We start from the raw sequence: 72,089 nt of genomic DNA, 5'->3' as shown, positions 1-72,089 counted from the left end.
AGGAATCCTAGGAGGTACGCCAAGGCAAGCTGCCTCTGAAATCTTACCAATTCATTTCAGGGGTTCCAAAAGGGAGCCTGGCCTGCAGTGTCATAGCAACCAAACTGAATGAATTCCTCATGTTGACCTGTGACTGGCCAGGGGGAGACCCTCAGGTGACACTCTGGTGGAGAGACTGGAGGCATCATGTGCTGGGAGGCATGAAACCATCACACAATGTTTTTATCATGAAGCCCAACACCACCCTTGGAGGCAAGGCGTTCACCTGCGTGGCAGCTCACCCTCTGTGGGCAAGAACTGCTGAGTGCCATGTCTGGCTGGGTAAGCAGATAAATATGGGTCAAGAAAGAATTACAGATTGAAGGGAGGGCTGACTGGCTCATTGCAGTGTGAAGGACACTCTTCCATTACCTGTCCCAAGCTGATCCCTCCCTCCCTGTCTCTTTATTCAGTCACAACCGAATCATGTAATCGAGTTGTCCTCTAGTGCTATACTTGGCCTTCCCTTTGATCTTGGCCTCAGCCCTAGATATCCTCCAGTTTGAAAAGATCGTGGAGCCAATGTTGAAGAAGCCTCTTCCGGAGAATTTGGAGGATTGTTGCAAAGCAGGAAAAATTCAGAGCAAGTAATTTCAGGGGGCTGGCCAGATATTTTGAGAACATGCAGAATTACTTTGGCAATATGGCTGCCACTGTGGACATTGCTGGTCATTTACTAGGATGTTAATGTATGAGGTTGTTCCCATTGGGAAGGTAGATGCGCTTCGGGCAAAGCATCCATCTGGATGTTGAAGGCCCAGAGTCTTTGTTGGGTGGAGGGAAAGGTCACAGCATGGTTACTGCTCTTCTTCAAGCTGATGGTTTTGAGACTTAGTTTCTTCTACTTTGCTTTGTTTTATGCACAGAACCCCCCAAGCTTATGGTGGAACGGACCAAGGTGTCATTGTTTGAAGGCAGTGAGGTCCAGTTGGCCTGCTTCCTCCAAGCTGCTTATTTGGGCTCTGAAGTCTTGTGGTACAACAATAAGAACCAGCCCATTACAGCAAACACTAGGAAATACCATCTTCAGCAGGAGAATACTTGGTTTAATTTGACCCTCCAGGACATAGAATGGATACGGGATAGCGGCATTTACCGATGTGCTGCCATCAATGCTGTGGGCAATGACTCTGCCACAATCAGCCTCCAGGTAAAAAGTAAGTTGAATAACAGAATAACAGAGTTGGAAGGGGCCTTGGAGGTCTTCTAGACCAACCCCCTGCTCATTTCACACCATACCATTTCAGACAGATCTCTTCTTAAAAACTTCCAGTGTTGGAGCATCCATAACTTCTGCAGGCAGATTGTTCCACTGATTGTTCTCTCAGGAAATTTCTCCTTATTCTAGGTTGCTTCTCTCCTTGATTAATTACCACCCATTGATTCTTGAGGTGTACCACAAAACTCCTTTAGATTGTCCAAATCTGGGAAGCATAAATCCATGGAGTGGGAATACCATGTCCACATTTATCTTCCAATTTCTCCAGGTTTTCTTCCCCTGCAAAGGAGGATCCTGCTTCTATAACTTCTTATGATTTTGATTTTTTCCCCGAATTTCTTTCAATGATTGTTTGCACTTTAGTGCCATGGGACAAAGGGGGATCCTGGAAATCCTTTTTCTCTTATGCCTTTGCTTCCCAAACTAAAGATTGCCCCATGGAAGAGGAAGGGATTCTAGAATTCTCATTTGTAAACAAACAACAACCATACGCCTTTTCCTTTCTTTGCAGAATACCCAAACCCACCCAATGTGACAATCAGCAGACTGATGTACACTCGCCCCCGTACAGAGGTGGAACTGGAATGGGAAACTCGAGGCTCTGGAAACCTGACTGGCTTTGTAGTCCAGAGGAGAGAGGCAAAAAAGACCGGCCCAAAGCAGATGGCCACCAGCTGGGAAACAGTGGCCAACAACATTGAGCCTGATGTCCGTGGCCGAAAGTTGGGTGGTCTGGATCCTGCAGTGGTGTATGCTTTTCGCATCCTTGCTGTTAACCATCGTACCACTGGGCATCCCTCTGAAGTGAAGACCCCAGGTGCATTCGAGTAGCTATCTCTATTGATCACATTCACAGGCGTATGGAAAACCAGCTGTTTTGGAAGGTGTTCTTCTAAAGGAAGAGGTGGCAGTTGAGCATTTAGATGAGAGGATCAAGCCTGGCCCTTTTTGCATGCAGGAGATAGCGGACTTCATTGGGGATGCCAGAAAGAACAGCAGGTTATGTATATGTGCAATCTATACGTCCACCTCTTTTTGATGAGACTTTGTGAGGTAGTATAATGTAATTATGGTTAATTGTAATACATTATGAGCTGGATAATTAGGCCTACTTATGATAAATTATGACAAGCTGCATGACTAGGACTAGTTATAATAAATTGTAGTCCCACCTTAGGGATGTAAGCCAGCTAGGTGACTTTGGGCCAATCACCAGGAGACTGTGAATTCTAATCCCAATTTAGCCATGAAAGCTGGTTGGTGACTTTGGGCCCACCACCAGGAGACTGTGAGTTCTAGTCCCATTTTAGCCATGAAAGCCAGCGGGGTGATTTTGGGCTGGTCACTCTCCCTGAGCCCAACTCACTTCATAGGGTCGTTATTGTGGGGAAAACAGCAGGCAGCAGGAGTGTTGTTTGTCTCCTTGAATTATTTATAAAAATAACAAAGGTGAGGAATAAATAAGCAAAATAATTAGTCTTGTGCCTTCTCCCTCTCAAAGCCTGGGTTACCTCAGTTCCCAGAAACCTCCTTCCCAAAAAGATAGTTCTGAGCTAACTACGAAAATATGGCTGACCTGATCAAAGGCAACATTTCATATTCAGTTCTGAGTGCTCTTCAATTTAAAATAACTACGACAATTGCTACTATAAGATGGTGATGGCGGTAGTGGCGGTTGTAGAATGGCCAGAAAGAACCATTTCTGCCATTGCTTCTTCCAGAGCATCTGTTTTGAGTCTCTCTTTGCCTTCTAGTGTGCTATTCTACCTCTGCATTTGGTGCACCTCAGTTTCTCCTCTGTGTGTCTTGCTCTATTGCATGAGGGCTGCAGATCTTGGTCATGTGGGTGGCTGCACACGTCTCTCAAGGTGACGATTGGGGTGGGGTGTGTGGAGAGATGGTCTTTGACAGGATTTTCATCTCTGTATGACATCACTTCTTAATTACATGATGAAGTTCATCTTTCTTGCTCCGCATTAGTCTTCTTTTGGGGGGAAATGTACTTCATCTTCTTGGAATGTGCTAAAGGGCTCCTTACAAAATAATGTCCGGGCTTGTTCTCCTGATTGTGGTGAAAAATCTCTGCCCATGTTGACAGATTTGTGCTCTTGCTATAAGATATAAAATACAAAGAAACGAAAGGTCCTTAGGCAGCAGAAAAGACCTGGCCTCTTGATCAGATGGGTATTCAAGTTTGCATCTTCTTGCCTTCCTCTGAATTAATAAGCACATGGGAATGCTGATTTATGAAAGTACCCATTGCCCAGAGGGAAAAAAAAGTACAACAATACAATTTACAATGGCATAGAACTTCCAGTCACCTTCAACACTATATGTAGAGAATTAGCAGGTGGCCCTCATGTCATTATGGCCTGGTTGGAGAAGAACAGGAGAAATTCAGCAACATTGCCTGTTCTTGATGTGCTATTTCCTTCTGTGGCCAAGATTTGTCCTGCAAAAGCAGGATTTGACCAGACGGCACAAGAGCAAAATTGCCTGTTTTTCTGACCTCAGCCGCCTTGGTGGTTTTGAGTGAACGCTGCCATGTGCGAACAAAGATGGCCGCCTCATCCTTTCTCCTCATAAGGGCAGCAGCTGTCGTAACAAGCAAGCCTGGGTGAGGTTTGGGGAGAGCCTTTGGAAGGTGCAAAGCAAAATGAAATGCTCAAGAACAACAAGCAAAGTCCTCTCTTGAAAAAACGGAGACGATTGGAAACAGATGCGGAGTGGAAGATCGCTCGGAGAACCAAAAGGCCAGAAAGGAGTTTGTGTAAAGCCTCATTGAGGTTTCCTTTGGCAGAGAAAGAATCGTCCCAAGATGCAGAGTTGCCGAGGGCAAGAACGACTTGTTAACACCAGAGTTCCGTAATTGGATCTCCTGATATTTTAAGAAAACAACCCTCTTTAAAATTAGCTACAAGCAATAGAGGGGAACAATTTAATCAGGACAGAGAGCCTTGCTTAACCTCATTCCCTTTGACATTGCCCAAACCAGTTCTTCTCTTAAAAGCTTTAATCTCTTTGCCCAGGAATGGAGTAGGGGGGAGGGGGGAAGATGTCCTATTGATCAGGTGCTTTGATGATGGTTTGCCAAGAGGGCCATACTCACACTCATACTCACCATAACACTCGCCCTAATACCCACCATAACACCTACCCTAACACTCACCCTAACCCTAACCATTATGCTCACACTCACACTCATACTCACACTCATACTCACCATAATACTCACCATAACACTCTCCCTAATACCCACCATAACACCCACCCTAACACTCACCCTAACCCTAACCATTATGCTCACACTCACACTCATACTCACACTCATACTCACCATAATACTCACCATAACACTCTCCCTAATACCCACCATAACACCCACCCTAACACTCACCCTAACCCTAACCATTATACTCACTCACACTCATACTCACCATAATACTCACCATAACACTCTCCCTAATACCCACCATAACACCCACCCTAACACTCACCCTAACCCTAACCCTTATACTCACACTCATACTCATACTCATACTCATACTCACAATACTCACCATAAAACTCTCCCTAATACCCACCATAACACCCACCCTAATACTCGCCCTAACCCTAACCCTTACACTCATACTCACACTCACACTCTCACTCATACTCACACTAACACACTCACAATAATACTCACCATAACACTCTCCCTAATATCCACCATAACACTCACCCTAACACCCCATAACACCCACTCTAACACTCGCCCTAAACCCTAACCCTCCTCAGTTCAGAGAATTACAACCTTCACACCTAGCGAAGGTGGTTTCTAAAGCAGGCCAACAGTAGGGCTATTTCATGCACAAGGTCAAACTATATCTCAAGGAAACAGCACACCCAAACTAATGATTATCCTATACAATCATTTATCACAGATATTTCCAGGAGAGATAATATTTCTTTTTGCTTGAAGGTGAAGGGAAAGAAGTAAGTAACATAAAACATGCCAAAATTTGACAAGCTTACCAGGAAGCTATTGCAGAAAGAATAATCCCATGGAGAGTTTCTTGGCCCCTACAAAGAACCTTATTCTAACTGAACTATATAATTTAATTTTAAAAAGTTAAGGACAAACTGTGCTGCTGGCATGGTGAAAAGTGGACATTCATTTCCAAGGCAGCCTCTGAGGTCGACATGATTCCTATAGGTTTCTGAGAACAAAAGTATGGTAGCTGTTGGCAACCGCTGGAGCTTGATTCAGAAATGTGTCTATCTGAAAATCAAAGATGCTGAAGTACTGCATTAGAAGACATTGTTGACTCAACGGTGGGTCATCATTTACCTTCCGATATATAAATATCCTCCAACTAATCCACCTTGGCAGACAATTTTATAAACAATAAGCCCATGGAGCTGAATCTATTGCTTCCAGAACTTTCTTCTTAAAAAATGAAGCAGATGTGCCTCTGCTCCTATAAGCCTCTAGCCAGATGAGATGAATTTGATGAGCTGAACTTCAACCCATCTGGAAAGCATTGGGCAAGAGAAGGAGGGGCTAAAATAACAGAAAGCACATCTGGCACACCATTCTCCAAAGCCTTGAAGACCTGGTCCTGGTAGAACTCCACTGCCTTCATCTACTGCTTCTTCTCTCTTGCAGCTGACCCTCCTTTCAACGCATATCCTGTGGTGATCGGTGCTGCGATGGCAGGAATGATTGTGGCAACAGTTATCTCTCTCCTGGCTTTTCAATACATCATTCGGAACCGGGAGAATAATCCAAGTGAGTGGTAGTTGCTGCGGGGGCAATTAGCAGCTTGGTTTTGGGACCTCTGGAAATCCTTCCTAAAGTTTTTTTCAAGCACAAAAAGTCAGAAATGGTCGAGTCACCCACACATCTTTCTGGGAAGTCATTTCAGTGGCCAAAGATTCTGAGATGGCTACGGTAATGTTTCTCTTCACTTTAGCAAGTTTTGTGCACTAAAGACCATATGATAAAGCAGCAATAGATAGCAATAGCAATAGCACTTAGACTTATATACCACTTTGTGGTGCTTTACATACCTCTCTAAGCAGTTTACAGAGTTAGCATTTTGTCCCCAAACAATCTAGGTCCTCATTTTACTGACCTCAGAAGGATGGAAGGCTGAGTCAAACTTGAGCCAGTCAGTATCAAACTCCTGGCAGTGGGCAGAGTTAGCCTGCGATACTGTATTCTAACCACTGTGCCACCACGGCTCTTGCATGAATATTGAAGATATCACTAAAATAATGGAAAGTGTACTGTTCAATAGTTATACCTCAGCAGAGAGCCATCTTTAAGCAGAAATTGTATTTACCCCTAACAGCCTTAGCAGGATGGAAGTACGATGTTCTGAGTTGGTGCTTGTGGAACATAATTGCAAATTCTCCCTACAAGATAGGACATGACACTGCCATGGAAAGAGTCTCTCTAAAGTCCTTGTTGATGTAGCCTTGAATAGTTTAGCTGTCCTTGCAGATTAGTTTCTAAAATGGGATTTCTTTCTCCTATCACATAGGATTACATGACCTGCTCTTCAGAATGTAAGTGACAACTCATATTTTTCCCCCTTTTTGTCTCTTATTTTCCCACCACCACTTTCTCCCTTTGAATTCTTGCTCTTATACCCTCTCATCAATCTATGGTCCTGTAGCTATCTTGGGTTATAATGCCAGTGATCTGCAGATAACCCAGGAGCTGCAGTTCAACACATCTAAAGAAGACCTATTTGGGAAAAGCTGGTTAATATTTCTATCCATCTATATCAAGCAGAATCTTCTGAGCTGCCTCAAAGTGTGTAGTTCATATTTTCCAGAACTTTATATCACCGTGGAGATTAATCCGGCATCGATATTTAAAGAGCGATTTAGATAATTTAGACATGTATACACACAGGCATGCTTTGCCATTTATTTATTTATTTGTTGAATCCATTGATATTGCTGCCCGATTCACAAATTATAACTCTGGGTGGCTCATGTAGGATTGATTAAAACCAATATATTCAGACAGAATGAAAAAGACAAGAAAGCACGATATGTTCAAGACCAGCCCACAATAATTAAATCGCATTCATTGCAGATAGGTTTATTGACCACTCTGGCTCACTGCCGGGGGGAGAAACTTGATCTTCAAACCTTTATGAGAAAAGCTTTCTTTCGAGTAGTTTTGACAGTAGCTAGACTGGCCACCTTTTGCAGCTTTCAGGGTGGTGGCTGTAGCAACAGGTGGCAGGGACTAGCAAACGGCCATAAGTGTGCCAAGATGGGGAAAGGTAAATGATAAGGTAAAAGGGGGAGGAGTCCACAACTGAGTAAGAGGCTTAGAAAGGATCCACCCTAAGTTATCAGGCAGGAAAAAATGATGGCGGAAGTTTTTTTACTTTCACAATTGCAAGAGTCTATTAATGCCGCCTTACAATAAAGTAGAATTAGCTCATCTGCTCATGTTCCCAGTCTGGTCTACCTCGTAAGGCCAGTGGTGGGATTCAAATATGTGAACAACCGTTTCTCTGTGTGGATGCTGCTTCCGGAAGTCCATTCTGGGCCTGGGCAACAAAACATTAGCTACCGGTTCTACTGAAGTGGTGCGAACCGGCTGAAGCACACCACTGCATAAGGCCAATAATAGGTCAGTGCCTCTCTCCTCCTTAGGGCTGGAGCTGAAACTCGTGAACAAATCAGGACTCCAGAGGTTGCTGAGGTGCCAACAGGAATTAGCAATGCAGCCAATGAGCAAGTTGAAGAAGCGAGTGAGCAGGTGGGAGAGACTTCCACAACAACTGGAGAAACACCAGCAGGTAACCCCCTGATTAATCTCACAGAAGTCTCAGCACATTTCCTTATTTGAATGAATCAGTTCAAGAGCAGACCTTGAAACATTTCCTTGGCCACACTGGAAAAGAACCCTTGAAGGTGGAAAGTTTTGCCAAAGGGTCTTCCTGGTTGCTGCATCTTTGGGTATTAGAGAAGGAAATCAAAATTCTGCAAGTAAATGTGTCTTTTGGTGTAACACCCAATTCCTGCTTTTTTAGGAGGTTACATCACGCAGGTGGGTCCTTGAAGATATATTTCCTCTATGAGTCAAAGTTAGTGTGTAGGTATCCCATTGGCCCCAAAACTTTTTTGTCGATAGATTCAGTTCCATTCTCAGCTATAAATTTCCCAGGTAAAGTAGCAAATCCATATATTAATTTTTTTTAAAAAAAAAGTGGGGGGAAAGAGGCTATTTAAAACTTGATTACTGAAAGTTCAAATTTGCAAGCTATTGTTTAAACTGAAAAATATTTGGCTTATTTTATTTTTGGAAGAGAGAAATAGCCAGCTCCTCAAAAGGCATAAAAATAGTTTCCTTGTTCCTGTAATCAAAGAGAGATTTGATGCATGTCAGAGTTTCATAAGTGTCTTGATTGCTTTCAGATTTTTAGTTTGTACATTGGCGAAGGTATCAGACACCGCTTTTGTCTGGTCATTCATCCCTCTGTATTGGCCTTTTGTTCTAGAAGGCCATGCCCCTTGAAACACATTGATTAGCAAACAAACCTCCTTCTTCTCAGTTGTTATTGGTGGGCCCTGATCATCTGTTGATGTTGAACATGAATCTGGAAACCATTGAAACAAAGAATGGAAACAGCTGGGTTTCAGAATTTCTACTTAGAGATTGCTCCTCTTCCATCAGCTCATCAGCACTTGTTTTCTGCAGAGGCAATTCAGGAGGAAGCTGTGGTGATCTCAGAGGATCCATCAAGGGCCCAGGAAGATGTGCCAGCCCCCAGTCCTCCTCCCAAGGATCCAGTTAATGTTACAATCACAGTGACAGCCACCCCATGACTACCAGGACATCTGCATCCTTAGCAGTCAAGGTAGGATAGGTTGATTAAAGATCTCCTTGATCAGCAAAAGAAAGAAAAAGCACAGGGAATAACTCTGGTGTGTAGGTGTCATTCCAATTTTTTATGTTATGCGAGACCTTTCCAGACAAGAACTTTGGAAAAATAGAAGACCCTATCCGAAGAAATTTCCTTGTCCCCCCACAGACCCAAAGGGCATCTTTGAGTAAGAGCTATTTTGCAAAAATAGGAAGGGGTCTTTTTCTGTAAACTGACAAAGTGGCAGGGAAGTTACAATATGGGATCAGGCATAATAAGCTAGATAACTTTGAGGCAATATATTTGCCTGGGGTTGCAGATGTTGTGGAGATCACAGCTGGGCCACTGGAACAGAACTCGTGGATCAACAAATGCTGAACTTTTGGTTAAGAACCTTGTAATTTTTTGGTGATCCTGTTAAACTGTTTCATGCGCTAGTATCAGAGACATCTTGCTTTCTTCAGGATGGAAAAATCAAGCATTTGAATTGCATGGAAGTAAGATGAGCGCATGCTGTTTTGAAGCTTTGCCTTCTTTTACCCTCACCATCCTAAGATACAACAGATAAATTGAATTAACTAGATGTTTAAATACTCCAGAAAGAAGGCTAATTATACTATATCCCATAATTTTCAGGGCTTGGTGTAAACATTTCATTATCTAATTGTGTCTAATTAGTTTGTGTCTAATTGAAGGAGAAACCACCAGGTCCAATTGGTCACTGCTGATTTACAGCTACCATAAATATGACAACATAATTATTGTGTAAAAAGAGAAAATTGAGATACCACACTCACTCTGGTTTGGGAAAAGGGTATTGGTATTGCGTTTCAGATAATGAGGAGGTTGGAAACCAAATGCATAATTGGTTCTAGATAAAGTTTCTCAATATTCTCCTTTTTTCTTCTTTTTGGACCAGAGAGAGATAAAAAAACAACCTGGAAATGAAACTGAGAATTCTTTGGGACAAAATTCATTCAGTCTATATAACATCTTTTTTTTTCCTTAGTGTTTATATAAATTACATTCAAGAAGCAGTGTGTCTCATTTCATTTAATCTGTAGGAATTACCAACACTTAGTTTGGAAAGAGTAGTCCCAGGAAACAAATTAATGTTATGTAGATCTGAGGTGCAATTTCTCAGATTTTATTCTAAGCATATTTCCAAGCTTTTCCTGGCTTCCACACGAAAGAGGAAAAAAAGACCATTGTATAACTTGTATATGGTTCCTTTCTTCCTTCCTCAACAGAAAGACTGCCTCTGTCTTCAATTTTTCTCCCCTCAATTATCTGGAATGACATCAGCTCCAGCATGAGAGGAATGACAAAAATTCAAATTAAGGTGGCTTTTAATACCATCTGCTGTGGTCATTTAAGTTCACGCTTGGGTCCTCTTTTCGTTTTTGATTTGTCTGTGCCTCCTTAAGCCAAGCTTACAAAGGCAATTTATACATTCTTCCAAAAAAAAAAAAGGTTTGTGTCCAACATTGTCACAAAAATGTCCCAACAAATTCCCATTGCAATATTTGGAAAGCACACTAGTGGTGACGCCCACAACCTGGTTGAAGCAACTGAGGCAGGAAAGATATGGGACCTTTTAGGGGCTGAGCTAAAGTTGCAGTTACCTTCATTCCTAAGTCTTCTAAGATTTCTAGTAATTAGTTGTTCGGCAATATACTACTCTCAATCAACAACCAATAATGTAGGACTAGCTATTTTTACCAACGTATTCTCTACTGAATGAGAAAGGGCTGCATTTGTCCAGATTCATCTTTTTCCAGTTTAAGCCAGAGCTGGACAATAGAGGTTAACGGCTGGTTTTTGACATTCCAGCCCATTCTCTTGCAAAACGATAACTTAGCAACATGATGGGAATTGCCAGGTCACAAGCACCCACCCTGTCTTATCTGCCAGGGAGTCTTTGCATTATGAAGTTTTAGTGTGTTGGGTTTTTTTGCCAAAGGCAGCCAAACCCTGGACCGCTAGAATAATGAATCACTTCAGCAAACAATGCCTGTGGTTTGGTTTGGTCGTATGTTGACCTGATGGATGGGTGGGGCAGGGATGTATTCGTTCACCACATCCCTGCTTGTTACCACAATTTAATACACAGCACTAGCTCCTTTGTATGGAGCAACTTCTCCTATAGACCAATCTTGAACATTTAGATCGAGAATGCCCAGCCTTGTTAATTTTAAGACGTGTGGATTTCAACTCCCAGAATTCCCCAGCCGCCCCCAGAATTCAGTCACAATTGCTATGGTGTAAAGCAGTGGTTCTCAATCATTTCTTCACAATGGAGCCCCTTTTAATACTTTTTGTGGTCACTGACTATGGCCACCGACCACCAAGGCTTAACTCAAGATTTAAATCATAACATTTCTTCAAGACTTCGTAGACTCCCTGTGATGACACCACAGCCGCCCAGGTTAAGAACCATTGTTGTAAAAATGTATGTTGGCAAAATAAACAAATAAAAATCTGTAGTCCCTGGAGTTAGACAATAGCTATCTTGTTCCAAAATGTGCAACACTTTCCTTCCATTTAAGAATATGGAGGGGGGATATTCCCATTGGGTATAATTCAGTTCACCACCGGCATGCAGCTGAGAAATGCCTCCGTATCTAGCCCAAACCTGCTTGTAAAAGTTACAAGAATCACCTCAGAGCTGTAAATAATCCACAAGAAATTAGTTATGTTGGAGGATGGTGGAGAAAAAAATGAGGCAACTGAGAGGGGGAGAGAAAGCCAAGATAAAGTTTTGAGGGGGCGGTGATTTACAGGGCTTTCTCCAAAATCAACGAGAATTAAGAGAAAATGGATACAGTAATTATGTTTTCCTCATTAAGGATGATCATAGGACATCTCAATTCATTTGGACAAATGGATCCTGAATTTGACAGATGACTTCTTCCTTTTGAGATAGGCTGCATAGCTACTATTTTATTTCTCATTAGACCAGGGGTCTGCAAACTTGGCAAATTGTGGACTCAAAACTCTCCCAATTCCTCATCCAGCCATGCAGGCTGGGGAATTCTGGGCATTGAAGACCACAAGTCTTAAAGTTGCCATGTTTGGAGACCCCTGCATTAGACAATAGTGAAGAAAGGTCAAAACAAAACTGGGGATGCATTATCTGAAACATTAACAAGATTTTTTTAAAAAAAAATAATGACACTTGTGTGAACTTCCCATTCATCGCATCAGGATACCAGTGTTTTAAATAAGACTGCAAGAAGAAACAACAGTAGTAATAATTCTCATATCAGACCATTAGACAGGACCAGTGTAATTCTCTTTAATATTATAAACACAAAGAAAAGTCTGCCCAAACCTACAATATTTAAACATTTGTACAGTTTTTTAAAAAAAGAATATTACAACTTTCAAAAGAAAATATAACATTTTTATATGACAAAAAATACATGTATCTTTCAATTTAAATTAAATTGCAAAATCAAAGTAAACTGAAATAACACTTTTTGCTTAAACAGCGATACTTTAGTGAAGTGACTTTTCAAAGACTGGAGGAGAAAGCTCTGAGAATAACATCTTTTTGAGGTTGCGTAGCTAGATTACACACCTTCAGGAAAACAGTTTAAATTAAAACCATATTGCACCAAAACCACCTTTTACATAAGTTGGTTACACAGATTTTAATGGGACAAATTCCCAATAGCTATTGTGTGTATAGGCATTAACAGGCAATGAGCAGAGTTTAACCACCTACTTCAAACCAGTAGCTTTACCTATGCATTGTATCTGGATAACATGGATGTTGATTACTTAATTAGAAATCACTCTGACAATTCTTATTTGTAAATAGTCAAACTCAAAGGTGAACAAAATGTGAGTTGAATACATTCTGGGCAAAAGCGCTGCAATAAACATTTCATACAGAGTTGCACATTTGCATCTTTTTTTGTGAGGATGAATGAGAAACTCTCCGTAAGTGAGATACAGCATTTAAACTCTGCTGCAATATATTTCAATACTGAGTTCAGCAAATGAGCTAACACCAATGCCACAATTCAAGGGATACCTAATAAAGGTGAAGATGCCAGAGAAATTAACAAATGACTGAGATTTATACTGGGGTCACGGCGTCCAAACTTAAAAGGCTGGCAGAAGGAAGAAGAGCCATTCAAAATAACTTAAAACAAAGACATCCCGTTCTCACACAAAGGTTTAGTGATTTTGAAAAGCCGTTACAACTTAAAACGGGAGGGTAAAACACTGCCAAACGAGATTGCCTGACCAGTTCTTGGGTAGGTAGAACAGATCAATCCAAATCTAAACAGGGGATGGAGCATTTAGATTTCAGGAGTTGATCACCTGTGTATGCTTTCTAAGATTTATATGCATCTGATTGGAAGGAACACACGATTCCCCCTAAAATATAAAGACAATATATAACTTTCATAAATAAAATACAATAAGAGGGAAAAACACTTAAAACAGTGTCACGATATAAGAAAAAGAATTCTTGACGAGATTCTGTTGAGGAAGGGGTTGACGTTTCCCCACCACCAAATAATAATATCAACTCTGTTCAAAGTACAAAACAACTTCCATTTCTTATCTGGACTTTACTGTAAAGATGGACCTGATAGAAGCAACCTGCTGTTCCTGCTGAGGGTGGGTGGGGTGGGGTGGGGAAGTGTTTTGACAATCTGGCTTGCCAAAAAGACCCCTCCTTCTATCCCAACCAGCAGAGATGCTGGTCCTACCCTCAAATTAGTGTAGAAGATTGTGACCTCATTTCAAAGAAGCTTGAAAAATAATTTCTAAAAGCTTTCCAAATTAATTGTCTCTAAACAAACAGCGCACAATCCTTCTCTACAAGTTTCAATGTAAAGCAAACAGCATTTTGCATCAAAACCCGGTCTTGCATAGCAACCCAGACCCACACGGCAACTTCTCATAAAGGGAGTCATATTTATAAAATTATATAATATACATCATATAAAATAATCACACGCTATATATACACACGGCATTTGATATCTGCTGCAACAGTTATAAAAAATATAGAGCCCATTTTTAATTACACACACACACAATCACACACACATATTATTCAGTGTGGCCAAGGGCGCCGTTGAGCACCACTTTTTGTCTTCTAGAACAGATTTTTAATTTTATTACGGCATTATTACTCTTGGTATTTTTCAATCCTTGCTCCAGTTATAAAATCAATCCCTATTGCTTGGGACAACTGCACTTTTAGAACTATGTCTCTGATTATTAGACATTTCACATTGTATATGTACTGGTTAAAACTGAAAGGGGAAGAGGCACCACCCAGCTATTCTTTTACACATTTTTTTTGTACAAATGAAGGGCAAATGGACTCTATTAATAGCACTGGATGCCTTTGGGTAAAGCAGCAATTCTGTATGGCCAAAAGAAATGGGATTCATATTTCTGATCTTGCATCCCAACTTTCCAAGTTGTGCAAAAGTGTTAACTTCTGGTGAAGAGCAACATGTAGAAGTTAATGTACTCTTAGTACTTATTTCAAAGAAAATGCCATGAAATGTAATTAATAACTACTACAGATGGAAGTTCCAAACCCTCCTCCTGACTTGTAATCAATTAGGCTAATTTACCAAACCGAAAGCTCTTTGCTTTCTTTAAAAAGAGAAAGAAGAGAGGGGATATTTCCAATCTAGCACATTTGTGGCAATTTTCTTATATCACAGTTGCATCCAAATTCTTCTTTACCTCTTCTTCTCCTAGCTTATGTTTTGCACAATATACTACCATGTTGTGAGAAAAAGCTAACACAATACGTAACAAGTGAACAGTATTGTTTGTATACAAGACACCGCAAGGGAATGCCAAAAGGTAAATTTTAAAACATTTAGAATAAAAACAAAGGACAACGCTACACAATAGCCACATTCAAGCGTTCCCTTATTGTTGAGCAGGTGGCTATAAATGCTACTGCCATTTTTGTTATTCTTGTGACAATTTCGCAAGGCCTGCCTCGTTGCTCTCGCTATCAACAAACCAGCATAAGAAGAACTCTTATTTTTTACTACATTCACTTACCTAAGTCCAACTGCCGATCAGCAAGACTGAGAATAATCCAGCATATCAAATGAATCAACAAGTCCAGATTAATATGCCTTCAGAAAGTTATCATGATTTCACTAATAGCTTGCAATTTTTGAGACAGGCTGGAATTCTTCTATCTGATTCTTACCCCTTAGCTGTATAATCATAAGCTGCAGTCCAATTTGGGCCTGAGGTTCTCCCTTGCGTGTATTTGCTAAAACTTTTACATCACACTGCAACAGTAATTTTCCAATGGTCCCTGTCCAAGGAAGACATCATCTCTAGCAGTGTTTTTCAACTTTGCTGCCTTGAAGATGGGTGGACTTCATCTCCCAGAATTCCTGGGAGCTATGCTGGCTGGGGAATTCTGGGAGTTGAAGACCACAGATCTTCAAGGCACCAAGGCTGAGAAACACTGATTTATAGGATCATCAGTCATCAGAATGATTACATTGAGGGAGGTGTGGGGATGGATTTCTCTGGGGATAAATAATACACAACAGCAAAAGGGTGTTTTAAAACATACATTCATATGACACTGCATCTCAAAATGAAAAATAAATAGTGATTCTAATAATTAATATTCTTGTTGTCCGTCCCTTCCAGCAATTCTGCTGGGCAGCTACTGGCTTTATCAAGGAAGGCCATTTCTTTAAGTCTCCTGTGTTTGGTGTCCCCCCAAACTGTCCAAGGTGACACCCCCATTTGAAATCACTTCGGTCTTTTCATGACAGTGTTTTGAAATCGGCCGATGAAAAAGCGGGCTCCAGTTCAAGCTGGCATCAGATGTCTCCAAAGGTCCACTGTGATCTGCAAAGGAAAACAACAATCAGCCTCTGTTCATCAGTTACCTGAGCCCCCTCAACTATTCAAAAGATTTATGCAAGCCCCAACTGGCTGCCATTTACTAAACGTTCACTATTTCACCTCAAAAATAATGACATGTTGTGCAGCATCTGGACAATTCATTATAGCTGTTGAAATACAGAAGTACAGCTGAAGATATTCTTGGAAGAAATTGGTTTTTTAAAAAAAAAAAAAATCAGAACTGTGATTAAAAGCAATCGATCAATCCTCACAGCCTAATCAGAGGAGAAAGATGGAGGAGATTCTTTTTGTAAAAGCTCCTAATTTTGTAAGGAAGCCTGACAAATACCTGAGCATTAGAGGGCGCTCAAGATGCTGTATTTATTTGCCCTTACGCTAATTCTGATTTCTGTGCGGATGAATTAAAATGTTTTAGTTACAAGAAAATACTAATTACAGTACCAGTTTGGGGCAGTAGTGAAGGCATCAAACTAGAAAATGGGAGGCCATGAGTTCTAGTCTCACCACAAGCACAAAGCCAGCTGGGTGACTGTGGGCCAGTCATATTCTCTCAGCCCTAGGGAAGGAGGCAATGGCAAACCATTTCTGGAAAAACCTGCCAAGAAAACGGCTGGGAACCTGACCAGGCAGTCTCCACGAATCAGACACAATTGAATGGGAGAGAAAAAACAATACAAATGAGCTAAGAGGTAAGAACTGAAGAAGCTTCTTGGATGAGAAGCAAAACGTCTTCAAGGAAAAACCAAGTCCAGTTGCCTTTTGAAAAAGCACCTTTGGGACAACCATGACCTGGATGACTGAGAATCTCCATGAACGTTAAGAAATAAGCACATTTTTTGCATTTTTCCTGACATACCTGATATACAACTTGTATTGAGTGGGCTCACATTTTCTTGGCCACAAGTGTCCTGATGTGAAGGCGACTCTGACTTCTCCTTGTCATTTTCCTCAGTCTCAATGCTGCATCCAGGGACGGTGGAGGCCAGGCACATGGCCACAATCATGTGATTTAATGGTTTCATTTCTAGACTGTCTTGCTGATAAGGTGCTATAATGGGCATCACCGGTACAGAACTGTTTCCAAAATTGCCACTGGTTTTAATGAAACACCTACAAATATTCAGGCCGAGAAAAGAGAAAAGAACATTGATCAGAATGCACATCGCGTTTCACTGATCAATATATTCTTTATTTCTTCAAAATATTTTTATAATGCCTGCCATGCACTCATCACCAAAAATACACAACATAAATATGCCTCTGTATTATCATTCACTTGCAATGAATAGTAGATCTGTAGTAAGTTACCAAATGTCAAAATTTATAATAATGCATTTCAATCCGCAACTAAAATATGTAAGACTAGCAAAATCTTTATCTTATTTCAGTTATCTGGGTTGGATGTTGTTTAGGACTGCATCCAGTTTTGGTCACCAAGATGTAAAAAAAATGTCGAGACTCTAGAAAGAGTACAGAGAAGAGCAACAAAGATGATTAGAGGACTGGAGGCGAAAACATATAAGGAATGGTTGCTGGAATTGGGTATTTCTAGTTTAATGAAGAGAAGGATGAGGGGAGACATGATAGCAGTCTTCCAATATCTCAGGGGCTGCCACAAGGAAAAGGGAGTCAAACTGTTCTCCAAAGCACCTGAAGGCAGGACAAGAAGCAACAGATGGAAACTAATCAAGGAGAGAAGCAACCTAGAACTAAGGAGAAATTTTCTGACAATTAACCAGTGGAACAACCTGCCTCCAGAAGCAGTGAATGCTCCAACACTGGAAGTTTTTAAGAAGTGACTGGACAGCTATAAGGTTTCCTGCCTGAGCAGGGGGTTGGATTAGATGACCTCCAAGGCCCCTTCCAACATTGTTATTGTTGTTGTTGTTAAAATCTTACACTTGGTTTAGCAGCACAACCATAATTATTAATACAATAATAGAATATTCTTTATTGGCCAAGTGTGATTGGATTCCCAAGGAATTTGTGTGTCCAATAACAAGTACTATTTTATACTTATTTTCAAGAGCTTATCTTGACAATTTTCTACTGGTGTAACTCTGGCAATAGAAGAAGGGATTTCATTGTTTGCTATATTTTCCAGTTTGCTCTCCAAATTGGAAAAGCTGCCGTTGACAGAATGATTTCATTCATGATGGCATTCTTCTCCACTGTAATTCTAGAAATTGAGATTATGCTTTTTGACTCTTCCCAAAAAGACACTTTGATAATTCTCCCTTGTTCTGGATTGTGAATGGCTAGTCAAGCAGAGAAGAAAGTCAGTTTCTTATAGCTGAAGCTACTCAGCCTTTGAACAAGAGAAAACAACAAAAAAGGCAACTTAACAACCGAAATCCTTTGTAGGCATGCTAGCTCTAAGCCAAAGTTTTGGGAAGCTGCCAGGACTTTAAACATTTGCAGCTGGAGCATCACTTCCAAAGACATGAAGGCAGCGATCAAGTTGTTTCCTCAACATTCACAGTAAATGCTAACAAGAAGTTTACTGTATTATTGGTGATTAAACATAAATTTGGTGAAAAACCACATCACAGCTACACCTATTTAGGGAAGATGTAGGAACTGTTGCATAAAGCATGACGTCCAGAAAGAACAGGTATCTTAAATGATTACATAAGTAAATGCTGGATCTAGCAAAATAATCTGGAGTGATCACTCTGGATTTTGTATTTATCTTTACACAAAATGTGAAGCCATATTCTGCCTACAGATTTGTTTATTGTAAAGATGCTTGACAGCAGCTCACAGATTATTTCAAGACTTTCAAATAAGCCATTTAACAACACCTTCGCATTTGTCTTTAAAAAGGGAGTGAATTCTGGTTGACTTGCTGCCATTTTTAGTGGGAGAAAAGTACCAACGGATTGGATGAAAGAGATGGGAACTCAGGGAGACCGTTGAAGAGAGAATTATGGATACTAATTCACTATGCTAAGAAGATGCCCATGTAGGGCAAAACGTAGCACAATTCAAACAATTCTTATTTGTTACAATTGTTTGTTACATTTGCCATGAGTTTTCTTTTAAAACGGGGTGGCCAACCTTGGCAATTTTAAGACTTGTGGACTTCAACTACCAAAATTCCCCATTAGGTATAGCAAAAATTATCTTAATTTTCCATCTTTATGTTAACTGTAAGCAGATACACACACACACAAACTCTCCTAAGAGGCAACATGTAGAAATTTGAGTATTTTATGCAGTATTGCAAGAATCAATAAAATCTGACTTTTGGCTGCCAAGCTGAGTTGGCACATTTTAACTTTCATTTTTATTTTTTCCACCCAGTGAGCTCTACAGCTAAGAGTTAATTTGAACCTGAACCATAACCCAATAGCTTACATTTTGCACTATGTAAAATCTTTGACTTTCAGTTTGATTTTATTGGAAAAGTGACAATGCAACTCACTGTTAAGTGCCTGGTGTGACTGCAGTAAGGGGCAGTGTGACTGCAGTAAGTGAAGCCTATTTACAAGTATGATTTATAACACAGGCAACAGCAAGCACAGGTTGCACAATCCCAGGATTGTCATTATGTGAGCCTTCAGTGCAGAAAAGCCTTACGAAATATTAAGAAAACAACTACTGGCAAAAAAGCTGCTATTTTAATTTTATAGTCCATCAATCCATTATAGATTATGTGCTTGCTTAAACTGAAGTAAAAAGTTGATTTTTGCTTGTTTCTCATGGAAGAGAAAAAAAAAGCTCAACTCTGCTATAAACAAGTGTTAAAGTATTTGCATGAAGTTTTTTCCCTTACTGCATGAGCCACTAAGTTTAAAATATACAGCCAACACAAGGCACACATTTTATAATCTACAAAGCGGAACTATTATTCCACGTTTATTTTGATGAACAGGATGGCTAGTAAAAGGCTGGTGGTGTTGAACCACAAATATGGAGTTTATTTGGTTTAAGGGCCTGCAAGGGACAGCCACGCACTACCACAGACCGAAGCACTCCTTCTGGGAATTCTTTATGGTTTCTGACAGTTCATAACTTCAAGCTGGCCGTTGTGGTGAAAACCTGCTAATGGGAAACTGGAAAAATGGGTGGGACCTAAGCGTTATAGGTCATCGTCCCCAGATGGAGTAAGATTTTTTTTGTGCAGGGCAAGTTTTCTATGAGGCAACTTCTAGCCCATCAATAGAAAAGCCGAATTCTTTAGCATGTCTGCTCAGGCTCTTGTTTTATAATCTTGTTGCTGAAGGACCTGGCAGCTTTCAGAAAAGAGGGAAGTTGAGACGGCCACCCTGGATAATATTATATCCAGCCTAACCACTAGTTCAAGAACCAGCCCTAAGGCCGAATACTATTTTTGTGCTTCCTTGCAATTCAAGGCATCTAAATTAGATCTTCTCAGACAAAAATTGCCTGCTTCTATCAAGGCATTTGTCATTTTAGTTATGTACTAGATTGCACTGTTTCCTATATTAAGAAATGGCTAATTTTGTGAAGAAATAAATGGGCCTGTAACTTAGAAAGCAGAAATTTGGTTGCAACTTGTAGTTCAGCCCAGATTTGGAGTCAGCTGGCATCAAAGTTGAATAAATAAAATAGTTCAAGCAAATCTTGAAGCTGATAAGAGTCTATGCACAGCAGCACAAAACTGCCCTCACGAAGTATACTTGAGTAGAGGCTAGCTCTGCATTTAAAACTGGAGGAGGAATTTAATTTCTTCAAAGCTGGAAGGTCTTCAGGTTGCCAGTTTTTAGAAAACCTGTAGCATATGTATAAATCTTGGAATGGTAATAATGCAAAGATCAAGGTGTACTTGCTAGACACACAAGATGGGATCGCTAGTCTGTGCAGGCTCAAATTCGGAGATCCAAATTCAGAGATCAGATCAATTACCTATTGTTATTCCAGCAGTTCCTGCAATTGGCATATTCTGAAGGATCTGTCTGAGGGACGGATGTATATACTTCACCACCCTGGATGATGGGGGAATGAAAATATTTGAAAATTAAAACAAGGAAACTAATGAGTCTGTAATATTAAACAAGCAGGCACAGTATATTCCATGACATTCATAGGGGTGGGCAACTATGGTAACTTTAGGACCTGTGGGCTTCAACTCTCAGAATTCCTGAACCAGCCATGCTGGTTCAGGAATTCTGGGAGTTGTAGTCCACAGATCATAAAGTTGCGACAGATGCCCACGCCTGTGCTAGATCAAAGCCAAGCCAAATGTTATGACTCAGACATGTTCATAATAAGTTCCTTGGCCTTATTTTCAGCTTGAAATGCCCAAGTTTAATTTGAAGAAAAAAGTGAAAATGCTACTGACATGGTGACAGACAAGAAGGGAATTTTTCTTTACTGGAAACTACTGTTGGTTGGTGGAGACAGGATGTTGCATGTGTGAGTGATGAAATATGATCAATGTCCCAGTTTCTTTCAATTATTCCATTTAGCTCAGCTTGCCTGACTAAACACTGGTTTTGAAATTTGCTGTTATTTTTATAGATGTATTAATTTGTCAGCCAAAAGTGATGGAGAAGGAAGGCAAAGGGATTTCTGAGTTTTTGTTTTTTTGGCTGTACAATCTCTGCAAAAAACCCCAAACCAACAGCATTAATAACGCGTAACTCATTGCTAAATACTAAGTACCCAGGAGATCTGAGAAATACTTGCAGATAGGCAACATGAATAGTAATAAAAATCTAAATACTCAGATTCCTTACTGGAAGACAAATTTCAAGACAACTGTTCCCAAGTTGTTGCGTGCCTATATGATAAAGTAATTAAACTATTTGGGAGGGGGGAAACAGTGAAGAGGCTGCAAAACCGCTTGGGGTGTGTGTGAAAGCCCTAATAAGCAGGCATATACATAGAATGAAGGCTACTGCTAAGCTTGTAAGCCGCCCTGAGTCTTCGGAGAAGGGCGGGATATAAATGGAATTAAAATAAAAAATAAATAAATAAAAACCTCTTATTTGAAAATGTTGCCTCTATGCACAACTATATTAGTGTTTGGGGGGGGGTTAGCACAAAGAGCAAAACCAATATTTTAGTGTAGATTCTTACTTTATTCAGAGCTTTGGCATTGGGGAACCCTTCTCCAAAGAAAAACAGTATATGAACTAATAGTTAGTGATGAATAGCCACAGTAAATGGTTTTAAAACTCTCAAGGGTATTGATCGATATAAGCACTGGAATCCTTGAAATAATTGCATACTCAATTGAATGTAGGATTTTCTACTTGACAGAAAGAATGTTACTCCGAGATAAATCTAAGTGTGAGAATCAGGCTTTGGGGGAGCATCTAAAAGGGGAATCTTTAACACCTGTTTTAAGTTTGTGTTCTCAGCATACCCACCCCAGCCTCCAAGGCTCTAATTTAATTTCACAGCGGCTGCCTCCACCATCCTCCTACATGCTTTCATTTAAATATTTCTAAAATCAATGTTTGGATTAGCCTTTAAATGGGTCTTAAGGATCTAAGAAGGCCACAACAAGGAAACATGAAGACTGTGAGAGATTTGAAAGGTTATCTGGACAGCAATTCTTGTACTTCTAGCAATCTGTTATTCCATGAAATGAAGTGTTTATGTTCAATTACCAGAGCAAACAATTGCCCTCTTGCCCTCCCACTAGAAGCAGATGATGTTACTTAATTTCTGAACACATTCCTTGTTTCCCATAAAACATTCAAACAGTTTTGTGTGTAGGACCTCTAACCTAGCGGCTCTCCTCTTGAGTTGTTGCTACTCAAGCAGCAAGAACAATGATAAACTTGCATTCTTCACTCCTCAAACCTCTAAGACTCTATCTGGGGCCGTCTTCAGCTCAGCATGAGTAAGGAAAGCACTATTTAAAGTAGGCTGCATAATAAAAATACATCCTAAGAACTGTGTTTTTCAAAACAGATGTGAATAGAACAGTTCGTTCTTAAAAATAAAGTGCTTAAAAAGAAAGCAGATATTATGGTGTGGCTGAGCAAGAACCAAAAGGGGGGGAAAAAGGAATTCTTCAGTTTATGAGCTTCAGTTTTTGGCACACTAAAACGTAATTAAGGGCACTACTTAAAATTAGATCTGAAACACAGCTTAGTCACAAAGTGACTTGGCACACATCAAATCTGTGCATATTAAAAAAAAGGGAATCATTTGTCTCATATTACAGTATCATCAACATCTCAACATAACATAAGAGTTTGGATGGCTATACAAAGGACATTTCTCCCCTTCTCAGCATTGTTCCTGCAAGTGCAGGGTCTGGATTTTATTTTTGCCCCAGATCAACTCAGTGTTGATCCACTGGCTGTGACAGGAATTGACCAATCAGCTTATTGTCTGAGCCAGATGTGGGCTGAGACAGTGACTGGCCCAGTCTCCCAACCAGCTTTCATGCCTAAAATGGGACTAGAATTCACAGGTCACTGGTTTCTAGCCTAGAACTGGCTCTCTTCAAAGGCAAAAATGCCTTTACTATTATGGCATTTCACACCTATTAAGGTGTGAAAATGGGCAGTTAATTTATCAAGATTATCTGAGTGTAGTGTTCAACAACACAAAAAGCTACATCCAACATTATTCAAACAGACTGCTGTTCCCATAATTAAAATTACTTTTTCCTTCTGCTCTGGCCCCATTAAATCTGCTGGGGAGAGGTGGGGGGAGATCCCTTAATATTGGGAAAGAAGAGATTTGATCTGCTAGTAATGTCTACTCTCTGGGCAGAAAGACACTGTAGCACAGAACTCAAAAACAAACATTGAAACTTAGTACAAATTACCTCCATGTGCTTATTATCTGTAGTGCACTTCACATTATATTCTCCAATGCATATTCAGCATTTGATAAAATAGGATCACGTGACTAACATGCCATTAAAAAATAAGGCCTTTCAAATCTAGCCCACCTGAAGCATTAGTTCTCAACTGAACCTGAATTCAATTGAATCAGCTTCATAAATTTATATATAAAAACTTTATGTACCATTTTTTTTAATGTCTAGGAACTCTGAAGGTTTAAACAAAATCATGCATCTTTGCCTGATAACAGAAATTCTCAGTAACCACAGGAATTACAAAATTTTTGTATGTTTCCATTCAGCAACACTATTTACATTAGAAAACTCTGCTACAAATTCAGTAACTTAGGGTCTATACAAAAATGAGCGGATGGGAGGAACATATGGCTTATTAGTAAATGAAGGTGTTCCAAGTTTCCAAATATTACATTAAAAATGACTTTTAAAGTGTATCTTTAAGTCTGTATTTATTGCTCTCCCGATGAAGTCTTTTAGTAACTTTATCATACTTTTAATAAGCGTCCAATAATGTGGTCTTCAAGAACAGATACCGGGCTATGACATTTGCAACTTCTCTTTCCAAGAAGACTGAAGGTCTCCACTTTCATTTCTAATGTTCCTAACAATGAAAGCCTCAAGGGCTTGACCGATTAAGCATCGCATTTACTTACATTTCCTATGTGATGGGTGTGTTCATATTCTACGTGGGCTCTGGAGAGGGAGTTAGAATGTCCTGGATAAACACCACCATTGACAGCACCGTTCGTGATCCCATTCATTCCATTAGCCACCTTATGATGGAGGTGGAGGCACCCATTATTATGTTTTCCATTACTGATAAAGTTTCCATGTGCGCCACCATTAATGAGGCCTGTGCCTGGCAGAGTTGTATACTGAACCATTTGTCCATTGATATCCGTACCTTGGTAGAGATAGCCGGGAGGGTCATACTCTGTAGAAACAAGGAAGAAGAAATCCTCTAGAAATTGCAACTTAACTTGGATATACTGCATATAGAAGATGTTCTTGGCCTATTTTCCCCTGCATTTAATATACAGTGTCAATTAACAGTTTTGTTGTTGTTAGCTGCAAAGTCGTGTCCGACCCATCGTGACCCCATGGACAACGTTCCTCCAGGCCTTCCTGTCCTCTACCATCTTCTGGAGTCTATTTAAGCTCAAGCCTACTGCTTCAGTGACTCCAACCATCTTTCAATAGGAAGGACCTTCCTAAATATAATTGAAAGCAAGTAGCATAGTTGGCTGCACTTAAAATAAAAATAAAAATGAATCTCTGCAGGAGTTAATCCCCATTAGCCAAATCAGGAAGGCAGGGGTCGGAGTAAGCATTAAGCTTCACTGCATATTTACAAATTTGTTGCCTTTACTTATATTTGCATTTGAAATGGAAATCATGTTAAAAATACACAGCAAAACGTATGGATTATACATGAACGTACAAAATTAGCCGCCATGTTCAATCATACTCTATCATGGCCAGGGCCAGGAATATTAAACAGTAGTAAAGATTAAAATAATAAAATAGTAAAAACATGAAGAAAGTTGGTTAAATAAAATAAAATATTGGATGATATCAAGATGGTTAACAAATAAGATAGGTTATAAACAAAGGTTGCTGCTTCATTTTCACCACCACTATGCAACTTTTGATAACAACCTGCATAATAGAGGAGTTACAAGCTGAGTTGTTGTTATTATTACTATTATTATATAAAATAAGGCTGTTTTGCATGAAAAGCAACTTACTTTGCAAGGCATTCTGCTGACGGTTCTTCCATAAACACATGGCAATAAAGACCATCAGAATGAAAACCATCACTCCAAGGACACAGGCAACAATGAGATACAACATGTTGCCACTCCGGACTGAACCATTTGGTTGGCCTGCATTGCTTCCAATTCCACGATCAGGAAAATTAGGTGGTGTGCTAAGGTCTTTCACTGGGTATTCAGATGCTCCAGGTGAACGTTTCACTGATTGGAATTAAAGTAAAAAGGTTGAATGGGGAAAAAAAGGTAAATTCATGCAAGTGTTATTCTAGCCTTATGCTGAACTTCAGCAACAGCTGAAAATGCTTTAAAGTTGTTAAGTTCATTAGTTACAGAGTACCATTAATTAGATGCATTTGTTTTGGCATACAATAATCACAATCATAGAGGAATGAAAAAAAAAACGAGAGGGTAAAGCGTGCCGTATTATTCTACTTGCCTTCAGTTTAAAGAGCACTATTTCAATTTAGAAAGCCATAACATAGGCTAGTTAGACAATGTTTCTCCCCTTTTGATAAATATCTGCTTTTAAGACTGACCAAGTTTGCTTATTAATAAGCAGATTTATTATCAGAAGCAACAATTATAGATGATGTTACCTAGTTTGATAATGATTTGTTTGCAAAAAAAAACCCCCACCAAGCTCAGAGAGCACCAGGGGCCCCACAATTGTTTCTTACCTTTGGTTTCACATATCATCACATTGCTATAGTCACTTTCTCCTCCTTCATTGTAGCACTGCATTTTAATATCATATGATGTTTCAGGTTGTAGGTGGCTTATCAAGTGCCACAGTTTTGTACCTGGGAATAGAAGGAGTAAAGAGAAATAGAAATGCTATTTAATAGAACTGTACTCTTTCAAATGAAGTGCATTATAAAAAAAAAGTATAGAAAATCTTGTAAGAGACAAAAATTCAAAGTCTATGAAACTCTGCATTCAGATATGTGCAAAAAAAGCAATTAATTCTTAAATCTCTGATCAATCTGAAAAATCTTTTTATATGGTCAGTCTTAAGCAAGTTTTAGGGACGCGGTGGCTCAGTGGGTTAGGACGCTGAGCTTGTCGATCGGAAGGTCGGCAGTTTGGCGGGTCGAATCCCGAGTGCCGCGTAACAGAGTGAGCGCCTGTTACTCATCCCAGCTTCTGCCAACCTAGCAGTTCGAAAGCACGTAAAAATGCAAGTAGAAAAATAGGGACCACTCCGGTGGGAAGGTAACAGCGTTCCGTGCGCCTTTGGCGTCTAGTCATGCCGGCCACATGACCACGGAGACGTCCTCGGACAAGCGCTGGCTCTTCGGCTTTGAAACGGAGATGAGCACCGGCCCCTAGAGTCGGAAACGACTAGCATGCATGTGCGGGGGAACCTTTACCTTTACCTTTAAGCAAGTTTTGGCAAAGCAGTATCCTATGCCAGCATTTTCTAACCTGTTGCTCTCTAAAAATTATGAGTACAAAAAGTCAGTGTATCCAATGGATTATTACTGTACAGTCTTAATAAGACATATATACAACACACAAGGATAATATTTACGTCTCATTTAATCAGGCCTCCATGCATTAAGACACAAAACAAAGCAGTTGTGCATGGATCTTACCTTCTACTACATCTCGCTTGTAATCACTATCATTGTCACTATCCGTTGGGCGATAATAAATGTAAAATCCTTGGATAGGTGTGTTGTTGTTACTTGAAGTAATGTACTAAAACAGAAATGCTTAAACACGTGAGAATTCAGAACCCACAATAAGGAGTGAAGAAAGATGTGGGGAAGATAAATTTAATGACACCGATAAAACTAAACTGCAAAAAACATTTGAAACTTAACCACTACACAGGGAAAGAATTAATTTGATAGCGTATCTCCACCTTCAGTTTTAAAAATTAACTTACACATTCAGTCATTAAAAACTGAAACAACTAGAATTGCTTCGAACCCAAGATTAAAAAATTCAGATGTCAGCATTTCATATGCCATTTTCATTTGAATCTTCTATTATGTTCTCATCATCCACTTTTACTTTTATACTGCACTAAACAATAAACAATATAAACTACCGGAAGGGAGAATGACCATATATAAACAGCCTGTTTAGAATAGTATTTAAAGAACATACATTAAATGTTCCAAGAGTCTCAGGCCTTTGTTCTATGATAGTTAGTGAGCAAGCTATTTTATTGGTTATCTTTAAAAAAAAAACATAAAACATTATTTCCAGAAGAAGAACTGGATACTCACAGTCCACTTTAACATGATCTGGGTGTCACTGACTGCTTCAGTATAAGCAATGTGAGGTCCTGCGATGGGGCGGTTGGAATATCGGTTGGTAAAGCCAGCCACATTATACGGTCGGGAGGGAGAACTTCGAGGGCTTTCCCCATAATTATTAATAGCAATTACACGGAACTTATATGCAGTTCCTTTCAAGAAAAAAAAGGGGGGGGGGAAGAGAATGAATTAGCAGAGATGGCCAAATTGACTGTGCTAATAAAAGGAAAGAACGGAAGTGCTTTTGTTTCTACTTGGAAACCGCTTCTGGACTTTGTGCTTGAGGTGGGGAAAAATGATACTATGATTTTGGGTTTTACCGATTAGACTGATTTGCCGATACAATGGCTAGTGCCTACTACTATAGAAATGTAAAAAGTTGAGATTTGATTTTAATGTCTGATTTTACTGCAAACAGAGAGGGTCGGAAGTCAATGCCTTGTTTCTCCCCTTCCCTTTCTTAACACCTTTTTTTTGTTTTCCCTTTTTCTACTGTGGTCCCCTACTATCTGCTTTTTGTATTTTCACGTTTTATGTTATAAATGAATAAAACTAATTAAAAGGAAAAAAAAAGAAAGAAAACGGAGGTGGGGGGGAGAATGAGATTGAATCATTCTGGGGAAGGCGAATTGGCCAACATACCACTCATTAGCACAAGGCCGGCATATATAAATAAAATACCTGGATCCAAATTGTCGACTTCCACCGAAAGTCTGGATGGAGAGATGTTATCCGCTGCAACTAGCCATTCGTTATTTCGGTTAACACGTTTATATTCTACTTTAAAGGCAGTGATAGGTGATCCACCGTTTGCACGCGGGATCCAAGTGACATAAACAGAGTTTTCCGATGCTGTTGAAATAGTAGGCCGATCGGGTGCCTCAGGAACTAGAAAAGATAAGGCAAATCTTCATGCAAAATTGTGTACTGAAAGAAATACACTGATTTTTATGCCTGGAGGTTATCACTTCAATTAAAAAGATACACCCAGTGTTTAAAGGGCATACGGAATGGACTTGAAAGACAGAAGAAGGCAACAATCAGAGAAGCAGAGAAACGCATCCCAAAAAGCTAGTTTAGGTTTCAGACAGCCCCCCCCCCCCGTGCTTCTAGTTCACACTAAGATAAAAGGAGGCAAGGGGGAAGTGCATTCAGAGTCCCAAAATTCTGTTGCTGCAGCTGCTGCAATAAAAATAGTCCTGACTTCCATGGCATTGGCTTCTCAGTCTGGTCTACACAACGGAGCTTAGACTTAATTCTAGAAAATCCATCCTGAAATATTACAGCTTATTGACAACCCTATGCAACAACAGTGAGTTAGTCCAGAGCATACGCATCCTGAAGTATTATCCCGTCAAGGAGAATTGCATAACTTAATTCACAACCATGGAGATGGACACAAGAAACCAGTCAATGCCAAAATAAATTCAGCTTATTTAAAGGAAGCTAAACAGTTTTTTTCACAGTAGCGAAGCTGAAATGTAAAGTGAAATTCATAGATTTATGAAAACTTTATTATTATCTCTATGAAGTATCAGCAGCTTAGGTAGTGGTTAAGCCAAGGCATCAGGATCGAAACTAGGAGACTATAAATTCTAGTCCAGTGTAGGCATGAAGCCAGCTGAATGATCTTGGGCCAGTCATTCTTGCTCAGCCCTAGGAAAAAGACAATGGCAAAGTACTTTTGAAAAATCTCGCTGAAGAAATTGCAGGGACCAGTCCAGGCGGTCCACAGGAGTGATAAACTCCAGGCACCCTAACCCCCACCAAAAAGCTAGTATTCAAAACCATGCAGATTACATTAATACTTACTGAACTCACTTGAAGTTAGATAGCAGGGGAAACAGAGAAAGGGAGAAAATGAATGTTAGTTAAGTCTGATTACAGGCATTATCTGAAATATTATCCCAAATCTTTTTGTATATTTTATATCAAGTTCTACAAGATACACCCTGAAGAAAGCAAAAGATTTAATTGGAAAGAGAAAGATACAGTGTAAAACTGAAAAACTAGGTATTTTTAAGATTAGTGTTGAAGCAAGTACATCCGATGTTCATCTGTCAGAAGCTTGACAATTAGTTTCCAACTTACCTTTGTACATTGACTTACATAATTCAGAATGCTCTTTACTTTTTTAACTGAATGAATATCATACTCAAGATCTGAAACCTGACTGCATTGTTTGAATTCAATTTACAATAACAAAACCATCTTGAAATGCTTTCGAGTTGATGGTGTATAATGGTCTAGTTTTTTTAAATTTTTGTTGACAAATTGAGGGGTTTGGGATATTTTTTAACAATATATGCTGTGGTTTTATTGTATTTTATTATACTGAGCAGAGTCATAACAAATTGGGAGTCCATAAATCTCATAAATAAAATCTGCATGTTTGCAATATAACCAGAGTAACAGAACATTTATTAGTATTTGTTTTAATAACAGAAAACATTTAACCAATATTAAAAATCTAAGTATAAATTTCTTTAATTCTAATACCTTGGCATATAACCCAAGACTGCTTCATAAAACAAGTCACATGGAAAAAGAGTAGGATAACCCAAGCCCTTATATTACGCAATTTGCAAAAAAAAACCTGAATTAAACATAATTATACTATTACCAGAACTGTTCAGAAGCAGAATGAGTTGCTTCAAAAGAAAAATTGTTTGCTTCCCCAAAAAGGCATTTAAACATCTTAAAACTTTCTAATATCATTAAATTAGGTGATCCATTTATTCTCCTTGGCAGCGGTTTCACAAAACTTTTGAGCAGAAATGTTTTCTGGTAATACTGCCCATAATCATTAACTGCAACAAAGGAAGTAACCTCATAGAAGTTCAGTCTATTTATCCACCCAAGTTATTATGACAAACAGACACATTTCCAAAGTACCGGGCCCCGGTGAATCATCTGCTACCTGAGTTTAAGCTACACAGTCTGTATGCAAAGCATATATTCTATCACTGAATTAACTCCAAACAGACACATTTCCAAAGTACCGGGCCCCGGTGAATCATCTGCTACCTGAGTTTAAGCTACACAGTCTGTATGCAAAGCATATATTCTATCACTGAATTAACTCCAAAGAAGAGTGCAGTGTTTGGAGAAGGTGCTTTCTTATTTTCTTTCGAAGTTGCTCTGTTAAACACCCAAGTGACCTGGGAGATGCACAACTAACAGAAGATTCGAAAGATAGTTAAAAGATGATGTTTCGAAAGTACATTATTTTCAGATTTATCGATGGGACTTACCGCCACTATGTCGAGACAAATCTGGAAGGACCACACCAAAATTGTTGGTTGTTCCTTCCTGAATAACAGAATGTTTAGGAAAGCCAATTGGTTGAGAGGGAGTCTGTGAGGTTTTTGAGGAGGATGACCTTTCTGGGGAAAAAAAAGTGTAATCAGTAAATAATTTAAGATGTGTTAAGGTACTTATTTGAGTCTTTTTAGTAAGTGCTAGTCATCTCGTTGTATGCAAGCAGGCAACAAAAATGCTGAAAACCCCCATATTTTACTCATGTTGCTTCCTGATACTCAAGGAAAGCCCCAATATGAAAGTGAGTTGATGGAATAAGCTCAGAAGAAACTTTGAAAAACCGTAAGTATATGAACACAAAACGTTTAAGAAATGCTCTTCCACATACGAAACATCTTTGACGGAGTTGCTTATGGGATGGGAGAAATCTGATTCTACCCTGTTTTGGCATTTCCTCTGCTGCTCCGGGAAATGAGAAGGAGTTGTCTGTTACGAGTAAAATTGCAGAGGAAACCTGTTGTGATAATTTGGGATTTGCAAGTGAGCTAGTAGTGGAAGTGATATCTACTCACAGAGCTTCAGGAGCCAACCCACCTGCTGGTTCTGAGCAAGGAATGTCAACAATATGGCAGATGCTATACACAATATAGCTTGCTTTGAGAGGAGACATGTCAGAGGCTTCCAAGTATACACACTTCAGGGGGGGGGGGGGAAAGTCACCTAAAATACACTTCAGGGAATGATAAGTGGTTTGACAAAAGCTTTCTTACCTTTGCTAGTACGAAAAGTAAGCATGGAAGGCTGACCTTCACCAGCATCGTTTTTTGCAACCATTAAGACTTCGTATAGACTGGAAGGTTCCAGTTCTGTAAGACTGAGTTCATTTTCACTTCCAGGGACACGGATTGTATACCAATTGGTAACATTGCCATCCAGCTGTAAAATGAGAATTAAAGAACGACAATCAATCTGGTTCTAACATTGGCACAGAACTGTATTATTTAAATAAGTTACTGTCTAGCTACCAGACTGTGTTTAAAAACAAAAGCGCAGACACAATGAAATGCTTAGGATCGCCCCAAAAATCTTCCTTCACATACTGCAAAATGTAAATGTCAATCTTCCTGTAATACAAGGCCCAGAGATGCTTAAAACAGGCCAGCTTTCATTAATCGCCATTGCTGCCAATGCTTTAAGCTGACGTAGAGCAGCATCCTATTTTATCCCTTCTCTCGTAGTAACTACCAGGATACTGTAGCTTTCCAAGTTTTTTTTTTAAAGCCATAAAAACTAATATTTGGTTTGTTTGTTTTTTTATAGAGAGCAAGGATAGTCCTACCTTGCGATATTTCACAAAATAAACATTGATTGGCCGACCACCATCCTTTACAGATCGCCAGACCAGGTTATACTGGTCTGGCTTAAGTGTTTGTGGAGGGCTGAGGATGATGGGAGCTTCGGGTGGGGAAATGCCACTGGATGTTTTTTCTGTAGCAGTTTTATCAGTAAGAATCTCGGCCGGAGACTTTCTGGGGAGGCTCATATCCGAATCAAGATCCCCATCTCCATCATCATTCTGGGCAATTTCAGAAGGAGGAGCTGCTGCTTTTGTACTGGCTTCATAGGGAACTGGAGAAGAATTTAAAGATTAAAGATAGGCATTGGCTCAAAGATCTTTACAAATGACACTTAATACTACCACTTATTCCATCAGTATTTCTTCATAAATGAATAAATGTATATCGTCACAAAGTGATTTATATCCTAAAGACAATATTTCTTTCTTTCTTTTAAAGAAAGTTAGATTATAACAGCAAATAAGAACAGTTTTTAATCCCATTGTAATGGTCCACGTGGTTTCTAGATTCTTATATACACGGCTTAAACCCATGTTGAAAATGCTTCAGAAATCCTACAAAACGCTTCAGGTACAGGTAATCTTCAATTTACAACAGTTTGTTTAGTGACTGTTCAAAGTTACAATGGCACTGAAAAAAGTAACAGAAAGGGTTTATAAAGTAAACATTTCATTGTGCAACATTTTAGGCCTCCTTGCCTGCCTCTGCTGAACTGGTAATCAGTTTGCTGTGGGCGGCTGATTCATTAAAAATCAAGGAGGAAGAAAGTTTATTTATTTCAAAGTGAATGCTGATGTGTCAGCAACATTAACCAAGTGGAACTTAGCTGACCTCAAAACATAACACAACAGACTTATTATAATCTCAAATCTGTAATTATAAGTGTTGATTCTGTAGTCCACAATTCTAGAAACGGGACAACTCAATTTAAATAACACACCAAATTTGCAAAGAACTGGCACAGAAAGATCACGTTTCAACATAGAAAGCAACAGAAATGTGATGAGCTGTAAAACGTATAGGTTTACAATGTGGCAATTTGTGGCCATTCAATTATTAGTGCAAACCTCTGTTCGAATGGCCCAAATATTTTGCACACTAGTTACCGTATTTTTCGGACCATAAGACGCACTTTTCCCCTCCCAAAAGTGGGTGGAAAAACGAGGTGCGTCTTATGGTCCGAAGGTAAGTGGAAACACTTGTCTCCCGTTCAGTCAACGCAGTCCATCAGCTCCATTGGAGAGACGTGATTGAATGAAGACATGGAATTCTCCGCCCCGCCCCTGTGATTGGTCAGCAGGGGAGGAAATACGGACGTGCCTGCCATGCCTTCTGACTGCCTCCCCCTCCCTGCGCGTGCACATTTTCTTTCTTTTACCTCACTGCTAAAGAAATAGTTTTTGCTAAACTAAACCTCATAGGCGACTTGCCCCAGCAAAGCCGTGAGGAGTTGTCCCTGCAGGTTTCTCTGCGAAGTTTATTGGAAGTGATTTCCCATTTTGCAAGATAATACTGCTAATTGTTTGAAATTGCTTCGGCATCTTAGAAAACCTATTCAGGGAAAAGAAACTACCGGTATCTACCTTTCTTTCTTTCTCTCTTTCTTCCTCCCTCCCTCCCTCCTTTCTTTCTTCCTTCCTTCTCTTCCTTCCTTCTTTCTTTCTCTCTTCCTTGCTCCCTCCATCCTCCCTCCTTTCTTTCTTCCTTCTTTCTCTCTCTCCTTTCTTTCTTTCTTTCTTTTTCTCTATCTCTCTCTTTCTTCCTCCCTTCCTCCCTCCTTCCTTTCTTCCTTCTCTCTCTCTCTCTCTCCCCTCCTTCCTTCCTAGTATACCGGTACTATTTGGTTCAGAATATTTTTTTTCTTGTTTTCCTTCTCTAAAAACTAGGTGCGTCTTATGGTCAGGTGCGTCTTATGGTCCAAAAAACACGGTAGTTAAGACAACTGGGATGGTACTCACCGACTGTAAGGGAGGTCTCTGAATGAGCAAGTCCATAATCATTTGTTGCTTCGCAGATGTATTTCCCAGCATGCTCTGCCATAAGAGGCTGAATATATAAGGAGCTTGACCCACTGCGAGACATAATGAAGTAGGCTCTGTCTGCAATGGAGTGACCACTTCTTGCCTGGAGGGATGACTTATGTGATTTTGAGTAGAGCACCTGTGAAGGATGGGTGGTAATTATTCCGTGCCTGTTGTACCAACGAATTACAGGGGCAGGCAATCCAGTGGCATTACATGACAACGACACAGTGTCGCCCTCTATCACTTTGATATTGGCTGGCAGTGAAGTTATAATTGGCTTGGAAGTTTTGTCTATTTAAAAAATGAAAACAGAGAAAAAAATGCAGTTTACTATTCATCCATATATATAGACACTTACACATCCACAGAAAAGGCCACGAAGCTTCAAAGAACAACATGAAATAATAATCATCTGACTATACATATACAGACTGCTTTGAGTTACAAATATATTTACTTTATTCATGTATTCCCTACCTTTACTACTTTGATAAATAACTCAAGGCAGTTAGTATAACCAGCCTTCTTTTCTTCTCCTAACACAGTAAAAGATCTTCTCAAGAGAGTTGAACTATCATTGGAGAATAGATGTATAGAAGAAACTTGGATTGGGAGGGAAATATAAAGGCCGCAAGTGATTATCTTTGTTTATTTTAAATATTTACATACTGCTTTGCACTAACTACATCATGAATCAAATTAATTGTCTTATATGTTAACAAAGAGAAGAACAAGGATAGGAATGGGAGAAAAAGGAATGGGAACCTTCAAATATTGTAGGGAATAACACTCTAAATAGCAGGCATAAGTTCTGAGAAGCTTAATACGCAAGTGGATGATAATTCACAATTTGTGCCATCTGCAGTAAGAGCTCCATGGTTAATTTTAAAGCTCAGGCAAGTTTACAATGGAAAAGGTTTCCTGGCAGTGTCAACAATTGGCCAGGGCTTACAACTGGATGCATAGCTCAGTAGTTAAGATTTACTCACTAGAAAACAGCCCACAAAGCCAACAAGCCATTTCTGTATAGACTAAAGGAGGATAGGAAAAAAGTGCATCATCTGTTTTACCTGCTTGGGAATGAAATCTCCCAGTGGACTGTGAAAATCCAATGCCGTTGTTTACTAAGCACTGATACAATCCCGTGTCTTCTGGGGCAATTTGATTTATTCTTAGCTTGTTTCCTGAAGGAAAGTGCCGGGAAGAAAGATGGACGGGAATTCCATTATGGTACCAGGTAACATTAGGTAAAGGATTTCCATGTATTTCACAGGAAAGATGCAAATTTTTGCCCCAAGACACTAACTGATTTTGTAATCCTCTTGATATAGAAGTGGGTTCTAAAACCAAAGAGGAAGGAAAAAAAAGAAGGAAGAAAAAGGGAGCATTATATCCCGTTTCATTCATCTGCAGCAGCAGCAATGTTTTGACTCTGAATTTGTAAATTAAACATTGTCATCGTACCAAGCACATTTATGCTGTAGTTAATGTATTTCACAACTCCAGAATTGTCTTGGACTACACAGGAATAATTTCCAGCATCAGACAGATCCACAGAATCAATGGTAAGGTGCGAATGAAAGAGCTTCCATCTGTTCTGAATTAGCACATCTCTGCCGTCTTTGTACCAGTGAACGTAAGAAACAGGCAGGCCACTAACTACACACTCCAACATCAGAGCTCTATGTTGAGGTATTGCCAATGCCTGAGAACTGGTGGGATGAAGAATATGAAAATCCGCTGCGGAAGAGTCTGCAAATTGAGGAAAAAGTTAGCATGAGGGTTTTTTTTCTAATGAGCTATCTCAAATTCCTTGGATTCCTAAGTTATTTCCCTCCCCCCCAAAAGTATTTTGCTTGTTTGCAATGCTTATGTATTTTCATCGTAACTATCCACTGTAGACGCTAGATCACAAAAGGTAATATTTAATTGTAATCTGTTATCTGATATTTGGCTACAAAGCCTGTAAAGAGCTTAAGTTTAAATTGCCAAGCTTTCTCTGTCATCTAGAGCAGGGGTAGGCAACCTTAGCTCTTTTATGACTCGTGGACTTCAACTCCCAGAATTCCTGAGCCAGCCATGCTGAGGGAAAAGGGAGAGGTTTCCAAGCTGAGCCATGCTGGCTCAGGAATTATGGGAGTTGAAGTCCACGAGTTATAAAAGAGCCAAGGTTGCCTATCCCTGATCTAGAGCAAGAGTCATTATTATGATTTGTTTATCGTGCTTCACACCTCACCTGCTCTGAACTATTTTAATGTGGGAAGTCGCCTTGTATCAAGCCTCACCATTAGTCTATCTGGCTCAGTATACATTATCAAAGCAGCCCAGGTTTTATACGGTACCGGTTCCCAATTCTAGCTGAACATACTGTGGGCTGGAGACCTAGATACAAAAAAAGATTCCCACGATATGCAAATCCAGCTTTCAGTAACAGCCAATTATTAAAGGCTAGAAAGGCTTTTCACATCCTTAACTCTGGGAATATATATTCTCATACAGCATTTAACCATGATGAAGGTAATTATTGATAATAAGTCTTTTCAGCAAGCAGACATTCAACCAAACTCGATGGAGGAGAGACCTAGCAAAGCTCGTTGGCATTTTAATTACACTGACATGTAATACTCACTACTGATTACAAGCTTATGTCCAGTGGGTTCAAGTTTGAGATCATCAGTAACTGGATTATACGCTGCACACTTATAAATTCCCTTGTCATCTGAAGATACATTCAAAATTTGCAGGTTTCCAGATGGGAGAATAAGGTAGTTTTCTAATAAAATAAAAATGGAGTGTTTTTTTTTTAATTAGACTGCAAAGAATATAACTTTAAAATATAACAATAATATAATATTGCTTTTTCTGTTGAAAATACTGTGTTTCACTTGTATTGTCTGTTAAAATGCAAACTTGTAGCAATTCCCAATAAGCTAAAGGACATAGAAACTCGCCTGTTGATTGTTCCAGCCATTTTCCCCGGACGCGGAAGCGAACCTGTGCTTTTGGACTGCTTTTTGGTAGCTTGCAACCTATTAAAGCAGTATTCCCTTCTTCCACTGAAATTGTGTTTCTCCATGAAGATTCAAAATCATCAAGATCTAGAAGGGAAAAAATGAAAGCTTTTTATTTTATTTTCAACTTTGGGTAGATTTTGTAGGTCTTTAACCAAGAGAGTTTTGCTTATTAAAAATCAGTGCTTTCAGCTGATTGGATGCTGAGTTACCTTAGAAAAAAATAAGAAAACAGGCAAAGCCTCCTATACTTTCTCAATCCCAGCAATTTTGCTGAATAAATATAAATCAAGCTGCAAATGTGCCTTTCTGGAGAAGCTCTAGTTGTCAGGTTCGCTATAAAACTGAGAATCTGTTTTTTTCCTTCACAATGCTAAAAGGATTGCCAGGCAAGTGTGTAACTTCGGGTTTCAAAAGAATATAATCTCTTAAGTAGTTAAGGAAACAACAGGAACAGCATTAACTCAACTATCTGTCTGACTAATATCTCAGTGCCTAACAGGGTTTGCCCTATTTACAAGATACTTTTCCCCAGCCCCTTTGTTCCCTGTGCAACTGGATAGATGTAGATCACAGCTCGATTATTTATTGTATCTACATGTTAACATTATGGCATGCAAAGTAGTTGAGTTTTACATACTTTCTAATTTATGTGCCCTTTTTGCAGTACATAAGAGCAGCTGACTAAAACAGCAAATGAACCAATTAACTAATTTACTTTGACAAATACTGGGACAATATTAGCAAGACTCTTAACATGTAATCAGAATGTTTGAATATAAAATGACTTTTCAATGCTTGTGTTTTCTATACTGGTCTAAACTAACCGATATCTCAACTGTAAGTTGATAAATGTCGACTTTGCTTAAATGGCAATTCAATACAACATTGGTCTTGCAGCAGTCATGTCATCAGCAATCAATACAGCAGTACAAAAGGCACTTTTAATGTATTCAGAGTTTTCTACAGTCCTTAGCATCTGTAAGTACCAACTAACGTTCATAAGCTCTCAAGAGGATCTTGCTATGGGTCAGTACTCTACAAAAACATTTATGCTTCTCAATTATGAGAAGTTTTTCTCTTATGGGTATTTTGGATATGCTTCAAAAGCAAAGTATATTTATAATGGAAATGGATCAAGCTCAGGCATAAGAAAGGAGTAATTCAGACATTTTATTTCTGATCCGAAATAGTCAAATTGCATTCAGCAGAAATAAGTCCTCTGTGCAGATATGGGGGAGGGGAGAAAGGGAGAGAAGGAAGCAAGGCATATTTGTTTCCACATTGTTTAAATGACCAGCTGAACATTTGCAGGGTTGATAAGTTGTAAGAAATGTACTGAATAACTGGACTGCTCAACAGTTGGAATTTGAAGGCAGGCGAGCACAGCACCTGCCTTAAAAGAGAAGCTGCTTTTTTATTATTATTTTATTTCAGCTGGTTGCATTCTGCCAAGGGAAAGACATACTTAGTTTAAGAAGTTGCAAGACGGTGCTGTTTTAGCCCTGTCTGAAGCAGCTTTTTGTTTCACACCTGAAGAACAACACAGCCTTAATTTATAATTAAGTGGGATAAATTAGGATTAATAAACTTATTAACAAGGTTAGCTCATTTCTCCTTCCCTTTCAAGTAAAAAATAACAAACATTCTTTGTTTAAAAGTCATGTGTATATTTAAGTAGCACTTCATAGAGATTTCATTTTGTATGTCTGTCCTAGTCTGCTTGAAAGAGAATCTTTATAAGTGTCTTTCTACATTAGTAGATGCATCCATACAATTTGCTCTAATGCTGCTTGTGACTAAACCTTCTCTGAAATAAGCTTTGTTTAGAGATAAAAAAAATGTTCAGAAACAAAAGAGGCCAATGGGAAGAATAAAAAATTTAGGAGGTGTACAGTTTCACCATCAATCAGAATGTAACTTACATGCTACAGACACAGTTGCAGGCTTGCTGATTATTGCACCAATACTGTTATTAGCAACACACTGGTAGGTTCCAGAATTAGAAGGACTAAGAGAGAAAATGGTAAGGGATCCTGGCTGTGGGTCTACTTGCTCTATTTTCTTATGCAATTTCTCTCCATTGAATATCCAAGAGAGATGAGCCGTAGAGGGTTCAGTGGAACAGTACAGTTTTATAGTTGCTCCTGGCTTCTGGATGGTAGAAAGAGGTTCAGAAATAAAGTGAGGAATCAACTCTAGGGAGAGAGAAAGAAAAAAAAAAGACACACACATATGGTGTTTATCACTACTGTCAGCCGGCATACATTTATCGGTCCTAAAAGAGACCGTCAGAAACGGAAAGCGAATTTACCTGAAACTGCAGTTGACAGGAAAAATGTAAGAAAAAGCAGTTCGTGTGAAGGTACTGGATCGGGATGCATAATGCCAAGTTACAAAGGCTGGTGGCAAAGAGCTTCGGAGTAATGTGACTCAATGTGGAACCTACAAAAGAAGAAAGTGTAGACAACATCTTTGAGGCATAAACATTGATAAAGGTAAGTTGGCCTTTAACTTCAGGAACACATCCCTGTAATTTTCCTGGCAGCACGACAGAAATGGCATGCCCTTTGCTCCTCCAGGTACTACCTGCTAATGTCATCTCAAGCACTAACTAACCTGGGCTGATCCTGCTTAGCTTCCAAACCCAGTTAGGTGTTGACAGCTACATGGTTTCAACCATATGTACCAGTACTAAAACATAGCACGAAAAGCCTTTAATACCCTCAATCTTGCTACTTGTAGAAACATGTATGAATCTTGTTATTTTTAAGTTCACAGCACGCTCCACAACTCTACAAACAAATTAGCTATCTTACCAAAAGGAAATAATCCCAAACAGCTTCAGCTTTGCTGGCTTCTGCTACTTTTAAATAATAAGCTATAAATATTAACACTTGATTTTTTTTCTTTTCCCATAGGTTCTTTTGTGGCAGAAACAAGTGTTTAGGACCATATCAGAAATATATATATATATTCTGTCACAAGGCATTTATACAAACATATTATGCATGGTTCTTTACCAATGCTATAATTTTTAAGATACTTTGGGGGGGACGGGACCTGTGACAACATCTGAGGCACAAGTGGGGAGGCACAAATCACCCACTCCTTTTTTGAGAATAAAAATTACAAAATTGATTAACATCAATAATAATCTCTTTAATGTAGCTTCCCCCATTGACTTTGTTGTCGGAAGCCAGTCAGGAAGGACATAAATTGTGATCATGTTACCCTAGGATGCTGCAACCATCGTAAATAGATGCCAACTGTCAAGCATCCAAAATTTTGATCACGTGGCTTTGGGGAAGCTGCAGGATCCTATGGCTTTCTACAATATTTGGAAGACCACAGGGTTCCCCTACCTGAAATATATACAAATCCATATACAACCACGCCGTACTTTAACCCTAGAAAGTGAAGCTGGATTATAAACTTCTTGCCAAGCCACCTTTAAAGTAAAAAGTAGTGAAGCTACACTGCAGGGGTCTTCAAACCTGGCCCTTTTAAAACTTGTGGGCTTCAACTCCCAGAATTCCTCAGCCAGCCTTCTGGGAGTTGAAGTCCACAAGTCATAAAAGGGCCAGGTTTGAAGACCCCTGAGCTACAGTGTTTAAACAGACATTCACCACCAACACCACCACTGACTCCCCAATGAAGAACAGCATATTTAATGGAATCCACATTATGAATGGAAAAGCTGCCGTGCAAAGATTACTAAGGGTTGCCCCCCCCCTTTTTTTTGGCAAACAGGAATTAGCAATAGGCTACCAACAACTGATAAGCTGCCCTTTAGTTTTAACTGCAGGACTGATTTTGTCGTTTAGTTCTAGATAACAGAAAATTAGTATTTTCTCCCAGTAGATAATTTTCCATTAAACAAGGGTGCCCTTAATTAAGAGGCCCAAGTGAAACCGAAGACTAAGAAATATTAAGTTTGGGCAGATTTTAGGAGTTTAATAATCACAACTAAAGGAACATTAGCACCTCTGGGGTTTATTTACTAGGCACTCCCCACCTTTTCACAGGCTCAATCAAGTCAGCCAAGCATGCAAACTGATCCTGTCGCCAGCAAAAGCATTTCCTTTCTCTGTGGCCAGCCAAAAACAGAGGAAGAAAATGGAAATGACTTGAAGTTATGGCACCAAACAGACCAGACAAGCAAGGAAATAATCAACTCCACATGAGCCACTTCTAGCCCATCACAATGAAAAGGGACCATGACCAGCCCCAGAAAAGGTCACCCAGGGGGGTGGGCTTCACACACAGAAAGAGGCAATAGCAAGAAGCTGCCAGCTGCAATAAGCATCAGTGTGTTCCGAATTACACTCACAGAAGGGACTGAGTTCAAAGTAACTTTTAATTTGATCACAAACTAATGCTGCCAATCATTTTAAAACCCTACCAATTCTATTCAAAAAAGGAAGGATGTCTCCTGCATTTTCCTGGATTAAAATATGAGTTTGATGTTTGAAGGGAAAGGGTGGCAAGTGTTGGGTTTCAAACTTTCAGTCCTTCAGCTGTATTCTTAGAGGTCCTATGGCAGCAAAAGGTAAGTCAACAGTACTTCTTCCAAATAAAAAAACATTTGCACATCACTGTAAGCCAGAAAATAAATAATTCTTGTTTATTTGTAAAAAGGGCTTTTTCTTCTGGTCCATGCTGTTTGACTTCTACTATTATTCACTGTGGCTAAGAGAGATAGTTGCATAGGTTATTTGACCTACAAGGTAATACCATACTAGTGGTATAAAAGTATCTTTTTGAAAAAAAAATCATACATTATTTCTAGCATTTTGGCTGTTACAATTAACTATGATCCTCATTTCACTGTGATGGTGACTAAATGTTACTTCAAAACTAAATCAATTGTCCTAATGTTTCTTATCAATCTCTTTTAGTTTACTGTATTTGTCATAAACACAGCTAAGTCCTTTAATAGAGGATACTGTACTTGCTTATCAAGAAAAAAATGTGCTACAATTTAAACGGGCTCATGGTTTGAAGTAAACACTGTCTTTTTTGTCATTTTAAATCACAGATATGTTCTACCAAAGATCTTTAGACTGTGCCAATCATGACATTTTTTTTAAGACAACAGATTTAAAGCAAAAGGTAACGTGTTATATCATCCGGTTCTTGTTGATCAACTATCATTATGGGGTTTTTTTTTTGGTAAAACACATAAAAAAGTGCCAGCTTCTTACAGAAACCCTTAAATTCAACATTTATAAACCGTACAATGATTAAAGCAGGAAATGCAAAGGTGGGTAGCCTGCAGCCCCAGATCTAAAGCTTGCCACCATCTCCCTTGGTGTCCACAGATGGTGTCCCCTCTTACTTTTGACATTAAAACAAAACGAAAAAAAAAACAACTTTTCTTCACAAATGGGAAGCTGGCTTCATATCCTCTAAAGTTATTTTTGATCCAAGAATGCTTCAAGGCCTCGATTAAACCACTTTAAAAAAAAGAAAAGAAAATACAGGTAGTTCTCCACTTACAGTTCATTTAGTGACTGTTCAAAATTATAATGGCATTGAAAAAAGTGACGTGACCGTGTTTCACACTTATGACTGTTACAACATCCCTACAGTCATGTGAAGAAAATTTGGATACTTGGCACCTGATTCACACTTATGATAGTTGCAGTGTGTGTGTGTGTGTGTGTGTGTGTGTGTGTGTGTGTGTGAGATCAATCACCTTTTGGGACCTTCTGACAAGCAAAGTCAATGGGGAAGCCAGATTCACTTAACAACCGTGTCACTAACTTAACAACTGCAGTGATTCACTTAACGGCGGCGAGAAAGGTCATAAAATGGAGCAAAAATTGACTTAAGAACTTTTCTCAGCAACAGAGATTTTGGGCTCAGTTGTGTTCATGAGTTGAGGACTACCTGTGCCAATAGCAGGCTGCAGCCCACCGCTTTGCTTGGAAAGTATGCCCCTTCTCCCCCTTCCCACAAAGGGGCAAAGATATGTAGGGCAGCTTAGGGGGACCTTCAGAGGAGGGGTAGCAGCTGGGATTTAGAAATTACTTCCCTCCTCCATGGTAGCGATTTACAGATGGAGCCCTTTTCTAAGACCGCCTACCACATTTTCCTACATGCCAAATGTGTTCATTAGTTCAAAAAGGCTAGTGACCCCTACTTGACAGTCTCCACAGAGGCATGGTTTCCTGCCATTCTGAAATAGGAAACATAAATAATCGCAATATAAGCCAATGCAATCTCATAAAAGGGTTTTTCTAATTTCAGACAAGTCCGTAATTTAGGTTGCCAATCTGCATTTGAAAGGTATAAACTGCTAGACAACTCATTCTGAAGCTATTTATTCTGCAGGCTGGTTTATATCTGATACTACAGTTTTTCTGAATGTCACTCCCCCCCCCCCGCCCCACCCACATCCCACTCTTTTAACTCATATGCCTGCAGCTGTGTGACTCCTGTGCAAACACAGGAAAAAAGCAGTTTCTTTAGGTAGTGAGCACACCCACCCCAGATATGAAGCACTTTTCCTGCTTCAGAAAATATTTACAATACGAAAGCACAAACTATTTGAGTTACAGAAAGACAATATGTTTTAGAAAGGAATATATAAATACACATCTGCAACCAGAATTTATAGCTTTCCATTAATCTACTAATAAGTTACATCACCAGTCATTAGAAACCAGTTATTCAGCCAGAGGGAAAATGCAGGCATAATGAATAAAATAACTCAGATTTAAACTCTGAATAATGTCAAGGTAATAGAGATGATTTAAATTTGACTGAAGCATATAATACATACATAATTGCTAAGTTTTAGTTTCTATTTCTTTTGTAACTCACTCAAGTTCCCATTACATTTTTTTTGGCATATTATACTTACAGAAAAAGATCTTAACTCTAAAATTCAGATGCTACCCTCCACCTTGCGCCCAAAAAACTAGATAGAAAAATCTTGTTACTTTTGTCAGTGAACTGAAGGCAAGCTTCTAAATCTAGTTTTCCTTTCAAATATGGCAAGGGCAAGACAAGATGCAATAAATACATCTATTTTTAGCTTGTATTTTAATCTGCTGGCATCGTTTCTAGATTGAATATGACACAATCAAAAGTAGTAGACCCTAAAAGGTGAAAAAGCTTTATATGGAAATCAGACTTGAATAATAAAAAAGGTAATACTAATTTATTAAACTTGTGTGCTACCCAACGCTCAATGACTTTGGCCTGTTCACAACAAAAAATTACAATAAAATCAAAGATTAATAATATTGGAAAAAGGATTTTTGTACTAAGGGCAACTTTTATGATTGTGTATCGTAATGATAAAAATCCCCTAATGATAGGTAAGACCCCTTCGACTGCAAATACTTAAATGATGGAAAGGATAAAGCATTATTCCTCAATATTTCCCTAAAATTAATTTCTCCAATATGCTATCCATTGTTTTTCAAGCCACAAAGCATGACCGCTCAAAATACATGAACATATTTTTATTTAAAAACAATCTGATCCGCCATATTTGTGGCTTTAAAAACTACAGTATTTCAGGGTTACTTGATGCCTAAGTCTTTGTTAACACACTAAATAATTCAAATTGTTAATTTGCATACTAATTTATAAACTCAATGAATTTATTAATTCATTCAGTTGTTTCTGACATGTTCTCACAATTCAGGTTTTTGGTCAGAAGGAGCAATATTGGAGACTTTTCAAAACTGGATTCCAACTGTTGGGGTTATGTTACATTTTCAAAAAGGGCTTCCTTTGTGAGTGACGTATCCCTTTTCCAAGCTCCCTCTTGAAGCTACTCAAAATTCTCACTTGCTTCCAGAAAGTTTAATTTCAACTTTGTTTTGCATCACACTCATGGCCTCCTCCAGCACTTCCATCAGCCAACAGCCTTTTGTGCCTCTATGATGCACAGTGCAATGTTTTTACTTTTCCTAAAAAGTACAGCGTATTAAATTAGTTGCACTCAGAGACACTAGAGGCCAGCACCCCAGTGCTTTGGCTGATGCTGTCCCCACGTTTGTCACACTTATTCTCATTCAAACTAGTTAGTTTACACCACGTCTACATGTTGCATGTGTTTTCTTTCATGCCAGTCTTCTACCATATTAAATTCCTACTTATGAAGCAAATGAGTAGTATTTTTTTTTTTTTTTTTTTTACCGGCTCCGAAGATGGCGGACGCGCTGGGGAGAGCTCCGTAGCCCCCAACAGTAAGGCGTCCCCCCAGGAGCCCCCCAGGGACGTCAATGGACCCCTGGGGTGGGGCAAGAATTTCGGGCAAAACAGCTGGGTAACTATGCCGCCCGCTGCCTCCCGGAACAACTGCAGGGGTGCCAGGACACCCCTGCCCCGCCGCCTGGGCCGCTGGCGACCGTTATAACGGAGCCAGCACCCTCCGCCCTGCCTCTGCCGCTGTCAACTGCTGAGCAAGGGCGGCGCCTCCGCCGATCAGCTGTGCGGCGGAGGCCCCGGCGGGAAGGATGGCAGCGGCTGCGGCAACGATTTTTTTTCAAGCCCCCAGGCTGGTCGTGGATCCAGGGACGCTGGCAACGGCGATGGCGGTGGCGGCGGGGCGCCTCCAGGCCCCCCCCCCTGGCCATCGAGGAGGGGCCGGAGGCTCTGCTCTGCCCCGGCCCCCCCACAGGCTCCCGGGCGACGGCGGCGTCTCCAGGTTATCAGCGGAGACGCCGCGGACCAGCTGGACCAGCTGGGTGGCGGAGGCGAAGGCATCGGCGGCGCCGGAGGTGAGAGACCCGCCCCTGGACCACGGCAGCCGTCGCAGCCATCCAGGAGGGGCCGGAGGCTCTGCTCTGCCCCGCCCCCCCCCCACCGGCTCCCGGGCGACGGCGGCACCAGCTGGACCAGCTGGGTGGCGGAGGCGAAGGCATCGGCGGCGCCGGAGGTGAGAGACCCGCCCCTGGACCACGGCAGCCGTCGCAGCCATCCAGGAGGGGCCGGAGGCTCTGCTCTGCCCCGCCCCCCCCCCACCGGCTCCCGGGCGACGGCGGCGTCTCCAGGTTATCAGCGGAGACGCCGCGGACCAGCTGGACCAGCCGGGTGGCGGAGGCGGAGGCATCGGCGGCGCCGGAGGTGAGAGACCCGCCCCTGGACCACAACAACCCTGGACCACGGCAGCCCTCGCAGCCATACAGGAGGGGCCGAAGGCTCTGCTCTGCCCCTGACCGGCTCCCGGGTGGCGGCGGCATCTTCGGCGGTAAGAGCAGCGGTGCGGCGTCTCGACCACCGTGGGCTGCCCCTGGACGGCGGTGCCTCCGAAAGATGCGCACCAAAGGAGACGCTGGACAATGGAGGCGACGGCCCGACCCACCTCCTCGAAACATCTTGATCGGAGACGGCAACACCAGGGGCATGACACCAGGGTCTCCCGTACCTCTGAGATGCCACGCTCTGGACGGTCCCCAACCAATAGGGGCCATGGAACTGCGGCCGGGAACAACGCCCAGAGGATCAGGGAGGGAACTGTTTGGGGCGGCTGAACCACCGGAGCTGACGCCAATTAATGGATCCCTCCATCCTGCCTTCTGCCCATTCTCACCCATCTTTGCCCATTCTCTCCCCACAGGACATAACGGGCCTGGGTGCTAGCCACGGTGGCAGAGTGGCTGGGCCATACACCTGCTACCCCATAGTGGTGAGAGCTCTATGGGGTATGCCTCACCCAGAGTACGTTCTGGACCACCTCCGGAAGCAGAGACACAACCCATCGTGAGAGGATGAGGAGTGGCCTGCTTCTGGGGGTTCGCCCGGCCAAGTGGCAGTGGCAGGGCGACGATCCAGATACGCACCTACCCGGCTCGACCCTCCTGCAAATTCACCATCCAGGGGACAGCCTTCCCGGAACCACCTGTGACTATGCCCGTTCAATACTCTAGCATAGCACTGCACGCCCTCAGGGGTTCCCCACTCTCCTGGGTGCGACCCGCCTTCATCACATCCAATCTTGATGACGGGCCCAACCACTGGGCCTCTGAGAGATGGCCGGGCAGGGTCAGGGGCCTCCAGCACATTCCCATCAAGAGGCCCCTGATTAAGTTCTTAGCTAAGTTTTTTGTGGGGTTAGGGAGGGGGGAGGGAGGAGACTATGGTTGCGCGGGAAAGGCACACCTTCCAGCCACCATAACGCATGCCAGGCCCACGGCCGTTCGCGACGGCGTACAACGAGGGCCAGTCGCCGATAACACCCAGTGGCGTACTGACGAACGTCCCATCCCTAGGATGGTGGGGAATGGCAGAAGGTGCACAGACAGAGGGCCGTATCGTCACCGGGAGTGTCATCTCCGCTCTGTAAAGGCGGTGAGACGCTCCGACCCTCTGTTCTCCCCCGGAGGACCCGGGAGCAAAGGTGCGCACCCTCCCATACTGAGGCTGGTCTACCTGAATGCAAGGTCCGCAGCCAACAAAGCTCACCTCATTCGTGACCTATTGGAGAGTGAGCATGCGGACCTGGCCTGCATCACGGAAACCTGGCTGGGCCCAGAGGGGGGTGTTCCTCTGGTTGACCTCTGCCCGCCAGGTTTCCAGGTACTGCACCAGCCCCGGGCTCATGGGAGGGGCGGGGGAGTGGCAGTTATCATCAGGGAATCCCTTAGCCCGCGAGAGACCACCGTCCCTCAGATGGTCGGGTGTGAGTCTCTCCTACTGAGATTCGGCCCAGGGGCGCAGCTGGGTCTGCTGCTGGCGTACCTACCACCTAATCGTGCAGCGGCGGCCCTACCCGAGCTACTCGATGTCCTCTCAGAGTTGGTGGTTGAATTCCCAAGACTCATGGTCTTGGGCGACTTTAATCTACCGTCCCTGGGAGGATCGTCCGAACTGGCTCGGGAGTTCATGGCTTCCATGACGGCCATGGACCTGTTGCAAATAATTTCTGGGCCGACTCATGAGAGAGGCCACAACCCAGACTTGGTGTTCTTGTCTGGACGGTGGCGTGATGATGTCGGTGGGGGTGCCACAACTGTTACGCCCCTGTCATGGACCGATCACCACCTCCTGCGGCTAGACTTCCCCCTTGCCACCCCCCACCGTGGGTGCACGGTGCCAGTCAGATGGTACCGCCCTAGGCGCCTAATGGACCCTGATAAGTTCCAGGCAGCGCTTAGGGACTCGCATGCACCCCCTGCTCACAGCTCGGCGGAAGCCTTAGTGGAAGCCTGGGAAAAGGCAGCCACGGAGGCTCTGGACCGAGTTGTACCCTTGCGGCCTCTGACCCGGCGCAGATCCCAGCGAGCCCCATGGTTCACCGAGGAGCTCCGGGAGATGAAGCGTCGGAGACGGGGCCTAGAGAGCCGTTGGAGGTCCAGTCGATCCGAATCCGACCGATTGCGACTAAGAATCCTCACCAGGTCTTATCTCGCTGCGATAAGGGTGGCAAAATCCAACTACTTTTCCACCCTCATCGCGTCCGCAGATAATCGCCCAGCTGCCTTGTTCAGGGTGACTCGCTCCCTATTAAACCAAGAGGTGAGGGAGGAACCCTTGCAGGGTCGAGCCGAGGAATTTGGTCAATATCTGCTGGATAAAATCGCTCGGATTCGAACTGGTCTGGACTCCAACTGGGCTGAGATGGAAGAACAAGACATGGACAGTCTTGTCGACGTCATCTGGGAAGAATTTGATCCTGTAACTCCTAAGGAAGTGGACAGGATTATGAGAAGGTTAAGCTCCTCCACATGCTTACTGGACCCGTGCCCTTCCTGGCTGGCCTATGCAGCTCGAGAGGCGACACGAGGCTGGTTCCTAGCGGTCATCTCTGCTTCTCTGAGTGAGGGTCACTTCCCCACCGCCTTGAAGGAGGCGGTGGTGAGACCTCTCCTCAAGAAGCCCACCTTGGACCCATCCTCTTTGAATAACTTTCGTCCAGTCTCCAATCTTCGCTTCCTTGCGAAGGTTGTTGAGAGCGTGGTGGCGCACCAACTTCCTCAGATCCTGGATGAAGCGGTTTATCTAGACCCGTACCAATCGGGTTTCAGGCCGGGCTACAGCACGGAGACGGCATTGGTCGCTCTGATGAATGATCTCTGGAGAGCCCGGGACAGGGGCCATTCCTCTGTCCTAGTCTTATTAGACCTCTCGGCGGCTTTCGATACCATCGACCATGGTATCTTGCTGCGACGCCTCAGGGGACTGGGAGTGGGAGGCACGGTTCTGCGTTGGTTCTCCTCCTTTCTCCAGGGTCGCTCGCAGTCGGTGCTGACAGGGGGACAGAGGTCGACCCCGAGGCCTCTCGCTTGCGGAGTCCCTCAGGGGTCGGTCCTCTCGCCTCTCCTGTTCAACATCTACATGAAACCGCTGGGTGAGATCATTCGCAGTTTTGGAGTAGGGTACCATCAGTATGCTGATGACACCCAGCTTTTTATCTCAACTCCAAACAATATCAGTGATGCCCTAGACGTGATGTCCCGCTGCCTGAAAGCGGTCCGGGAATGGATGGGGAGAAACAGGCTTCAACTGAACCCGGACAAGACTGAATGGCTGTACGTACCGGGAAACCAGGAGATTCAGAACGTCCCACTGCTTAACATTGGGGACAAGTTACTTCCCCCTGTTGATAGGGCCCGCAACCTGGGTGTCCTCCTAGACTCGCAGCTCTCCCTGGAAGACCACATTGGAGCTGTGACCAAGGGGGCCTTCTCCCGGGTTCGACTAATTCGCCAACTACGGCCTTATCTGGACCTGGATTCCTTACGTACAGTCACCCATGCCCTTGTGACATCTCGCCTAGACTATTGTAACGCTCTCTACATGGGGCTGCCCTTGAGATCCACTCGGAAGCTTCAACTGGTGCAAAGTGCGGCGGCACGGACACTCTTGGGAGCCTCCCGATACTCCCATATCACACCTCTCCTCCGTGCGCTGCACTGGCTTCCGGCTGCCTTCCGTGTGAAGTTCAAGGTGCTAACGATGACTTACAAAGCCCTACATGGCATGGGTCCGGACTACCTTCGGGAGCACCTTCTGCCGATGTCAGCACCCCACCGTCCTGTGCGCTCCCACAGAGAGGGCCTCCTCAGGGTGCCACCGCTCAAGGAATGTCGGCTGGTGGCCCCCAGGGGGAGGGCATTCTCAGTGGGTGCGCCAGCCCTCTGGAACACCTTACCAACAGAAATCCGGATGGCCCCTGACCTCCGTACCTTCCGTCGCGACTTAAAAACTTTCCTGTTTCAGCAGGCTGGCCTGGCATGATAGCGTTAATTGGGGTCCCAGTTTGTGTTCATTAGTGTTTCTTATTATTTTTATTGTTCGATCTGTATACCTTCCTTCCTCTGTACACCGCCCCGAGTCCCTCGGGAGAAGGGCGGTTTATAAAAACTAATAAATAAAATAAAATAAATAAATAAGAAAAATAGGGAAGTGACCACATTATACATAAGCAAAGATCAATCAAAATGATAGTTCCTATTGATTGCCAGTGTATGCAGCATGCAATGCAAGGTTTTCAAATAATATTCCATAACAATGGGCTGCATGTTTGAATAAAGAGGAGTGTCTTGTTACTTTGCTGTTGAAAGTCTTGATTTATCAAAATCCAAATGTACAGTCATTTCATAATTTATATACTTGAAAAATGCTTGTTAAATGTTCAGGTATTTAATTTGGTCCTCATAAACCTTAACGCGAATATCTCATTAAAAAGCAAATACTGGGATACTGGGCTATTTTGCAATCACTTATAGCAGAAAGTAAACAATTTTATGGGATAGAATGAAATGCTCAGTTTAATGGGCAAATGCATAAGACTACTACCAAGCGACTACTACCAAGCTGTGCACATTTGCAACACGCTTGCAAGAATGAACTGCAATTTTCTTCTGAAACGTCCCAAATAGTGGAATCAAATGAGCAGATTTCCCCCCCACAATTTTTATGTATTTTGTCCCCCTTAAAAATGACCAATACCTCCAATACACTATATTGTTTTCCTTGTGAACCTAAAGGAGAATTAGTTGGAAAATCAGAAAGAGGAAGAAAACAATAGAAGTATGGAATAAATTATCTAAAAAAAAAATCACCAAAATTTAAAACGTCAGATTTGCTTGTTTAATGCTAGAGACAAGGCAAAGTTTGGAATCCAAACTTGCATTGGGAGCAACAGAGAAAGATCTAATAAGAATTGTTGCTCATGAACAGAATTTTGACATATGCAATACTTACTCATATAAGCTGTGGACAAAAAATAGTGAATGATTTTTAAACCTTAGTTAACAGACCTAATACTATGCTACAAAAACGTGAGTACAGAGTATTTACAAACTAGCTGGAGCTGACCAGCAGAGGGAGCACACAAAAGTCAACATTTTGTAGAACTGAGCAGAGTGTAAACATTTACAAATCTGTATGAGAACAAAATAAACTGGTCTACCAAACTTAAATAGATGAACATTTTCAGATACGCAGAAAACGATCGTCAAGGTTTTTCAGAATAAATATTTGATCTGAAATACAATTTCATTCAACTGTTGCAAAAATTCAGAAAAGCTATATAGTAACCTTGCAAACTGACTATCACAATTATTTCTGATAATGATATGTTTCAAAACTACAGCAGATGTTTAGTGGTTTAAACATAAAAACAGAAGATTAGGTCTAGTGCTATACAGTATAGTTAAACATATCTATTATGCTGATAATTAACCACTTTTCAAAGTTTATATTACAGATATATTTTGATCAAATATATATGTCCAGAGTTAGTATTTCAAACGATAAACCGGAACAATATTAAGTAAATTTGTAATCCCAGTTGACAACTTCACATTTTTATCCTATCTACCAACATTAAAAAGCCACTCAAACAATAAATTCCCTCTAAAGTTATTGTTTTATACTAGCTTCAGTGTGTCAACTGCAGGTTTTGTTTATATAAGCTCAAAAGCAAGCTTCCTAAATCTTCTGAGTCAAAAGAAATGTCAAAATATTGGGGCGGGTAAAGAAGCAGAGATTGTGAGTGACTTTACCAAAGAGAGTGGCTGTGCATACTGGAAACAATTATCACAAAAATATTCACAAAATAGAAGACTCATAACTGTTTTGAAATCATGATTGGATAAGGTACCTAGTCAACAACCAACTGGCTCTCTCTAAAGTGGCTTAGCTAAACCAACTACTTACACATCAAACAGGCTTTCAATACAAATCAATACTTTGTTCTGAAACAATTAGTATAGAATTACTACCTGATAATAAGCACTATTGATCTTAATAGAAATAAGGATTGTTTTCCTGACAGAACCTGTTTTTACATATAGGATTCAATTATCTACTACATATACATTATCAGTATCCTAGAAATAAGATAACAATTCTTGAAACTGATTAAATATTGGAAAACAGTACATTGTCCTGAAAGAGATTAACTGGTTACCAAGAATTCAGCATAAAAAGACTTTAAAGAAATCCTCGTAATGAAAATATAATGCTCTGCAAGGACATCACAGATTTGTATTATAAAAACTAGAATGTTAACATTTTAAGAGTTGGAAATCTGTATTTTAAACATGTTAATCACCTTCATATATACGTAAGACTACAAAAAGCATATGCCACTGCCTACTGTATTACATTTCATTAAAAAAAAGAATAACTCACCCACTTTACAAGTACAATTTCCTGTTTTCATATACCTTTCCCAAGAGTTTGCCTCTTCAGACTAAGAAACAAGGAATCAAATCAAATTATTTCAATAAGTGTCGATGAACTAATTTTAGTGCCCCAAGTACAGCACAGATTGACTTTAAACATTAGTGTCTGACTATCCTTGGAGGTTGGGCTGTTAAGTCATGCCTTGATTTTGGATCTGCCAACACATGGATTCTTCTACTTCAGTTCAGCCTCCCCCCACTTATCATCAAGAGTGATATACTTCTTGTTCTATTTCCCCCCACCAACTCCCCCTACTCCCTTACAAAAAAAAAAGGCACTGCAGGGCAGACATTCTTCAGGTGCTTGCTAATGGAATTCCCAGGGTCTATGAGCCGCTTCGGGGATCAAGAGATCTCATAGCTCCCGCTGGGGTAAGAAGCAGCGAGTCTGTTCCATTTAATCAAATACAGAATGAATTTTCAACCCTATTCACTAGGCTGTCTCCAGGGCTCCAAAAAAACACCAGGGAGCTAGAATCACACTAATGTGGCTCTTTCAGGCAAATATAATTAGTTTGATTTTAAAAGAGCCACATTAATATCACCTCGGTCCTATTATCAGATGGTGAATGATAGTGATACTGTATGCTTTAAGCTAAAAAAAACTGAAGGATAACTGAACATGAATCATGCAAAATGCTATACATTCTGCATAGAATGTTTCCTATTATACCACAGTGCGTGGTTTCATTTTAACAGCAAGTCATGGTTAGCTTTTTGTGTATTAACAGAAACCAGCAGTGATTGCTTTTTTTCCCCCCTTTCCAGTTTCTCTTTTCAAATAAAATCCCCTAATAATAGGGCTCATATAAAATGCTGCATATTTATACCTTGAACTTCTAAATCCCTAAGATATCATTAATAAATGGACTATTTCCCAACCAGGCATACTTTTATATTAAAAAAAAACTGGCTTAAAATGCAGACACATTGAATTAGTCCTAAAGATTTTTCAGTTATCAAAGTACAGCTGTCATTTATACACAATAATAAAGTACAGCACCTAGCATATGCATAATAAAACTAAGAGTTCACACATTATACTAGATGCAAAAATAGCTCTGTATGAATTTTATATCCCATGGAAGAAATGTAGAATTATAAGCCTCCCACCAGGAATTCAATATTGAGTTTCCTTAACTTTTACAAAGGTAGCACAGCTGTTTTATTCCACTGTATACAAGACCCAGTCACTACTGTATTATTAAACTTGTCAAGGCATGCTGTCTAAACAAAATCAATTTAATTATTTCAAAGTCAAACCACCTTCAACCATGGCTAGTGTGATGAAAAACACAAACCAGAACAAGATCCAATTCTTCACTATTTTGGAGAATAGGACTTTTTAACTCTATACATTTGAATTATATTAAATATCAGCCAAGACTAAAACTCTAGCTAATATACTTGTTACAAGCAATACAAGTGTCAAGAAAGAGTAAGGCTGTAATCAGACATTTCAGTTCAATTTATGAGAACTGACCCTCCCCCCACCAATCTCAATCTTCTGTAATTTTGACTCATTAATATGCTGAAAGCACTTAACAGAAGGAATGTTCTTATGTAAACCCACAAATCAAAATGAATAATACTGATGATTTATTGGATACAAAGAAACTAAAATTTCCTTTTTAGATTTGTTTTTCTTTGCACACAACTTTTTGGATACTATGCAATTTTGACATGTGTATAACAGATAGCAGTAAAGCAATCTGCTCCTACTAAAAATGTTCTCTAGTTGAGCAGCACATAAAACAGTTAAAGTTTCCAGACAAAATGTGGTGCTTCATCTTTGCCCAAATAAAAACCTCCCAAAGTATTGCTGCTATAAATACTCTTTAAGAAAAACAAGATGCAGCTTACAATTTCACATTCAAAAAGAACTTTGCCAAAAGTTAAAACAGTTTGAAGTTGACAACTGAGCCTCTCAATCATGTTTCTCTCACTGAAGTGCCAGGCACTGCCTTTGGTTTTATCAAAGCAACTTTCTGATCAAGTCAATATCAAAAGGACTGCACAGGATCCAGTTATCTGCTTCTTCTTAGAATTTTGTTATGGAAATGAAGTATCATCCTCCGTAGTAAACAGAAACAAATTCCAGTTAACACAAGGTTATCCTATTTGTCACATGCCCCTGGAGTAACGTTAATGCTAAAATAATCTCTAGATTTAAAAAATAACTTTTCCATATGATGCACGAAGAACTAAAAATGATTGTTATGATAAACAAAAGGGGAAAAAACACTTTGATATCAAAAGTACCATAACAAGTCTATTCACAAGGACACAGAAGGCAAAAAGCAATGGCTTGCACAAGTCAATTTATGGTGGGAAATAACTACAAGGGGATATACATACAGAGTAATTAACTCATCTCAGATTCTGTCAAGAACACAAAAGCTACACATGGGTTAAGAAACAGTAAAGCAGGGTCAGCTCCCTTCCATTTGCACTGCCTGATTATGTATAGGAAGGAGGAAGTAACAGCAACTCCTGACAAACTCGTGTTATTTTGCATATGCACTTTGCACTGTAGCAGAATTGCACATACAAGAGTATGTGCTCAAAAACAGATAACTTTTCTTTTGCTTCCTCCCCCCCCCCTTTAATCTTTAGGGGAGCAGATGTTTTGGCATCAGAAAAACACCACTTTTAACTCCTTCCTGGGATTTATAGAAGGAAAAAAGGCACTTCCCATTCCATTTACTTCTCCACCGGTACTTATGTGCACATCTGAATGGCCATATGGAGAATTATCACCGCTAGCATCTCCTTTTGATCTTCCCTGCGATTAAGACCCAAACTTGGGTGCAAACCGACTGGTCTCTTGGGATAAAGCAATAAATGACGTGCATTATATAACACCCACACACCCACACACACCCCACAAAAAAAAAACCCCGGCTCTACAATATACCTGCTAGTCTTTAAGATGTCACAAGAGTTTTAGGTCGGTTTTGTTACAGCAGTTGCAAACCCAGCTCACTCTCTGCACGCCTTTAGGTTTAAGAAAGCCCCTTTTTCCTTCCGTGCTCAGAGAGAGGCGCCCTTGAATCTTGCCAACCATTTCTCGAAAAGAGCAAGAAAAGTTTCTGATACCCCCAAAAGATGGGGGCATTCAAAGATGGGGGAGGCGGATCATAACTCTTATCTCCAAGGTGACAAGCGCTCTTTCATCTTCCTATCGACCCCCACAACACCCCCTTTTTTCCCCCCTCCAACCCCCTCCCTCCCCCTCCCCAGATTTATGTCACCAACCTTGCTTGGAAACGGCGATGCCAGCCAGCCCGGGAAAGCTGATCAGCCTTGCAAGCCCGCGAAGCTCCGGGTTTTTGCACCAGCACCGCCCGTGGGATGATTTCGCCCCGCCGACCCCCACCTTGAACAAGCCCCCTTGAAGGTCGGGGGTCTTGCACGAGCGCGCGCATCCCCCTCCCCTCCTCGCACCTTTCACACACACACACACACAAGCCAGGAATGGCAGGTAAGCCTCCCCCCGCCCCCATCCCCCAATTGCAAGACCCGAAGCATCCAAACGAGGTCGGGAAACCCGCGAGAGCATCCCCTTCCCCGCTCGCCGCGCTTCGCCATCCCGACCTGACTGACCCACAGGCGGGATTCCAACCAGCCCGTGCACACACGTTCACACGACCTTCGCGCGCTCTCCCAGTCCCCTCCTTCCCCGGGACCCCCACCCCCCCCACCCCGGCCTCCTGCCAACCCAGCAAGGGTCTCTCTCTCTCTCTCTCTCTTCCCCCCCCTCGCCCACCTCACCTCGCAGCCGCAGCGGCGCTGGCTGCGCCCAGAGAGGCTCCGCTCCCGCTCGACGGACGCTCCCCAGGACATTCCAGAGAGAACCGGCGAGGCGGACGGGAGCCTCCATCCAACACCGACCGGCCGAACCAGCAGCCCCGGTCCCCGTTCTGCCGCCGCCGCCGCCGCTCCGGGCGAAACTGCCTCACGCGCTGACGGACCGACGGGCTGAGGCGACGCGCGAGCCACCGAGCCTGCGCGCCCGGCTCGGCCAGAGGCGCCCGCAGCGGAGGAAGCCCCGCCCATCGCTCGCGTGCACGGCCACGCTCGTGCGCCCGCCCCAGCCGCCGCCTCTCCCCTTTCTCCTCCTTCCTCTTGGCCTCCTTCAAGCGGGACTCGCCTCCGGGCCCCGCCCACAGCTGGGCTCAGCCAACCAGGCCTCTCGCTCCTCCCCCTGCTCTCCCCACCTCACTCCCGCTCCTCTATTTTGGTTTGGATCGGAATCTACCAACCAGAGCGAAAGCGGGAAGGTGGAGGGGTGGGTGGGGGAGGGTTGCAGGGATCGGGCAAAGTGGAGCCTGGTTTTTGGTCTCCGACCTGCTTTGCGTAACGTAAAGTAGCGTGAGAGGAAATGCCTATTTTTTATAAGGACGAGATAGAGCGGAGGTTCCGAGCTTGGTAACTTTTAAGATGTGTGGACTTCAACTCCCAGAGTTCCCCGGTTAGCATGGCTGGCTGGGGAATTCTGGGAGTTGAAGTCCACACATCTTAAAACTGACCAGCCCCTAGGATAGGATAAGGAAAGCTTAGTTTGAACATAAATGTTGCCTTTAAGAAAAGGAAGGTGGGGGTTATTTTGGCTCCAGAAGGTCTAGTAATTTGATCAATGCAATATTATTATTATTATTATTATTATTATTATTATTATTATTATTATTATTATTATTATTATTATTATTATTATTATTATTATTATTATTATTATTATTATTTTATATAGCCACTCCTTTTCCACCTGGCTGACCTGGACTGACAGGCATTTTAATTATATTTACAATTTTTAATTTATTTTTAATTTTTAATTTTAATTTATTGCACAGATGATTTTAATTTTATTTTTATCTTAATTTCTGTACTTATTATACGTTTTGTTGTTAGCCGCCCTGAGTCCTTCGGGAGATAGGGCGGGATATAAATCCCATTAATAAAATAAATAAATAAATAAATCTCTCTTAGGAATGTGTTTTTTGGGAATTTGGGAACAGACTGTGGGTTGGTTGATCATGCTTATTTACAATGACTATGACTCTTGGTTTATAAGATTTGAAATATCTGAAATATGGAAGAATGGTCTCAATGGCTTAACTTTAAATATCTCCCCCAGATAGGTCATAATATTTCTAATATGATCAGATGTTTCTCATAATATTTCTAACAGTAGTTATTTTCTAATATTATTTAAGGAGGTTTCTTAACAGTAGGAAGAGATGGGACATAAGCAACATAGAAGCTGTGTTCATGCAACACATTGAACTCTGTCAGTTAAAGACTGAGAAGCTTATTTGCACACCGCTGAATAATAAATATATCAGTACATGTAGTCCTTGTCTTACAGCAGGGGTCCTCAAACGGCCACTTTATGACTTGTGGATTTCAACTCCCAGAATTCCTCAATTGGCTGGGGAATTCTGGGAGTTGAAGTCCACAAGTCTTAAAGTGGCCAAGTTTGAGGACTCCTGTCTTACAGCCACAATTGGGGCTGGAATTGCTGTTGCTAAATCATAATCATAATCAAGTCACCACAAGGATGCTGTGACAGTCATAAGTGTTAGAACTGGTCATAAGTCTCTGTTTTCAGCACCGTTTCAACTTCAAACAGTTATTAAACAAATAAAATCTACTTTGTGACATCTATAAAACTGAGTTAAAATATATTTACCATCAGCAGTATGGAATGCTGTGTCAGAGATTCTGTTTTACATCCGATGCCTCTGGAAACCACAATGGCAAAATGCATAACCAATGCCAAAATTTAAAAAATAGCCCAATGTGATAAATCAATGAAACCACCCATTTAGTAATTAGAAATCTGCTCTCAGGAAAGGAAGAAATTTTAAAATGTATTTTACATAACATTACACCTGTACAGAAGGTGCAATGACATCTTTTTCATAAGAAAAACATAAAAAACCCCTACTTTTCATAACTTACTATTTGCACTATTCTATTATGCTTTCTGGGCCTGCTTTTCCTATCCATGTATTGCAAAACATTTACTTTTATTCCAGAGAAATAATTGTGTTTTCCCCTTTTCCCCTGTGGAGATGGAAATGACCTCAGTGTGTCCAGACAACAGACAAGAACTCTTTAATTTTAATCCTGCATTGTGAGTGAAACTCCACCACCTTTTTAAAAAGTCCACTTTTCTTAACTCAAGGCAGTGAACGTACCTAATACTGCTGCCACCTATTTTTCCCACAACAACAACCCTGTGGGGTGCGTGTACCCAAATGGCCTTTGCATTTTGTGCCGTACTATGAAGAATATGCCATACTATGAAGGGACGCGGTGGCTCAGTGGGTTAGGATGCTGAGCTTGTCGATCAGAAGGTCGGCAGTTTGATGGGTCGAATCCCGAGCGCCGCGTAACAGAGTGAGCACCTGTTACTCGTCCCAGCTTCTGCCAACCTAGCAGTTCGAAAGCACGTAAAAATGCAAGTAGAAAAATAGGGACCACTACGCTGGGAAGGTAACAACGTTCCGTGCGCCTTTGGCATCTAGTCATGCCGGCCACATGACCACAGAGAAGTCCTAGGACAAGCGCTGGCTCTTCAGCTTTGTAATGGAGATGAGCACCGGCCCCTAGAGTCGGAAATGACTAGCACGCATGTGCGGGGGAACCTTTACCTTTATGAAGAATTACAGAGATGACCTCGGAGAAGTTACGCAGTTAGAAAACCATGTTTTCAATCCTGAGGAACAAAGAAAAAAATTTAGAAATTCAAGACCGGCTCTATGTTTACCTGAATTTGCCTACCCTGGAGGGCTAAGGCAGTGTTTCTCAGCCTCAATAACTTTATAAGATATATAGATTTCAGGTCTCAGAATTCCCCATCCACCATGGCTGGTTTGGGAATTCTAAGAGCTGAAATCCATACAACCTAAAGTTGCCAAGTTTGAGAAACACTTCAGTGTCCCAGGTAAACCAGACCACTATGGGTGCAGGATAACCATCTTCATTCCCTCTGTCTTTATTTTTCTTTCCCCTTCCTGTGCTTCAGGCTGTTTTGCAAGAAATGGTTCTCTCTTACTAGCCCTCTGAATAGATGCTTAACAGAATATTTTGAAAACAGTGATGTGTACCTCTGCTTTTGCTTAGCAGTGAAGATGGAGAAGGGTGGTGTCCTTCCAAACAGTCAAATGTGATTAGGCTACCTACCATTCAGCTATCAAACCAAGTTTACATTATTCCTGCAATCCCTCTAACACCCAGTTTCGTACAATTCCAAATTAGGTATATCTAACTAATCTCTCGTTCATTCTATTGTACTGTAGTGTATATACTCCTGGATAAGTTTATTGGGAATTCCATTCTTACATTGTCCTCATTATATTGAACAATAAAATCTTATCCTAGAGTCACGATGTAGCATGAAGAGTTCAGATTTTAAATGATGTAGCTTGTGTGGGTATGATTCATATAGCTGTGTTTAGAATGCACTTGACTGCTAAGGGTTTTCTAAGATTAACAATAAACATGAAATAACGGACGTTCGCATTTTACCCATCCAAGAGGAAGACAGATTGTAGGTTGTAGCATGTTTGGCTGACTTTTCAGCCTTCTAAAAATAAGCATTTTGCAAGGATTAACGTCACCAGACAAAACAAAAGCCTTCACTGTGGACTTTTTATATTGACATTAACAGGGAATTGAAAACAAAAGGTTCAAGTTAAGTAAAACATTAAATGTAATGAAACCGTTTCAGTGCCTCACTTTCACCTCGATTTTGAAATATAAAATGGAAGTTTAGAGAAGGAGTTTTAATATAGCATTTAAATTCTACCCAGTTAATGTTCTTATCACAATAGCCTTACTTGTAAAAGACTATTCAAAGTATCCAAAGGTAAGATTGTGTCACCTCACCTCCCTAACAATTAGTGAATTATTTAAGCAATTCTCACAAGTTGGTAGAGGAAGAAAATTCTTGCAATCAAAAGTGTTACTTCTTGCAATGTTATCCAACCAATTAACAGATAATAGAATTCCTGCTGCCCTTAATCAGTTCTCCCAAAAGGAAAGCAATGTGGCTCTGCCCTTTTTCTACAACTATCAATTCTGACAGTCAGTGCTTTCCAAACTTGGTAACTTTAAGATGTGTGGACTTCAACTCCCAGAATTCCCCAGCCAATATGTTGAATAGGCAATTCTGGGAGTTGAAGTCCATACGTCTTAAACTTGACAAGATTGGACACCCCTGCTTTATATCCTCAAATTTGGGGGGACCTCTATGGAGAGGTTGGAATAGATGACTTCCAAGGCTCCTTCCCGCTCTGTTAGTCTATGTTCTATTTTCTATTTTCTGAATCAACCTCATCCTTCAGGCCTGCCAGAAGCAAACTACATTCCAATCCATCTGGTTGTAAATCTGGTTGTACTGTTCTTACTCCCATCTGATTATCATCCTTGGGTTGATTTAAAATCATTGTTATTTTATCAAGCTTTTTTATCCAAATTTTCGAATTGGACTTGTAAGTTGAAAACTATTCTTTTCCCCCAACCTTCCCCCAAAGCTTTTCCTTTAAACTGATATATTGGTGGCATTTTGATTACATTTCGATATGTCCAAGGTACTTCAATAATTAAACTTTTACAGCTGGACACAGCCAATCGTGGGAGAACTTTTACAGCCAGTCGTAAACAGCTCCTCTCAAAAACAGGAAAAGCACCATAGCAAATGAACCTCAAAGAACTTTCCCATAACGAGGGACCCCCCCTAAACCAGGGCTTCCTAGACGTTTTCCTTTATTACCCCAAACCTATTATTAGAAAGTCTTATTGAACTGGATCACAGGGGAATTCTGGGAGTTGAAGTTCACAAGTCTTAAAGTTGCCAAGGTTGGATATTCCTGGTATAGAGCCAAATATTTGTTAGAAATGCACTGCAGTGATCATATCAACCTCCTGTATAGCCTCCATTAAATGTGGTTTCTTGCCTCTTCACAGGGATATCCGTTTTATTTTGGCAGAGATTAGGACTACCAAAGGACCTGTTCTAATCCAGCTCCCCACCAAGACCCCCTCAATACCCCAGCGTGGTGTTTTTCTCATCCATCGCTCCTTCTGACCGAGTCTTTCTTCTTTCTTTTCCTGCTGATAGTGAAAAGCCAAGCGGAGATGCTAAAAAGCCAGACCACAATGCAATTTTCCATGGTCTCTGATTAAGGCTTCATTCCTTCCCACTACCTATCTGCTGGAGAGCAGGAGAGAGGTTGTATAATCCCAACCGCCATTCATTTTACCTCCATTCCTTTCTTGTACCTGCATTCCTGGACATATGTGCTTCCCATCTTGCATTGATTTCAACTGGATTTGTCAGAAGCTTAACTCCAGAGCTAATTAGCACCCTAGAAAAGCTGTTTCCCAACCCGCCCCCCCTTCTCAGTACAGGATCTTCAAAACTCTCTCTCTCTTTTTTTCTTTTTTTCTTCTTTTTTAAAACCTTGTGATTAAAGTTAGATGCCTTGGGGTAACACATCCTTCTGCATTCTTGGAGAATTAAACAAGAAAGGAGGAGGGGAGTTGGAGAAACATCCACATTTCTTTAAGCCTAAGGGTGGGTGGAGGAACAAAACAAAAATCCGAAGGCTAAAGAAAGGGAACTTAACACTTCTAGAAAGTTAAATCACTTAACTTGGCCTGACCTGCCCCCAGGAGACAGGAAGTTGAACCAACTGGCTTCTTTGGCCCCATGCTTTGAGATTTTGTTTTGATGGGGGGTGGGGAAGTAGGGGGAGGGGAGAAGGGGTTGCCTTTTGACACCCCCTAGCCTAGCCCTACTTCTGCAATGCATTGAAACGAGTAAAGCACAACCTTAAACATCGGCAATAAACTCATATCCTGGGAGCGAAAGGGACTTGCAAGTTTACTGAGTCATTTTCCAGGATTGCAGCCCAAATATTTATAAAGAGACCAACGTTCTTTCATAAGGAATTTTGCTTGGCTGGACTCACAGAGCATGAATTAATTCATGATGTGGTTGTTTCAGTGTGTGACCAAAGCTGTTGTGGCCTTCAGGCCATGCCACAGTGTCTGGTTTAATATGCTGTGTGATTCTAGAAGTGGAATTGAATGAATGAACTGTGATTAAACAAGTCATGACTTAATAAGTATGAAGACAGTAATATGCATTGATTGATTGGTGTGTCGTGGGGTTGAGTCATTTTCAACTTTTGTGATGATCTATTCCTAACCAGTTTTTTTTAGGATTTTTTTTTTTAGGATTACTTGAGTCTAGCTTGCTGCTGGTCATCCTCTTCTTCCGTTTCCTTCCACCTTTCCCAGCTTCAAAGTCTTTTCTACAGAGCTGGGTCTTTGCATAACGTCTCCCAAATAAGATAATTTGAACCTAGTCATCTGTGCTTTGATCCTAAAAGGTGGAAGCTATTCCCCACTGTATCTTAATTCTGGGAGTCAAGTCTAAGGTCTGGTTGTTCTACCTGTTGTCTTTAGTTTGGTTTTCTTCATATTTAATCCTACTCCCATTTTTCTCACTGTGCTCTTTCAACTTTCAGTACGGAAGCTTGCAGATCCTTTGTGCATTCAGCTATCAGAGTAGTGTCCTCAGCATAGTGCAGGCTTTTAACATTTCTTCCTCCAATTTTAAAACCACATTTATTGTATTAGTCTTCAATTTATTCCACTTAATCGTAGCCAAAGGCTGAGAAACTATTCATTTGTTACATTTGTGCTACACTTTCTCTGAGAATTCAAGGCAGATTTGGGGAGGGAGGCTTCCATTTTAACTTCAAATAGTCACTGAGCAGTTATGAGACGAGGACTAACTGTATTTGATTTTGGATTAGCGCAATGGTTGAACCTGGCCCTATGTAACCCAGACTGCTATTCTTTATTCAACAAACCATGACTGAAACTGTCCAGAACACAGTGAGACATACTGTATGAATACAGCCATTGAGAGTTAATGTTGTGAAGAATTGCCCTTGGATTCCTCCCAGGTGAATAAGTACTGATACATATATGCCCTTGTTAACTAACCAAGTCTTTTCTTCTTTCTTTGCTTTTGGTGACTCAGGAGGAGTTTGATGCTGAAAAGCTTGTTAGGTTCATTACGCAGCCTAACTAGGTGAACATTTCCAAATTGTTAACATAGACACCTTGTGTAAGTTTTTTTAATACAAATACATGAAGTGTTAGTACCATTTTATTATGCCTTGGTAAGACCACACTAGGGACGTGGTGGCTCAGTGGGTTAGGATGCTGAGCTTGTCGATCAGAAGGTCGGCAGCTTGGCGGGTTGAATCCCGAGTGCCGCGTAGCAGAGTGAGCGCCTGTTACTCATCCCAGCTTCTGCCAACCTAGCAGTTCAAAAGCACGTAAAAATGCAAGTAGAAAAATAGGGACCACTACGGTGGGAAGGTAACAGCGTTCCGTGCGCCTTTGGCGTCTAGTCATGCCAGCCACATGACCACGGAGACGTCCTCGGACAAGCGCTGGCTCTTCGGCTTTGAAACGGAGATGAGCACCGGCCCCTAGAGGTGGAAACGACTAGCACGCATGTGCGGGGGAACCTTTTACCTAAGACCACACTGCATCCAGTTTTGACCACCACGATATAAAAAAGATGTTGAGATTCTAGAAAGTTTACAGAGAAGAGCAACAAAGATGATTAGGGGACTGGAGGCTAAAACATATGAAGAACAGTTGCAGGAATTAGGTATGTCTAGTTAAATGAAAAGGACTGGGGTGGCATGATAACAGTGTTGCAACATCTAAGGGGAGGCCACAAGGAAGAGAGGGACAACCTATTCTCCAAAGCATCTGAAGGCAGGACAAGAAGCAACGGATGGAGAGAAGCAACCTAGAACTAAGGAGAAATTTCCTGTCAGTGAGAACAATTTCTCAGTGTAACAGCTTGCCCTGGGTGCTCCAACACTGGAGAATTTTAAGAAGACATTGGATAGCCATTTATCTGAGATGGTATAATGTTTTTTTTTAACCTGAGCAGGGGATTGGACTAGAAGACCTCCAAGGTCCCTTCCAACTCTGATATTCTGTTAAAAGAACTAAGACAAGGAATCAGAAGCCCTCCAGATATTAATAGCAATAGCACTTTGACTTATATATCACTGTAAAGCATATTGTGTCAGTATATTGCCCCCAACAATCTGGGTCCTCAGTTTACCGACCTCAAAGGATGGAAAGCTGAATCACCCTTGAGCCAGTGAGAATCGAACTGCTGGCAGTTGGCAGAATTAGCCTGAAATACTGCATTCTAACCCCTGCACCACCATGACTCTTAAGAGCTAACTCATTAAGAGCTGACTTTGGATCTTGATGCCTTCATATGAGGTGGTGCCTTCATTTATCACTGTTCTTAAGCATCACATGCATTATGTTATCATACGTGTGTGCGTGCGCACACACAGAATAGAAAAAGGATGCATTTGTTTGATTTAACTGTAATTGCTAAATTTAGACAGTATTTCTCGAAAGAAAAGAAAAAGTAAATTCTATGTACATACAAGTCACTGGCTTTGCTTGATATCTTTTATATTTTCAAGCATGGCAGTTCTCTGAATGGTGAAAAATATTTTCCTAACAAGAGCTGGCAGTGTTTTGCTTCAGCTGGTTCTCTTTTCCAAAGGTAGCTTGAGGATTGGCACAGAAAATAGAAAACTAGCAGGCCTTTTTCCCCCTCTTTTTTGAGATCATATCTAGAGCATGCTGCAACACAAAGCGTTTATTTTACAGTAACTGAATGAAGTATTGTTAGCTGTCCAAAACTTCAAGTAGACTCACAATCTGTTTTCTCTCGTCCTAATTCGATTTTAGCGTCAGTGTGTGCCCACATACGTACAAACTCCCGGACACATTTGCTTTTGGGACATCTTAATGCTTTTCTGTTCCCACCACCTCTGTTTTAGAATTTTGGCACAACATTATAAAGAAGGATGGAGATGCGCCAAACCCTCCTCATTATAAATGTTTTTTTTAAAATAAAAATAAAGAGACAATGCAAGCTTGTTACATATTTACTCCTAAGTAAGACCTATTGAGTTACTCCCAAAATTGGGTCCTGCTTGCTAGCTATTGATCTCATTTACCGATGCCCATGTCTTGAAGAATCTTTATCCACTCTCCATACTTTTCAAATTTTAATCTCATGACTCCCCTTTTGTCTTTTGGCTAAATGGAGCTGTGTAAAATGCTACATGTTCACCCTTGATCATTTTGATTATCTTTTTTCTAAACCTTGTCTACAATATAATATGTTTTGTGACAGATACAGCAGCCAAAAATGTGTCCCGTATTTTAACATTGGATTGTCCTGTGATCATGTGACCACATTTTACAACATTCCTGCGGGAAAAAAACAGCCTTTACTTCTGTTTTTTGGCAAAAATACCGCATAATAAACAGTAGGTTCACTTTAACAACCCACAGTGTTTGCTTAATGACCACCATGTTCATTTTACGACCACCACAAAAAAGGTTCTAAAACTTGGTCCAGTCACATGACAACCCATTTTTCAGCTGTCACAACATACAACAGCAATGGGGAGGCTCCCTTACTGTCATAAAATGAGAACCACCTATAACTGGGGAGAGATGGTCCTTGCCAAAAGCTAAGCTGGTCTGGATATAGTCAGTTCCTGAACAGAAGAACCTAGGATACCTCTGTTGTGGAGAAGAGGAGGTAGGCACTAATTAGTTGATAATGAGTTTATAGCTGCATAAAGTACCTGGCGTTCCTATGGTGGGAAAATGGGACAAAAGTGATTGAGGTTTCTTATATAAATTAACATAAGCTCAGCAACTTTGCTGTTCTTCTGCATCTTAGCAGAAAACATGGCCCTGAAATATAGGTGGTCCTCGTCTTACAGCGGTTCATTTAGTGACTGCTTAAAGTTACAACGCCACTGGAAAAAGCGACTTACAAGCGTTGCAGCCTCCCCATAGTCATGTGATCAAAATTCAGATGCTTGGCTCACATTGATGACGGTTGCAGTGTCCAGGGATCAGACCTTTTGTGACTTTCTGACAAGCAAAGTCAATGGGGAAGCCAGATTCTTTTAACAACTGTGTTACTAATGCAACAACTGTGGCAAGAAAGGTCGTAAAAAAAATGGGGCAAAATTCACTTAACAAATATCTGAAATTGGGGCGCAGTTGTGGTCGTAAGCCGAAGGACTACCTGTATTGGGTCACAGCAGATACCCTAACTAGGGCTACTGAATCTGGTCTGCAAACATCCAGATGACCTCTAGGTGGCAGAAATGTGATACTGGAAACTAACTCTGATTACATCTGGTGGGCATGCAGAGGTTTGCAGCCAGATCATTTGCATAACCCTAATCGTAGCTCTTTCTAACCATCACTTCTACACAATTGTACAATTAAACTGAATACATTGGATAGCTATAGAAATGAATCTAGGGGCGCATTCTTCAGCATAGAGGAGCAGCATATCCTGTTGGAAACTGCCCTTTCCTCTTTTAAAAGTTCCATTTTAATTTGTGTCACTAAAAGGCTGGATTCCTAGAATGATTCCTCTGACAAGAGTGATGTTTAAACCTAACACTCTGGACCTCTACAGCATAATATTCTCAACAATCTTCTTGAAGGTGCAATTATCCTCATTAGCTTAGGGCTACTGTGCCTGCACGCTGGGTTGCAAAGCCAGCATCCAAGGCAGGAAGACGATTGCAAAATGCTGCAGCACAGAAAAGATAATGGCACTGCCCTAAGTGTTAAAATATTGTATTACTTGCTCAAAGGGCACTGTGCTCTTTTTTTTTCTTTTTTAAGGGTTGTGAAAAGGAACATTCATGTTACCTTCTCCAGTCTTTCAAAAAGGAAGCTGCTGACAGTTGAAAAGATGCTGGTGAAATAGATGGGGCCAGGAGGCAATGCCTGGAGATGTGTTTTTACTTAAAACCCGTTAAAACAAGGTATGTGTCAGACAGGAAGACCTTCACAATATTAGAAGCAGCACCAAATTGTGGCTTTGCTGTCCATTGCCCTAAAGCCGTGGAATCTCAGTTTCCAAAGCAAACAAAAAAATATCTTAACTTCTCCCTTGTCAAGCTAAAGTTTCAAGGAATTTTAAGGTATATTCTTCATTGTGGTTGGTCCCACAGTTAAATGTTTAGACTAGGTTTGGCATTTTTATCCATTATGGTTGATCACATAGTTGGCCAGATGGTGAGACTAGATTTGGCATCATTATCCACCTATTGAGTCCTTTCTAAGTATCTGATTAGGCAGATGTTGTCTGATAGTGGAAAAGGTATTATGATGTAAGTTGTTCTGAGTAAAGCTGCCTCTTGCAATTGACTGATTGTGATTTTTGTCAATGCCAATGTTCCATCATCATCATCGTCGTCGTCGTTGTTGTTCACACAATCAGCCAAAGGTTTAGACTGGATATGGCATTTTTATCCACCTATCAAATACTTCTTATTAGATGTACAGTGAGATACCTCAGCCTGATCCTCAGCCAAACTTATTTTGGAAAGCTGATTGAGATTGAATATTGGAATTCCATAAGGCTCAGGCAATAGGAAAGTGATAAAGGCAAATCAGGGTGAGCCACGTTGCTATGGAAACAGGAAATGGCACAAATCCATGAAAATGGCTGCTGTGTTGTGAACGGAGACAACTCCATCCCAGAATGTTTACTCTGGGCTTGGCTGTATAAATAGCTACTGCTGTTTTAAAGGTTTTTTTCTTCTTCTTTCGTTCTTTCCTGCAAAAGGATTCTGCAGGCCAAGTATAAAATAAACAAAGCCATAAGCTTCAAGCCTCTGTTTTTGTTTTCTTCTTCAGATAGCACATTGGTTCCTCTTGCCGTTTGGGATTACTCCAGATTTCCACTGTCCATTATTCTCCTCTTTGCTTACATGATGGAACGGCATCTTAAAGCCCCATGGAAACAGATGCATTTCATCAGCCTGATGTGCTTAAGGACTTTAAAAAGAAAAAAAAGAAAAGAAACACTAATAAAACTCTAAATCCCCTATGAGGATAATTATTCTTTGTGGATTAAAAGCCAAATAAACAAGATCAAGACCTCAATTATTTAAAAACCACATCTTGGAAGGAGACTGTGAAATACAGCTCCAAAGAAGATCCAGCATTCTACAAGTCCTTGTAATGGTTGTGTAGCTTCCCAAATTGTTCCGGTGTAGAAATGGTGAACTCAGCCTGATAGCCTCTCAACAATCTGAGTTGGAAAAATCCTGAATGTTAGCAGGGTTCTAATATCTCAGGGGTTGCCACAAAGAAGAAGGGGTCAATCTATTTTCCAAAGGACCTGAAGGCAAGACAAGAAGCAACGGGTGGAAACTAATCCAGGAGAGAACCAACCTAGAACTAAGGAGAAATTTCCTAACATATAGAAGAATGAATCAGTGGAACTACTTGCCTCCAGAAGTTGTGGGTGTTCCAGCACTGGAAGTCTTTAAGAAAAGATTGGACAACATTTGTCTGAAATGGTATAGGTTTCCTGCCTGAGCAGGGGTTGGACTAGAAGATCTCCAAGGTCCCTTTCCAACTCTGTTATTCTATTCTGATTAGATATCATTTGTGAGCTTTACTTATTTCCTGGTACTTTTTGTGCATACCCCATAGGCTTTAACCAGCCCTATCTAATCTATAAAGTATAATTCTCTTAAATTTTACAGGACCATGAACGTTGAAGTCATGGCTGAGCGACAGCCATCTGGAGCCTTCCAGATGTTGTTGAGCTACAACTGCCAGCAACACAGCAAATACAGGCAGTGGTGAAAGAGTGTAAGATGTAGTTCAAAAACACTGGATCAATTCTGGCTCATCTCTATAACCTCATTCAAGGAGTATCATCTTACCAATTGATGTGTAGTCTGAACTAGGGATAATTCTTTTTCGCCTCGATGTTTTGTACTTTTTCCCAACATTGCTGGGCAGCACAACCGATGGGAAAGTACTGTGTGATAATAATAATAAAAAAATTCTGGAGAATGCAATGCCAGCCTCATCAAAGTCATGTAACGTGATTAATTAGGTTATGACCAGGGTTAATATAACACACAAATAATTCAAGTAGTCAATTGTGAGATTGGAGCTAGTTATATTCCAAAAGCAGCCCAGGATTGTTTGGAACTAATCTAATATTTCTCGATACAGTATATGACATGAATGCATAAATGGGGATTAACTCTTCCTTTCATCTGCAGAGATTAAAAATGGGGCTTCTCTGGCAACTGCTTTTCAGTGATAGATTTACTTTTCATCTGCCCTGTGACCACGTAAGATTGGTCCTTAAAAGATCTACAGAAAATGGTCTAGCAGCTGTTTGTTTTGTCTCTATGCACTTTTAAGGGGTTAGGAAATTACAGCATCCCAAATGCATCTGCTTGAAAACTGGCATCCTAAAGCTGCACTACATTGGATGTCTCCTGGAGGAAACAAGAATAAGGCCAGCCTTGGAAAACTTGGTGCCAAACACTTAAGGAAGATGTTAAGATTATTAATGTCTCTTGGGACAAAGCTGAAGACATCGCAGATGATCAAAACCATTGGAAATCACTTGCTACCCAATAACCTGTGCACAAGACCTAATAGTGATGATGACTGGGGAAACCTTGATTGCTAGCTGCTTGCACAAGGACAGGCATGGCCCAAGACACAATCAGGATCAAAGAATTCTACAAAAGGGGACAAAATATAGAAATGAAAGAAAGAGACGGGGGGCATATGTGTGCATGCACAGTGTTTCAAGGAAGAGTATAATGAGAATGAAACTTTGAGGGAGCAAGGATGGAGCAGAGATAAAGTGAAAGCCAGGTCTTTCTCTGAAACCAAAGAACATAGTGCTGCAATATAAGCTTGTGTGCTTTTGATAGACAAGCTGGCATTGCAAGGAACTTTACTTACACGGGATTGCAGTATTCAGAAAGAATTTGGGAAGTAGGTCTGCCTTCCGCAACTTTGCAAAATTGATTTAGCTATTACGCCAGCCTGGATTCAAACAACTCATCTTGAGGTTTACTTTAATCTGCAAAAGTCTGCGGCTAAAACAGATGACTTTACTTTTGGACTTTACAGCTCTTCCAATCCTCTGCTTGTTGCAACAACTGATCTGATGAACAGCTCTAGAAAAAAAAAACCCAAATTTGCATACTATTTTATGCCATTTGATCAGTTCCAAATGCTGATATTTGCCAGATTCTCAGCCAGTTTCTCTCATGTGCCCAACACACTCAGGCACCCACACATTGTTCCTGGCAGACCTTAACTCTACATCTGCAGTCTTGAATACCCTTGAATGTTGAGAACATTCTGAAAAGGCTTTTTAGCAGGAAAGTGGGTTTATTCATAAATATATTATTGTAAGGAGACCCTTGTTGCCTGATCCCATTGTTCTCCAACAAAGCCTTGAGAACCCAACAGCTCAATAAATGAATAACTTTTATCTGCTTGCTTAATACCAGTACATGAACACTGGCATAATGCCTCCCTCCTTCTTTCCAATGAAAGCAGGTCAGATATTGTCCAAACCATTTACATCACTTCAGTGGTGACCAATTTACATGAGAATCACCTCTTTGCAGGGAATTACTGCTTAATTAAAGAACAGCAGTCACTTTAATTAGCATGTCTCCATGCTTCCTGGTACTTTGCATGGATTCAAATGAGCTGCTCATTAAGACCTGGCATTGATACAAGCTACGCCCTTTGGCCGTAATCTAACTAAATTAACATCAGAGGACAAGCCACTTTATGGTTCAGAAGGGATGACAGACAGGTCTTCTCTTTACGTCTCACCATCCACAGTCTACCCTGGAGATACCTAATAGCTAGATGGAAAGTTTGAGATAATTTGGTCAAAAGATATTCTTGATGGTTGTTTATTATTATTATTATTATTATTATT

At 41.1% G+C, this 72,089-nt stretch overlaps 2 protein-coding genes across 3 annotated transcripts in view; one reads left to right on the top strand and one right to left on the bottom strand.

Moving 5' to 3' along the window:
* VSIG10L2 (V-set and immunoglobulin domain containing 10 like 2) overlaps positions 1 to 9,100 on the top strand; it is a gene marked incomplete at both ends in the record, with an annotated part of 15,680 nt that extends 6,580 nt beyond the window's left edge. The window contains 7 exons of the mRNA XM_081333408.1: positions 61 to 321; positions 906 to 1,196; positions 1,770 to 2,075; positions 5,910 to 6,032; positions 6,790 to 6,814; positions 7,925 to 8,070; positions 8,949 to 9,100. Coding sequence (XP_081189534.1) covers positions 61 to 321; positions 906 to 1,196; positions 1,770 to 2,075; positions 5,910 to 6,032; positions 6,790 to 6,814; positions 7,925 to 8,070; positions 8,949 to 9,100 — 1,304 coding nt within the window. The remainder of the gene's footprint in view (positions 1 to 60; positions 322 to 905; positions 1,197 to 1,769; positions 2,076 to 5,909; positions 6,033 to 6,789; positions 6,815 to 7,924; positions 8,071 to 8,948) is intronic.
* Positions 9,101 to 12,420: 3,320 nt separating this feature from the next.
* On the bottom strand, positions 12,421 to 57,172 carry CDON (cell adhesion associated, oncogene regulated). 2 transcript variants are annotated; one of them, XM_081334001.1, is made up of 20 exons: positions 56,954 to 57,172; positions 39,835 to 39,965; positions 39,446 to 39,718; positions 37,461 to 37,607; positions 37,139 to 37,282; positions 35,974 to 36,261; positions 35,580 to 35,849; positions 34,444 to 34,800; positions 32,467 to 32,756; positions 31,898 to 32,063; positions 31,121 to 31,252; positions 28,548 to 28,754; positions 27,837 to 28,018; positions 27,195 to 27,300; positions 26,277 to 26,399; positions 25,573 to 25,800; positions 24,478 to 24,758; positions 20,902 to 20,981; positions 16,886 to 17,139; positions 12,421 to 16,011 (listed from the first exon to the last, which is right to left on the bottom strand). In XM_081334001.1, the coding sequence occupies exons 2-20, from the start codon at positions 39,902 to 39,904 to the stop codon at positions 15,854 to 15,856; spliced, it is 3,756 nt and encodes a 1,251-aa protein (XP_081190127.1). In that variant the 5' UTR covers positions 39,905 to 39,965; positions 56,954 to 57,172; the 3' UTR covers positions 12,421 to 15,853. The 2 variants fall into 2 exon arrangements, with proteins under 2 accessions (XP_081190127.1, XP_081190128.1); XM_081334002.1 differs by lacking the exon at positions 56,954 to 57,172 and adding an exon at positions 53,127 to 53,187.
* Between the last annotated feature and the right edge of the window lie 14,917 nt (positions 57,173 to 72,089).

Source organism: Vipera berus (genome assembly GCF_964194415.1).
Source record: "Vipera berus genome assembly, chromosome: 8".
Taxonomy (NCBI): domain Eukaryota; kingdom Metazoa; phylum Chordata; class Lepidosauria; order Squamata; family Viperidae; genus Vipera; species Vipera berus.
This window is presented reverse-complemented; position numbering and strand designations above follow the sequence as displayed.

Bases quoted from the DNA above. Each gene is read 5' to 3' on its own strand.
- CDON (XM_081334001.1), bottom strand. From the start codon at position 39,904: ATGCATCCCGATCCAGTACCTTCACACGAACTGCTTTTTCTTACATTT. The intron at 36,262-37,138 runs GTGAGTATTACA...CTCAATTTGCAG, and splicing joins ACATAAGCTTGTAATCAGTA to ACTCTTCCGCAGCGGATTTT. The intron at 32,064-32,466 runs GTAGGACTATCC...CTCATTTTACAG, and splicing joins ATTTTGTGAAATATCGCAAG to CTGGATGGCAATGTTACCAA.